Here is a 63,939-nt window from a genome sequence, read left to right on the forward strand (position 1 = left end):
TAGGGCATCATTGATGTATTATTTTAGGTGTTGTAGTTCTGGACATGACAGTGGGTATATGCAGCCATAGGGGATAGGGGCGCCAGGAAGGAGGTCTATAGGGCAGTCATACTTACGATGTGGCAGTAGTTGGTCAGCCCCCTTTTTCTCGAATACATCAGCAAACATACTGTAAACCACAGAAAAACCAGACGCTGTCTCCTTTGTACTTGTAGTATCCATAGTAGATAGCTGTGCAACTTTTTGTAAAAAATGTCCCATACAATAGGAGGATGAAAGGACAACAAACCAGTACTCCAGTTTATGTTGGGATTGTGGTGTCTGAGCCAAGGGAGACCCAGTATTATGGGGAGCAGGGGTGAGTGGACCAAGTCAAATGTCAATTGTTCTAGATGCCCGCTTCCAAGACATGTTTCCGAGGCATCTGTCTCGTGAATAATGGGGCCGGAGGCCAAGGGATTGCCATCCACAAGATGTATATGGACAAGTAACTTCTTAGAACAACGAGGTATGTAATGAAAAGTAGCGAAGGTCATATCCATGAAATTTCGCTGGCCCCAGAGTCTATCATAACGGTGGCTGTTACAGCATTTTCATTCCACTGTAACAGGAGAGAGACAGAAAGGTGAGGTGCGGTGTACGGAGATATGGGTAGATCTTTAGGTTGTGTTGATAGCTTACCTCTAGGTGTAGAGGGTCGTTCAGGGCAGTCACGGAGCGGTTGGCTTTACCGCAATACAGACATGGGTGTAGAGTGCGTTCAACAGCAGTTAACGGTCCTCTGAAGAGACCAATTTGCATGGGTTCTTCAGTGCCCTGGGTAGGAACAGGTATAGGTAGAACAACCGGTCGATTAACCACTGGTAACGGGCGGCGTCTTGGTGGACTGTATCCGGTGGCATGTTCCTATCTGCTCTCCCGTAAACATCTGTCTATCTGTATTTCCAGATCTACCATGGCCTCCAGAGTAGAGGGCACCCAATGCAAGCTAATTCATCCTTCAAGGCTTCGGAAATGATCCAGACGAAATTGATCAATTGATCACATATTCCTCGACGGGAAGGCTCTTTGGGGATCATCGTATAATGTGGCCATGACTTGTTGAAAGAGGCCCATGAATCCAAAATGGGACTGTTGATCCGCAAGAAATGATGGGCCCATTGTTGTGGTTCCTTCGTAAGTAGAGTGATCACAATATGCACTCTTATATGATCAATAGTGTAGGTTCTCGGCTGTAAACATCAATTGACAGGCATTAATGATAGTCTGGTACTGGGTCCTGTCTCCTGCAAATTTATCTGGTAGACAAACCCGTGTTTCAGGTGCTGCGGCGCCCTCGGGGGTAGCTATCGGTTGTACCGGATGTTGTGCTGGTCCTGGAGCAGTACGTCCAGAGTGTAGTTCTTGTAACTGGTGGCGCAGGTCGGCTTGTCCGGCTTGTAACTCTTTTACTGTCTGTGTCAGAGCAGAGAGTTGTTGTGATATGGCGCTAATGGCCTGCGGATACCATTTGTATGGCTCAGGGATTCTGTAACACCCTGGGTAGGTATCAGGAGTAAGAACCCGATATGCAGGAGAAAGCTGGAGACAATAAAGGAAGCCCCACTAGCTGTAATGGGTTAACAGCTGTAGCACCCTGGGTAGGTATCCCTGAACACTGCCATCATGGTTCCCCCATAGCTCCATTCCCAGCTCATTCCATGACTGAAGGGATAAAGGGAGAAACACCGCCCCCTGCTTGTTCCAGCAACAAAGGGGTTAAGGGAGGCGGCATCCATACGACACACTGAAGCACCGCCTCCTCTGTTAGTAGCCACTCCTCTCCATCCCTACGGTCTCCAGCTTCCTGCGAGGACACAGGAAGTGAAGAACTGGAGGAGGTGTGGCGGCCATGAGAGGTTACACATAACCACACAATTTTCCTCCTACCACTAACTCTAGGATCACCCCCGACGCTAAAGCGCCATATACTGACACACACTGACATTACATTACATTTATAAAGCGCCAGCAGATTCCGCAGCAATCAGTAGATCAAATACAAAACAAATACAGTACAAAAGGAGAAGAGGGCTCTGCTCTTGCAAGCTTACAATCTAGTCGGTGGGAAGTAAGACAATAGGAGAGGACTGCTTGGATAGGGATGAGTTGATCTGGTTCCAATGGTATAGCCGCTTTCTGCAGTGGTACCCTGGTATGTTGTTTCCCTCCCGTTTAACTGCAGTGTAACTCTTAAATATCCACTTATAAGGAGGCCACTGGGGGAGAGGCCACAGCAGCTACGTTTCCAAGTGAGGCCTGGAAATTTATAGGGCTGCCTCACAAGTGGTCAGATAAGGTAATTGCATACAGGAGGCAGATGTTTTATACCTTGGCTTACAAATGCAATTAAGCTAGACTAGAGGGCACCAAAATTTACCCTTTGATAGCAGCAGGGTACGGAGACAGGCAGGATACAGACATACCGGACGGAAAACAGGGGTAACAGCAGGAGATGAGGGGTTCAAATGAAAAATGGGATATTCATACCAGGCTGAAAACAGGGGTAACAGGAGATGAGGGGTTCAAATGAAATATGGGATATTCATACCGGGCGGAAAACGGGTAACAACAGGAGATGAGGGGTTCAAATGAAATATGTAGCGCCATCATCATACACTAACATCACACACACTGACACCAAATACTAACACACACATGCTCATGCGAATGCCATACACTTACATGCACATGCACTAACATCTTATGCTGACAGACACACTAACACACATGCTATCATCATACACTCATACTAACACCATATGCTAACACACATGCTAACAAATGCACACTCTAGGAACAGCCATACTCTCTTGTTAAGCTTGGGGCATGGATCAGTGTGTATGGAGGCCAGTGAAGTGCATGTGTGGATGTATTTATTCAGGGATTATATGTAAGTGGTTGTACCTCTTAAGTGTCTGCATATCTGTGTATGTTTGTATGTATTCGCATTATGTCCTTGTGTGGCTATGCATATCAGTACAGCACAAGGAACCAAGCTGTTTCCCTACTATGACACATGTAACTATTTTCTTTTTTGACTGATGAATACTTGGTTTTGTTTGGATATTCAATTTTCTGAAATTAAATTACATGCAGCTTTGTGGGAACAATAACATGTTTTGGAAGACCCAACAATATTGTCTATGGTACCATTCCTATGCAACTGACAATGACTTTCCAATCTCAGGCTGAATTCTTTTGTGAAGAAAAAAAAAAGTTATCTTGCCAAGTAGCCAAAGATTTTTTAAATACATTTAATATTAATATTTAATACACATATATAGAATAAATATGTACTGTACATAAGAATCAATATGTATGGTTGCTTACTACTCCCCTTTGCTCACACTACCACCACTGTCTCACTGACGCTGGTTCAACACTAAACCCAATAACAAGAGGCCAATTCTTTGAAAGAAAGAGAACACTGTATTTCAATGAAAAAATAAATTGAGGGTAAGAGTGACCTTTAAGATCTCTGAGTGCATAAAGATGGGCATTGCAATACAACTTCACTTATAGAGCTAAACGTTAAAAATGGAAATTATATAATTAAGTGGTGATACAATGAGGGTGTTTTTTTAATTCACTTATATAATTTTTTTAAATACAATATAAAGTAATTGAAAAAAAAAGCTTTGGGTGTACATAAATATATTCTAAAGAAAGGTTAAGGAAAATGTGATTTTAAAAGGGTATACTATTGGGGTCAGTCTGCGGTAATAAAAAAGTAACAGAAAACATATCTATAAATATACATATACAGTACTGTGCAAACGTTTTAGGTATGTGTAAAAAAATGCTGTAAAGTGCGAATGCTTTTGAAAATAGACATGTTAATGGTTTATTTTTATCATTTAACAAAATGCAAAGTGAGTGCACAGAAAAAAATCTAAATCAGATGAATATGAGTATGACCACCAATTGCCTATAAAATGGCATTAATTGTCCTAGGTAAACTTGTTCAAAGTCAAGGATTTTGTAGGCATATTGTTAGGTGTATGATTAAACAATTATACCAAACACATGCTAACGATTATCAATTTAATACCTAGGTTGGAACACAATTATTAACAGAACCAGTGGTGTAGTAATAATAAAACTGGATGAGGTAAAGTCAAATTCACTAACAAGGTGAGGTTGCTGAAGACAGTTTAATGTCAAAAGGCATTTACCATAGCACATCTTGACACACAAGGTTATCCTGCATCAGAAAGGTCTCTCCCAGGCAGGAATTTCAAGTCAGACAGGGGTTTATAGATGATATGTCCAAGCTCTTTAAAAGGAGCACAAAGAAACGCAATGTTGGAGGACCATAGATGCAGTGATCGGAAATTGAATGCAGCAAAAGACACATCATGCTTACTTCCCTTCCCAATCCAAAGATGTCCAGCATTGTCATCAGCTCAGCATTGGCAGAAAGCAGGGAGGCCCTGGTATGCCCATCTACTGTCAATAGAATTGTGGTAAGAAGTGGTCTTCTTAAAAGACTTGTGGTCAAAAAGCCATACCTCCGAAAAAGGCCTGGCAACTCAACTATTCACGGAAACACAGAAACTGGGGTGCAAAAAAATGGCAGCAGGTGCTCTTCATTGATGAATCAATTTGAATGTGAAATATTTGGCTGTAGCAGAAGGCAGTTTATTTGCATAAGGGATGGTGGGCAGTTGAGTGTTTGCAGGCAACAGTGAAGCATGGTGGTGGTTTCCTTGCAAGTTACTGACTCAACAACTCTTGGTTCAATATTAAACCCAGTAGCATGTTGTGAATTATTTGGAAGAGATAGAACCCATTCAGTGATCCCTCAAAAATAAATTGAAGGCACGAGTGCCCCTTAACCCGTTAAGAGCTAAACGGTAGAACTGAAAGGGCGGATAGAATTAAGTTGTGATACAAAAGAGATTTTTTTATTTACTAAAAAACCACATAAATACAATATAAAGAAGCATGTATGTGTAATATCAGTAAAGGATAAAAAAAAGCTTTTAAAGTGCATACATCCATTCTAAAGAACTAAGGAAAATTTAATTGTTATAAAGGGTACATGGGCCAATTGGTTATTTTATGCAGGTATCTATGTAGCACACACATACAGCACCTACTGTATAATGTGTGAATATATATATATATATATATATATATATATATACATATTACTGTTTGCATATGCAGTATATAGACACATACAATATATATAACACATACATTAGTGCTTAAATATGTCTACATGTTTTATATATACACATGTCATGTATAAAGACAACTCCAAAATAACTCCAAATAATGTGTCCTATAGGTAAACAAACATCAGTCACAACACTATGTGCTTGACTCCACAGGGGAAAAATAAATGATTGCAGAATGATTTCCTTTAAAGAAACATGATGCAAAGTGAGCTTTAGCCCTGATTAAATGAGCCTTAGATCTCACACAGTGCAATGGAATCTTAATGATTTATACAATACAACATGTATTTGTTATTGCTTTCTTTTTTCACCTTATTTTTCTGTATGTCTGATCACCTAGTAGTGTTACAGTGAGAACTTAAAAGACAGCACATGTAAACTCTGGCAGGAATATTATGTTGGAACTTGACTACTCTGGGTCTATATCTCTTCAAAATGTCCTTCACCGTTTTTATCTTGTTTCAGTTGTCAGGTGTATCGGTCTTTTACATTTACTCTACTTTTTTATCTCATAGAATCATTTTTACATCAGTCTCTCTACTGCTTTGGTGTTTATCTCTGTAGTTTTCAGCTGGCGGTGTTGGCATGGAGTACATGGATATTGAATCAAGTAGATTCAGCTATCTTTTCCTCTGTGGAATGCAGATATGGGGGTGTCGAGATCGAGCATACCCAGGTTTACACACACACCGAAATGATCCCGTTGTGTTTATACATCGACTGTTTTTGCAGAGTGGTCCACGGGGGTTTTTCTGTCTGCACTCATCCAGATCTGTTAGATCAAAACAAAATATCACAAATAGCTATTGAAAAGCCAGCATTAAACTAATTATATTACTGCTTAATGTACCATTTTCAATCCCCCACAGCAGATATCTGTCCCATTAAATATGCATTGACAAATGACCTAGGCTTTGTTATTATGTTTCTGTCTGTGAGTTTTAAGAAAGAAACAAAGCTCTTTGTTAATCTAGATATTAAACCTAGACAGCATTTCTTAGACTGTAATCTGGCATGTATCCCGTCAGACCAGCCAAATCAAACATATGTTTAGGATTAGAGAGATGTTTCTCCCTTTCCAGGTAGGTCAGGGTATGCATTTTCTGGAATATCTGCCTTACCACCAGTGTAGTAACCAAAATGAATGCTAGAATAACAACTTCATTATTCAGAACCTAAGAGTTACAATTGATAAGTTATCAAAAAGGTAATATCCAACATGTCTAAGGTTCAACTCATTTATAAAGTTTAAAGGAATGCAATTTGTTTCATTTTCTAATTGCATAACCATCTCCTTTTCACATCCTTTAAATATACTAGTTTAGACAGAAAGTACATGCAATAATAGGAGCTCTTTGGTTAAGTGTCACCCTGCAGGACTATAATATGCAAAACATCAAACAACAAGTATCATGAATTATTATATTCCATATGAAATTGGTGGTTTCATAACTTATGTATATATGCGGAAATAACCAATAACTACACTGTCCAGTCAAGTGTGGATAAGGATATGCGCTACCAATCAACCTAGAGAGAATATAGTACTCACCGATGCAGCGTGTCCGAGTAATGTCCAGCTGAAAGCCTGCTTGACACTCACATGAGACCCCGTGAGGACTTCTCACACATCGACCATTCACACAAGGACACTCATCAGAAATCTCTTCTGAGCTGTCTCCACCTGAAATTGAAGGGAAAAGGGTTGATTTAACTTTCCAAAACATGCATGAACCCATGTGATCAGAGAAATGGACAGCTATGTTTATGTTTATAATATTAAGTGTGAGGAGGAATACATTACCCCTCCGGGACTTTTTCACACTGAGAGAGCTGGACTCCCAAAATGAATTCCTTTCTTGGAAGACGGAACAAACTTGAGCTGAAAAGTAGAGAAAATGGTAAAAAGTATATACAAATAATGTCAAATGCATATCAATATACAAGGAGCTTTTGCTGGAGCTATTTTACATGCAGAATGACTTGGAATTGTTACCTACCAAAATCGATATTGCTTTATTGGTCCTCAAAATTTATAATATAATGTTTAATAAATATATACACATATATACATATATAAAAATATATATCAGTTCCAGGTCCTCTTGTCTTTTCCTTGTGATTGCACTTTCCCTGCTGCTGTTCTGCATAGTCTTAAAGCCCCTCAGCTAATCACAAGGAATGGTTACAGGTACAAGTTCAAGAGTGGAACTACCATCAGCCACCTCCTCTACATGGATGACATCAAGCTGTATGCCAAGAGTGAAAGAGACATTTACTCGCTGATCCACTTGACACAGATTTACAGTGAAGACCGAATTGAAATTAAAAGAGGGAAAATGCTTAAGACCCTATGGGGTGAAACCACAAGCAGGGCACATAGCAGACATACAGACCAGCTAGTACCTTGGTATCCAGTTGTCACATGGAAATCATTATGGGGAGGCAAGGAAAGCAGCAACATCCAAGTACCACCAAACGATAGGCCAGATCGTGAAGAGCCAGTTCAATGGGAAAAACAAGATCCGCGCCATCAACACATACGCCCTGCCAGTCATCAGATACCCTTCCGGCATAGTGAGCTGGTCAAAGGAGGACATAAAGGCTGCCAATGTAAAGACCTAGAAGTTCCTCAGAATGTAGTGATATTTTTACCCCAAGTCCAACACCCAGAGACTGTACGCCAGAAAGAAGGCGGATGGCGTCTGTTAAGTGTCAAAGCCAGTGCCCTGGATGAGTTGGTAAGAGAATGCCTGAACCAGCAACAGACATGGAAGGAAGATCAAATAGAGGAAGTACCATGGCACGCCAAGACCCTGCATGGAGCACAAAGAAACGCAATGTACCATTGACAAATAGGTGACTGACATTGGGACATCCTACAGTGGCTGGAGAGGGCTGGATTACCAGCACTGAGGCACTGATAATTGCAGCACAAGAGCAGGCAGTAAGCATAGAAACAAGCATCTACCACACCAGACATGACTCAAGGTGCAGAGTATGTAGAGAGGCTTTTTAGACAATCCAACACATAGGAGTGGGGTGTAAGATGCTCACAGGAACAGCATACGCTGAGCAGCACAACCAAGTAGCTGGCATTATGTACAGGACATCTGCGTGTATGGGCTAAACCTTTCCAGGTCCAAATGGTAGATTCCACCAAGGGTTGTGGAGAATAGCAGGACAAAGGTCCTGTGGGACTGACAGGTCCTGTGGGACTTCCAGATCCAGACTTACAAGCAGGTGCCGGACAATCAATCTGATGGTGGCAGACAAGGATCATAAGGCAGTGTAGTGCTAGATGTAGCTGTGCCAAGTGATAGCAACATCAGGAATAATGAGTATGAGAAGCTGGAGAGGTACCTGGGCCTGAAAGAAGAACTAGAGAAGATGTGAAGTGTGAAGGCCAAAGTGGTCCCAACTGTAATAGAAGCATTCAGGGTTGTGACTCTTTAATTAAGAGGGGCTTTAACAGATTCCAGGAACAACATCAGATCACTCTGTCCAGGAGAGTACAGTGCTGGGAACAGTCAAGATACTGCACAGAACCCTCAGACTTCGAGGCCACTGGTAGAGGACCAAAGGAAGACACATACTACCCATAATGGTCAGAAGGGACCAATACTGCTCTTTCAACTAAATTGCCGAGTATGGGAGAAGTAGTCCTGCAACAAGCTGGTGGCCGCAATTTGGAGACCCCTGGTTAGACCAGCAAACCATCAAAGGGAACTTGGATTAAATTTCCCCATAGAAACACTCTGCGGAACAAGTGGACAAAGTGGTGTATGAATATGTTGGTCTTCTTGGATATATATATTTAGTTGAAAGAGCAGTATTGGTGATGTAGTCCTGAAACAGCTGGAGGTCCACATTATGGAGAAGCCTGTTCCAAACTAACTCATTGATGCTGCCTGTATTTAGATCAACATTTCATGTTTCATATATTGAATTCACTTTACACATGATACGTGAAGAACCGGTGAGGTCTCAAAAGTTTGTTACGGTATATTCTGGTATATGAATCTATACTCTATCTGGCCCATAAAAATTATGGTGAACTGCACTTTACAAAAAAGGCATTGTTATTTACAGGGATCATGTTCAAGTTACCATGTTGTGGAGGGCAAGAAAGACACCTATGTCCCCAGCCCTGTCCCAGTCGGCAGCAGCACTCTGTCAGTGATAGCTGAGGACCATTCATGGCATAGGAGCATATTCCATCAGCACCTCGCATTTTCCAACAGATGTCCAAATTCTCCAGATCTGTAATGAAACAGAATTGGTCAATTTTTTTATCTGTAATTTCCATATAAACATAAATTATTAGGTCAGAGCAATTTCGTCCACATTGTCTTTGTTTTATGTTCATTATACCCAAACCATGGATGTTTAGAGGCATAAAGATCCCCCCCCTTTTTTTTTTTTTTTTTTTTAAGCTATTATTGCCTTTTGCTGGAATTGTTTTGTATGCATTTCCTGCTACTTTGGAACTTTACGTGCCATCAATCTGATATTCTAGCTTTTTGATTATTGCATTAGTTTACAGTAATCAACATTAAAATGACATATGCTACACAATTCCTCATTCTTCTACTTTACTTACACCGTTTCCATTTACCGGTAGTTTATTCCTGTGGAGTTTTCTGCCATGTTGTGGAAAGTTTACACTATTTTTCCCAGTACAGTAATTTTCCTCAGCAGTTTTTGTGAAGTGGAAGAATATGAGCTTATTTCCAGTCACCTGGAACTACTTTTGTCAACATTTTTAACACACACGAAGTTAGAAATTCGGCCTAATTAATGTACCTGTTTTTACTTTAGATAGTTAAAGAAAAACCTAATCAGATGAAGACACATATGTAGCATCTTGCTATTTTTTTTCAATATTTACAACAAGCAGGGAGACCATACAATAGAACATGTACCATAAAAGATATTAGGGTTACAATGATCATTATACATATATAATCAAATGTCATGATTAATAAAGTGTTTTTTCCCGGATGCAAATTTTCATCCCGTAGGTAAAGTAACAGTGTAGAAATTACTCTTAGATATCAGGCTGAGCAAGATGTGTAATAGCTACCCTTCAGCCTATTAACATTCATAAATATCTATGATAATTGTAGCCAAGAAATCTATGTGTTTTACCAGTGGAGACGTGCTTATTAAGCCCTTTGATGTGAAGAATATACCTGAAATTAATTTAATATAATCAAGGGCCACATTTATCCAGAGAGGGTTACTTAAAGATCATTGCTACCAAAATAAATGACTTTGTGACCCATGAGAAGATTATACACATAAACTAGAGAAACAGTCTAAAATAGAAAACAGTCTATTAGCTTTATGAAAATGCAGGTTGTATTTGAGGAGCATGTAATATGAAAAGTTGGAGTTAAGCCCTCATTTTTTCCATACTGCCTTCCAGTCTTTTGCTATATGGCTCAGGCTATGTGCTTGGACTTAGCTGCAGAAGGGAGGCAAGATGTATGTCTGGCTTGAGTTGTTGCTCCATTTGTGACTTGAACAAAGCTAAAACCCAGTCAGTTGCCATCCTGTATTTAGTTGCTATGATTGATTGGTAGGTTGTTGAGGTTTAAATAGAAATATCTGACGTCTTATTTTATCTTATGTCTTTGTCATAGACATACCTGGGAACTCTCCAGGTTTGCCCAGAGATTGCCGGGTGAAGCACCGCTTCTCCGGATTTCCAAGTCAAGACTTGAATCCCCCGGGTCGCAAGAGTGGGGTCTTGACACGCCACGCTCCCCTGCCCATTTTTCCTTTAAATGGTGGTGTTTTTCGCTGACATCAGCGGAAATGCCCCCAACATCTGCTGGACCTCTCACTGATGTCGAGAGAACTTCCACTGACGTCAGCGGGACCTCCCGCCAATGTCAGGGGGGATGTGTATGGCCCATAGAAATGTAAGTTATTTGAAAGGGTTGGGGCATTTGGGGGATGTCACCATTTTGTACAGGCATCTACCTGTAAAATAAACGGAACATTTATTCCAGGTGCAGAAGTCCTCCTCCATCCATCCATAATAGGGAAAATTAAATTTATATAACATATGTAAGTTGGCTGGGATCTGAAGATCTATGTATTTTAAAGGACTGTGTGGAGATCGATTTAAATGGGAAAGTATTTCCCCATCCTTGTTTGGCTTGGTGGTATATTGGTAAATATTCTGTTTTCTGATAATTAATTAAGAAACCAGAGGCTTTATATAATAAATTTAATATATATAAGATTTGAGGAATCACTTGTTTGGGATTAGATAGAAAAAGCTGTAGTTTTTATTTCTACATTGCCAAGCTTCATTCCCTCAGTAGTAGCAGTGGATTCCAAAATATGTATCAGAGGTTCCACTGCTAAATTGAAAAACAATGGCACCAAAGGACAGCCTCGTCTAGTCCCTTTTGCAAAAGAGAAGAAAGCAGAATTAAGGCCACTTACTATGACTATCTCAAGGGATAGTCATACATGACCCAGAATAGATTTAGGAAGGTTATTCCAAAATGTTGATATTTGAGTAAATATATGAGAGAGTGCCATGAAATTATGTTGAATGCTTTCTCTGTATTGCAGCTAACAATTACATTTTGTTTTTGTTTTGCGTGGAATATTGCAGCTATGTTTTGTGTAGAGTGTCTCCCTTTCAAGAAGCTGGTTTGTGATGGTGATATTAGTCTGGGTAGTATCAGTGTGCTGGCCATCAGTCTTAAGATCATGGTTGAGGAAGGACATTGGTCTATATGAGGATAACCATTATTCGTGAGGTGCTAAAGGTTGGCGGGGACGCATTACCTTTTAAGATATTGCCTTTTAGATATTGTCTTTTAGATATGGTCTTTAGGATCAGTGAGTGATGGGGATGAATTTTGGAGTCTGCGTATTTCTTTGACATGTTGATATTTGCGGGTAGAATGTTTAATTAGGCCCTCAAACAGTTTGTCTGAACTGTTACCCTGACATAATTCTGACATAATTGTGTGAAGTTTGGGCCTTTTCAGTTGCCCAAGCATCATACAGGGCTATGTTTTTGATCTGCCCCTGCCATGTAAGCGATGATTTTTCCCCTGGTTTGGATACCTTCCATAGTAAATTGATGTTATCAGTGTGAATTATATTGTCATCTATAAAATTATTCCATTCAAGCATACCCGTCTAATACGGCTGTTACACTGCCTTACAGAGAACACTCCCCTCCCTATAAATCTGTACCATCGCTCTTAAAGGGACAGTTACAACCTCTGCCCTCCAAGTCTCATTTTCACTTCATAGGCAGGGGTTGTGATCAGAGGGCTATTTAAATCCTCAGAACACAGTACATTGACTGTGATAGTACCTTGTGCATTGTGGCTTCCAGGTTGTTCATTCTGTGTGTTTATTTTAACCTTCGTGACCTCCCGCATCTCTCCACTGCCTGACCTCAGCTACGTGTTTGACTTCACCATACACTACCTGTCTACAAACCTCAGCTATGTGTTTGATTTCGCTATACGCTACCTGTCTACTGACCTCAGCTATTTTTTACTGCACTATACACTACCTGCTACCTGGTTTACGGTCTTTGGCTTCATTGATCTTCTGCTGCATTTGTGTTCTACACTTGATGTATTACTTCTACCTGGCTGATGAACTGTCTGTTACACTACCCTACCGCTAGCAGAGGGCTGTACCCACCACCAATCTCTCCGTACTTCCTCACGCCCTTAATCAATACAGACAACAATGGGACACCATTTTGAGTACCGGCTTCAACTTCCACATGTCTACCCACAACTGTCATCTACGGATATATGTGAAATTGCTTGAACGACCTCTGGTCTCTCCCTACAGCTATCTAGTTGCCTTTGACTGTCCCGCGAGTGAGTGACAATTCTACCATCAATGTCTACACTCCCCAGGTTCCTGCATCACTTGTCCTCCTGGCGTGACAAGTTATGAATCAAGTGCAGGACATATTACAGATTTGTAAGAAATTAAGTTTCTGTTGCTGCAATTATATTATAACATTGGTCAGCTGTAATTACAGTAAAAATGTTTTAGACAAATATAGATATTTTATTTTTGGATATATATATATATATATCATGCTAACAAGAGCTCTTCAAATCCTAAACGAGTGCATTGCTGAAAAGCAAACAGTATGAAGTCTGGGACTAGTTAGCAGTACCTATACATTTATACTTTTGGGTTATTTCACTAAAAGTCAAGTGCTGCTGACAATCCAGATGAGTTTGCAGCCAAGTCTGAACTATCCCTACCCTCTTCCTACATTATACAGGGCCAGTACTTTCAGCAGGAGACACCTACTGGGATTTGCTCTTGATACTGCATAGTAGCATCAGGGGATGGAATAACTAGCTCTCCTGCAAATTCCCACTTTAATAAATAGACCCTTTTTAGTAACTCATACACGGCGTATTATAGTGAAGGACATGCAGTTCATCATGACTTATCATTATCAAGGAACCCTACAAAACGTAAAAATTTAGAGCATACGTATGCACATGCAACATCCACTGGGGGGCAGTAGGGCACAAAAGAAGGGCTGCATAAGATGCTATGGTGAGGCTGCTAGCACAATTATTAAGTGGGAAAAGAAAATTGAAAGATGTAGAGAACAGGTGTGTATGTATATTTCCTGTAAATGTGGATGTAGTCCAAATCAGCTGTACATAAGAGATGCCACAGCTTACAACCAGTCTGTTCGCCTGGCATATACCTACATAATTCACACAGTTGCTTGTCCCTTTAGAATAAGAATGGTAGAAGAATAATGATATTGGACTATATTCAACAATCTATATGAAAGTACTTTTAATATATGACTAAAAATTTGCTTCATCTGCCTCAGTTGTGATTTTATTTATAATAGTGTGAAGGTCGATAAAATGTTGATTTGATGTGCTCTACAGATTCAAGTATGTATTTTATAAATACATTGGAAATCGATAAACAAGCAGTGAATAATTACTGGGGATTAAATGTAGGACTGGAGGAACAATATCAGTACAAGGGCTTCGTACCCTTACCTAAATCAGCACTGGGCATGCAGATCTTGTGCTCTGAGTGGTACTGCATATGAGGAGGACAACGGCAGTAGAAGGAGCCTCGAGTGTTGATACATTGGCCATTGACACAGTTTGATTCATCTACACATTCATCGACATCTGTGGGAGCAAATGTAAACCTTAAGGACAAGCAGCAGGTGAAGTGGCAGCACTAAAATTATCAACATCGTATGATTGAAATTAAGGACCAGTGACAACAAACATTTATCAAAAACATGAAAGACTGTGAGAATGATAATAGATCATAAGCTTGCAAGAGAAGAGCACCTCTCATTCTTTACCAATATGCATTAATATGAATTCATCTTATTGTCAGTTATTTATGTTTTCAATTTAAATGTCAATGTTAAATACGTTCACATTTTCTAAGAACATTGCCAAGATGCCAATCACAGCTTGTTTAAGCCTGTCTGACTACAACCAAAGTAACATCTTCTAATTAACTGACAGCCATCCCAGAAATTTTGTTAGATGGTGGAGGAGAGATGACTCAACTACAGGAGGCAAGGGAATGAACAAGACTTAATTACATTTCTGAGGATTTGCTATTGGTTTTTGCTTGATAAAAATAATGTGTGTGTAAAAAAAATACAATCCTGCAGGTCTACAAATTGAAAATTAAACATGGATCATTTTCTTAAGGTCAGAAATCAATTTTCTTCCCTGATCACTCATATTGTTTAGCCCCTCTCACCCATGCACTGAAGCAGCCGAGTATCGTAATAATATCCATGCTTGCAGTAGCATTCATAACTGGGCTGGGTATTCACACACTTTCCCTCCTTGCAGATCTCTTGTCCAAAAAGTTGACACTCATCAATATCTGCAGAGAGACAAGTTCTTTACATTTCATATATATCAATATATTGATTCTTACTTGCAATTCTATCCTTGCTATTCATACAAAATACACACCAACCCCTGGAGATTTACGTAGGACACAATCACATACAGTTTTTAGCAAGAGGCTGTTCCCTTCCCTGGTATAACTTGCTACAATATATATCAATTTTCATCTCATACGTTTTTTGTGACTAATGTTGGTTTACTACGGATCGCTTGGTACCCAAATCAGCATGTTTAGCCATTCAATCTGGATTTACAACCATCTGTCAAAAAAGGGTCGTTCTAAAGAGCTCTGTGAATTCAAGCGTGTTACTGTGATAGGAATAAGTCAGTTCGTGAAACTTCATTCTGCCTAGATATTCCACTGTAAATTGTAAGTGGTATTACTGGAAAGTGGAAAGAACAGTAGCAACTCAGCTGCGAAGCATAAGACCACGTAAAGTCACAGAGCAGGGCCACCAAGTGCTGAAGTGTGTGGTGTATAAAAGTTGCCAATGCTCAGCTGAAGAGTTCCAAACTTCCACTGGTATCAATACCAGCACAAAAACTGTTTGGCGAGAGCTTCATGGAATGGGTTTCCATTGAAGCCTCGCATCACCAAGCGTTGGATCGAGTGGTATAACGCACGCTGCCAAAAAGGGGGCCAATTACATATTAATGTTTATAAATTTAAAATGAAATGTCATAAAAACCCTGTTGGTCAGGTCCACATAGTGTATTTACTTTAAGGAGGGTAGCGATGTTCCTCAAATTCCACTTTCTAGCTAGTTTTATGAACTATTCTGCATATAACCACTTTCACCCTCTAACTAGCATAATTGTTGGCAAGGATTTTGCATTAGACCTCTGTAGGTTGGGAGTCCATAACTCATAATGCCAAGGTCAACGATGAATCCAATCCCATCTGGACAGAGTGTCAGGAATTCAGCTGGAGAAAAGAGAGAATGATTTTTAGTAAAGCTATGGACACACGTTTGCTGCATAATAAAGGGGACAGATATGAAAATGATAACCTTCACAATTAAGGTACTGGAAACGGAAAGAGGTCAATTTAACAAGTAAGAAAACAAAAAAAAAAGAATCATAGTGAGTGAAGCAAAGATAGATGCAATAGGGAAAAAGAGGTCACACACTTATAAGAAATATTAATTAACAAAAAAACATGAGTTTAGTGTAACCCTCAAATCAAGCAATATAATAACCTGAAAACCGATCAAATGTCGATCGGCAGGTAGAACTTCTGTGTCTTAATAATTATGCATACATGGAAATAAAAACAATAGCTCGCATCTCCAGAGCAGCTTTACTATTTTCTAACAGATTTATGTATTTGTATTTCCTTATTTAATTTCATAATCACATCTTGGATGCTGCCGCAGCTGTAAGACACAATTTTCTACATAATATTTATATATGTACGTCTCCACTAAATATACTCCGATCAGCCATAACATTATGACCACTGACAGGTGAAGTGAATAACATAACACAGTGCATTATAGTTTGTTGCGTATGGGGCTGGGTAGCCGCAGACCAGTCAGGGTGTCCATGCTGACCACTGCCTACAATGGGCGCGTGAGCATAAGAACTGGACCACAGAGTAAAGGAAGAAGGTGGCCTGGTCTGGTGAATCACGGTTTCTTTTACATCATGCGGATGACTGGGTGCTTGTGCATCGCATACCTGAAGAACACATGGCACCAGGATGCATCCATGAAGGCCCCTCCTCACAACTTATAGGACTTAAAGGATCTGCTGATAATGTTGCAAGATACCACAGCACACCTTCAGAGGTCTAGAATAGTCCATGTCTCATCAGGTCGGGGTTTTTTTGGTGGCAAAAGGGGGACCTACATAATATTAAGCAAGTGGTCATAATGTTGATCATAATGGCTGATCGGTGTATTTTTTTTTTTTCTGGTGGAATACATCATTTTATTTACAAAAAAGAACCACAGATTTTGAAGAGCTTTATTCAATCGCAGAATATGTGAGTATAATACCCATTTTAGTCCCCAAATCACTAAAATATTGGACCAATACACGATATACATATATGTATATGTGTTTTTTATGTTATACGAAGATTGTTCACTTCCTGATATCGCAGATTTTGAAGAGATTGGTTTTCTTTTATTATATGTGAGTACAACCATTAAAGATACAGACACCTTTGGATTAAAATACTACACTATATTTCTGTTTTATTTACATCTATGAATAATTATTAAGAAGTTCTACCTGCAAATCGACATCTGATCTTTAATCATGTTATTATATTCCTTTATTTGAGGGTCACACTAAGTGCATGTATCATTTTTTTTTGTTAATTGATTTTATTTTGTGTAATAGGGAAAGTTACACTGATTCATTTGTGGCTGGTGTAAGGTTAAGTGCCAAGTACATTCTTTTTTACTACTTTAGGGAAATATTGCTCAACATATCTGATAAATGGATGACACAGTTAAGAAGGTAGAGTAGACCATAATTGACACTAAATACCTGAATTGTGCACGGGACAAGGATAGATTTCACAATGGTCACCCCATCCTGCCCCTAGAGAGCAGCAACACTGCTCCCGGGTAACATTGACAGCAAGAACACTATCGCAGAATAGAGAGTCATCCAAACTTAGGAAACAATCTCTGAGATCTAAACCACGTGGTGCCTCTAAGGGTAATGAAAGAAAAAAGAGAAAAAAGTCACAATAAAATAACACAAAGCACTGTAAACAGAAGACAATTTAATAATACCAGAAATGCATCTAAATGGGATTTCTCACACAACCATGTGTTCAGTTTGACCTAGTATATATTCTTTTTGATCTAAACCATTGATTCATCTGTCTGGGTTATTATTGATATATATATATATATATTCTATATTTATACTATATTTTCTTATTCTTTTTATTAACTTTAGCAATTAAAGTTTTAAACTAGAATATTTTTTAGAATCCATGGCAATTCAGAAGACTCTAGAAGAAAAAATAACTACTAGCAATAGGTGAGAAACATATGGTTTCAATTAACTAGGAAATCTTTTTAACACTACAATTACATGCTTTTCTGTTGAAAAAGAATGTCCCATCCTTATCAGGAAACCCCCCCATAAAATACTAATCCAGTTGTATAGGAACCCAGCATAGGTTCTAATGATATTTTCTAATGAGATTGATGATTTGGTTCTCAGTGGCTACCAACTTTTCTAGAAATAGAGAGGGAAACCTGGCAACAACAGCCAGGGATTAAGCGGGTCACCTAGTTCCTTTTACAATGGAAATTAACAAAACTATAATAAAAAAGGCTAAAAGCTCTGGTCCCTGGAGTATGAAAAATACTGGTTGTAAAGGTATTATCTACACCAACTACCCTATATAAGGAAATATCCAATGTATTACCGTTTGGGAAATTATGACTAAACTAAAAGCTAAATAAAACATTTAGTCTTATTATATCTACTTACCCTCACATCTCTTCCGGTCATCACTTGGTATGTATCCACTGTCACAAGTGCATATGTATGACCCCTCTGTATTTTCACAAGTTCCATGAGGAGAGCACAACTCAGGGTGGTGTAAGCACTCATCTACATCTGAGAGACAAATATATGTGTATACTGTAGGTAAAATTAAATAGGAAAAGAGATAAATATCTCTCAAGCAGGGGCAGGACCCTATGACTACCTGTCCAGCCAACTCAAGGCTGAAACATGCAGAGAGGCAGATAAGAGCTGGCACCTTCTGGCCTGGGTGGGGCAAATAAAGTTGAGGGGACCCCTGGTCTTTTATCCCCCTCACAGTAGCCAATATATGCACTAGCACACATTGAAACACACACTCATTCTAACATACATACTTAAAAGTGAACACTAACACACATACAATAACTTACCCAATAACCCACACTATAAAACATACACGCACACTAACACACATACACACACATACTAAAACATTATCACTCTATTATCACACCTCACAGTATCACGCTCAAATCTAACACCTTACTCTCTCACTACTCACTGTATTACACTATGTTTTCGCACCTCTCTCTAATGCCTAAAATTCTCACATGTATCATTCTGTAACCTTATCTAGAGCCTTTCCTTTATAGCTGGTCATACACTGTGAGAGCAGCTACAATATTACCACAGGCACATGTAACATAACATTACATTAACCCACTGCAATAACACCTCTACAAGTGTTTGAAGGATTTTTGATCAGTCTGCCCCTGCAGAAAGGTGTCCACCTGGAAGCTAAGATAAAGGTCTGTTTTTCAAAAGAACAGGCCTCAACCAATTTGACAACTTGATGAGCAGGTCATAGGAGATTAGAGACAGTGAGGGTCTTTGGTGAGATGTTGCCCAAGAATTGTGATGTTGGGAGATATTCCGTTACCTTGACAAATGTGCTGGTGCAGTTTGTAGCCTTGAGGACACACACAATGGTAGGAACCGGGAGTGTTTACACACTGTCCTCCAACACATAAATTGGGTAATAAACACTCATTGATATCTGAAATATAAATATAATTTATAAACATAAAATTGCCTCTTTTGTAGTATATGAAAAAAACAACTTTTAATCTCTGGGCTTGGGTGATAGTAGTGTTTTGTCCACACTCACTTGCAACTCAAGTCCTGCTACCCACTTCCTGGTTTTCAAGTTTATTGGGGACTAGACTTGCCACTACACTACAACACTATCAGCATATTATTATTCTTGTAATTATATTGAAATTTCTCTGAAAGTTTTTGTGATAGGCTCTCTTTACATTGAGATTGTTCAAAGAAAGATGGTGTTTGCCATTGATAAAGGCACCCCGAGAAGAAGCAAAAACACTAGGATAATAGAGGGGAAGAGTATGCAGTCCAGATCAGAAGACATGGTTGCGGCAGCAAGGAATACTTTACAGCTTAGTATAGAGGGAGAAAAGCCACAGAGGAGCACTGAATCAATAAAGGATCAATAAAAAAGAAAACATGTAGGCTACTAAAAAAGAAAGGTAGGCTAAGGAGTTTGCTAAATGAATTGACAAAAGATAAGATTTCCCACATATATAGTTAGAGGCAATACAGATATTCAAAGTGTATGCTTTTCTCACCTTCACACATCTGCGTGCCTGTGCTTCTCATTTTGTACCCAGTCTGACACACACATTTATAGTTTCCAGGAAAATTGAGACAGTTGCGCGGATCTCCACATACTCCTGAGCGCAGACATTCATTAATATCTGAGAAAAAGTATAAAACAGAATGTAACATATGACTGAGGGGTCACCTTATTGTATTGTGTGTCATGTAAATGTTCCCAATTGTGTATCATATGCATGTTATATACAAGATACAAGTCAATGGGAACTTTTTTTGAGCTCTTTAGTGTTGACTTGGCCTCTCTGTTTAATGAGAGTTCAAGTTGACAGCTGAAATTTTAAATGGTGCATGGTTGCGAAGCATATGGATGCATGTCTAACGAGATAAAAGCCCTGTTTTCTAAAAGCAATAAAAAAAGAATTTATGCACGAACTAACATGTTATAAAATAATAATGTGAGACCATTGCTGACTTTAGACTGATAACATTATGGTCCAGGGGTGTCCAAGTTTTTTCTGCAGTGGGCCACTTCATCAGAAATGTATGTGTATGTGGGCCGCACTCATTTTTCACTGTGAGAAAATATGCCCTTTTAGCTTTATAATGCATATTAATACAGGGTTAATTTGGCGATAATGAAAAAAGCAGTGGACAAACAGTTTTTTGATCAACTTTTATATGTCATTCTATCAATATTAAATTACTTAAACTGTAAAACAAAGTTAGTCCACAAACCATTCAAAACAAGTTTAGCCAAATAAAACTACACAAGGCTGGAGCACACTGTGGGAACAAGTTGGATTTAAGATGGTTGACGCACACTGGAGGCAGGGCCGGATTAAGAGCATCATGGGCCTGGTGCTGAGGATTTTGGGCCATTTTATGGAAATTAATAAAATAGACAGAATCTTAACTCCTTGCCATCCATGTGTACTGGATATAGAATAACATCAGTGCTCGACAAATAATATAAGACAGAATCTTATGTGATGGGATGGGGGTACATGAGTACATCATACACGGGATGCCTGAAGTCACAATTTAGTACCACTAATCCTTTTTAATAAGATATGCAGATTGAAATAAAGTCAATAACACAAAAGCTTTACTTTTCCTCTCACTGATTTCTGGGCCAAGAAAGTTTTGTCCTCTGAAGGGACTACAAGTTCAGGAGGGCATTTTATCTCTGGATAAGTAAAAATGACATAGTTCTATTTATTCCTACAGTAAGTAAAGTAACAGGAAACAGATGACCAAATACACACCAGGACAGGCTCTGCCACACTGACATCAAACACACACACACACACCTGGACAGACCCTGCCACACCGAAACCCAAACACACATCAGGACAGGTTCTGCCACACTGACACCCAAACATACACACCAGGACAGGCTCTGCCACACCGACACCCAAACACACACCTGGACAGACTCTGCCACACCGAAACCCAAACACACACACATTAGGACAGGCTCTGCCACACCGACACCCAAACACACACACACCAGGACAGGCTCTGCCACATCGACACCCAAACACACACCTCAGGACAGGCTCTGCCCCACTGACACCCAAAGACACACACCAGGACAGGCTTTGCCACACCGACAACCGCATGAGGATGGGTTAAGCTACACAAAGCATAAAAAATGCTTTCCACGCTGCTTTGTTGTTTGTGTGTTTGCCCACTTGTGTATTGATGCCCCAGATACCCCTGTTCTACTCCACATGAGAACAAATGGGTGATCTCCTAGGAAACAAAGTATTTTTCTTAAAAAAATGATGCAAATCCACTTTTTTTACGCAGTGTTCCTCGAGCCAGCACTAGAGCTGAAGAGTATCACATGTGAAGAGATTCGTTCAGCTGAACACTTATCCTGAGTGCAAAGTAGCTGGGAGAAATGGAAAATGCATATGGATAATCCTCCCATGTATTCACAAAAGGAACACCATGAAAATGTAAAGGATCACACTGCTATCATATAAATTAAAGTTATAATGACTTGAGTATCCCTATATTTAGTTCTGTCTAGAATGAAAATTCTTCTAAAGACCATCATTCTTCATTTAACATGAATGTACAATATGTGACCAAACATATGCGGGCCATCATAATTATTGAGTTTAGGTTTTTCATCCATACCTGTTGCTAAAAGGTGTATAAAATCAGGCACGTAGTCATGCCATTTTCACAGATAGACATTGGTAGTACAATGGGTCATACCAAAGAGCTCTGAGAATTTTAACATGGCACTGTCATTAGATGCCACCTTTGCCACAAGTAATTTCCTGAAATTTCTGCCCTGCAGGATCTGCCCCATCCACTGTAAGTGCTATTATTGTGAAGTGGAATTATCGAGGAGTAACAAAGTGGTAGACCACACATATTCAAGAGAGGGGCTGCTGGGTGCTAAAGCGTGTAGTGTTTAAAAACTGCCTGTCCTCTGTAGCATCACTCACTACAGAGTTCCAAACTGTCTCTGGGAGCAAGATCAGCACAAACACTATGTGTGGGGAGCTTCTTGAAAAGGGTTTCCATGGCTGAGTAGCTGCATGCAAGCCAAAGATTAGTGTTTGAAATGCCAAGCATGAGCTGGAGTAGTGTAAAGCACAATGCAACTGGACTTTGAAGCAGTGGTGGCGTGTTCTCTGTAGTGATGAATCATGCTTCACTATCTGGAAATCTGATGGACAAAATTGTGTTTAGCAGATGCAAAATGCTACTTACGAGCCAGGACTCATACAATAGATTACATCACATTTATTTATAAAGCGCTGTCCGATTCCGCAGCGCTGTTACATTCATTACAACAATTTATAAACGCATACAATAACACATACAGTAACAATCTGGTGCAAAGGAGACATTCAACATCAGTGCCTGACCACACAGACACACTTCAAAATCTTGTGGAAAGCATTCCCATGAGAGTGGAGACTGTTGAAGTAGCAAATTGGGAGGGAGCAATGCTATATTCATTCCAATGGTTTTGGGGTGGGATGTACACCAAGCTCTTATAGGTGTGACAGTCAGGTATCCACATACTTTTAGTTGTATAGTGTATATTTGGAAGAGGGGTGTCAAAATAAAATGGCAGTAATTAGGTGAAACAATGACATTGTATAGCAGAGTATAATAGGTAAAGGTATTAACAAGACACAGGCAATTCTCTTACCAACACAGGATCGCTTTTCTTGCATCACCTGCAATCTGTATCCATGGAGACAGTGACAGTTAAATGACCCAACCGTATTAAGACATACAGCCTTTCCAGGACCACAAGGATCACCTTCACACTCATTAATATCTATGATACAATGAGAAACAATATCGTAATAGATCACAAGATTATGATTAAGACAAATTGGTCTAGATTTTGACTAAACCATGGTATACAACTGAGCAGTTCTCATCAAAAAGCAGTTCCTGGGGACTGCTCTCTGATAGCAAGGAAGAAAGATCAGTACCTTCAATAAGTTCTATTTTGGATTAACACTGTCATTTGCTCAGCCTCTTTCTTATTGTGGAATTGTGAACACCGAGGCAAGTGAGGTCTACAGTTTCCGTGTTAGTTTGGGTTCTTTTTTGACTTTCTGATGAGTCATCCATGCTCTCTTGAGGGAATATTGATAGGCTGGCCACACTTAGGAAGTTTCACTATTATTTCAAATTTTCTCCATTTCTAGATAATGGCTCTCATTGTGGTTCGAGTCCCAGAGCCTGAAATGGCTTTTTTCCCCAGACTGATAGATCTTAATTACCTTGTTTCTCATGTGTAATTTATTTTGATCGCAGCCTCATATACTGCCTTTTGTGACCTTGTAGCCTACTTCACTCTTCAAGACAGGTACTATTTAATCAATGTTTAGATTCAACAGTAATCATGCCTAGGTCTGTCTAGTGAAATTGAACCCAATTATCAATTAAATATGGTAGTTAAATTAGTAGTTTTTTTCTTTTTATATATGATTTTTTTTTTTTTTTTAAACTGTGTTTTGTGTTAGGGCTCCCTTTGTCTGATATTAAAATTAGTTTGATGACCTGAGAATTAAAGTGTGACAAAAACATTATTTGTTATAAAATCTGAAATTTTGCAGAATTTGCTATGATGGTTTTGGGATCCTTTCATCGAAATTATTGACATTGTTAAAAGAGATCAGTGTCAAAATTACAGAAACTTAACAATCAAAATATTTTTTCAGGTGTGCAGTGAAATCAGCATAAATGAGTTGTATTTTATAAATGTCATGAAATAATCTGGGTTGATTGTATTAGTTGAATCTGATTTTATTTAACATTACAGTAAATTTGTTTCTATGCTTAGAATTACTTTACATACGATGTTTTTTTAGTTACTCTATGTTAGCTTGATTTCTAGCTTTAGTGTTACTCACCTACACAATGCTTGCTCACCGGGTGTGGCTGATACCCCGTGTAGCAGCTACATTCATACCCAGTAGGAGTAGATATGCATTCTCCATAGCCACACAGGTTCCTCGTCAGTTTACACTCATCAGTTGCTAATTAAAAAAATAAATTCTGGGGGTGAATATTAAGTAAAGCAATTGTTTTTACATCATGATGTTACTGCCTCAAAACTCACCTGTTACCTGGATGGGGGCAATTTCTGCAGCACTGTTCTGATGATATTCAGGAGGCACTTGTCGAACAGCCACAGTGGTGGGTTGCAGAACAATTTCTATGAGGAAACGTAGAAAGATGTAGACAAATAGTGTAAAGCCATCCTCCCCAGAAAAGGATAATTATGCATAATAGTAACATAGTAACATAGTTCTTAAGTCCATCAAGTTCAACCTATATATATATTGTGTCCCTACTGTGTTGATCCAGAGGAAGGCAAAAAACCCTTATGAAGCAGATGCCAATTGCCCCATACCAGGGGGAAAATTCCTTCCCGACTCCAAATAAATCAGAATAAATCCCTGGATCAACGTTCTGTCCCTATTAATCTATTAATCTAATATCCATAACTTGTAATATTATTGCTTTCAAGAAACACGTCCAGGCTCCTTTGAACTCTTTTATTGAGTTTACCATTACCACTTCCTCTGGCAGAGAGTTCCATAATCTCACTGCTCTTACTGTAAAGAACCCCCGTCTGTGCTGGTATAGAAACCTTATTTTCTCCAGCCGTAGAGGATGTCCCCTTGTTATAGATAGTCCTGGGTATAAATAGGTCCTGGGAGTGATCTCTGTACTGCCCCCTTATATATTTATACATAGTTATTAAGTCCCCCCTAAGCCGTCTTTTTTCCAAACTAAATAACCCTAATTCTGATAATCTTTCTGGGTACTGTAGTCCTCCCATTCCCCTTATTACTCTGGTTGCCCGTCTTTGAACCCTCTCCAGCTCCACTATATCTTTCTTGTACACTGGTGCCCAGTACTGTACACAGTATTCCATGTGTGGTCTGACTAGTGACTTGTACAGTGGTAGAATTATTTCCTTGTCGTGGGCATCTATGCCCCTTTTGATGCACCCCATGATCTTATTTGCCTTAGCAGCAGCTGCCTGACACTGGTCGCTACAGGTAAATTTACTGTTAACTAAAACTCCTAAGTCCTTTTCCATGTCAGTCGTCCCCAGTGTTTTCCCATTTAATACATATTCCCAGCCTGGATTTTTCTTCCCCATGTGCATAACCTTACATTTATCTGTGTTGAACCTCATCTGCCACATCCCAGCCCAAGCCTCCAACCTATGCAGATCCATTTGTAATCGTGCACTGTCCTCTATTGTGTTAACCACGTTACAGAGCTTAGTATCGTCTGCAAAGATTGATACTTTACTATACAATCCCTCTACAAGGTCATTAATAAATATATTAAAAAGAATAGGACACAAAACTGACCCCTGTGGTACCTCACTAGTAACAGTCACCCACTCAGAGTATGTACCATTAATAACCACCCTCTGTTTCCTATCACTGAGCCAGTTACTTACCCACATACACACGTTCACCCCCAGCCCAAGCGTTCTCATTTTATGTACCAGCCTTTTACGTGGCACCGTATCAAATGTTTTGGAAAAATCAAGATATACAACATCCAGCGATTCACCCCGATCCAGTCTTGAGCTCACCTCCTCATAAAAGCTGATCAGGTTAGTTTGACCGATCCCTTGTAAACCCATGCTGATATGGAGTCATACATTTATTTTCATTGAGATTCTCCAAAGTAGCATCTCTTAGGAAACCCTCAAACAGTTTACACACAACAGAAGTTAAACTAACAGGCCTATAATTCCCCGGGTCACTTTTTGTCCCCAGTGACAGGGAAGGTTCTGGTGTTTATCCAGGACACTGGACCGATGAGATGTTTCAAGTTCCAGTAGAACCCCTTGCATCTCTTCAAGGTAACTCGCTATGCAATATCAAATATTTAATACTCCATGGGCAAAAGTCATGGAAAAAAAAGTCTGACTAAAAAAAATCAAAATGCATTTTTTTTCTCCCTTTTCAAATTTATCTTCAGGTAGGGAGGTCATTTTTTATACTCATTTTCCCTCAGAAATCTCATGGTGCTGCCACAACCGCAAGGGATTCTGGGTAGACACATGCAAATAAGGTTAATAATTATCACCTTTGCCTCTATATCCACTTTATACATGGATCCCTTAAAAGTAATTGCCCGCTGTGTTGGTGTAAGAAAATGTGCTCAAGAAAAGATTTGCTACGTTTTCTGGATTGCGTGCATGTACTAAAACGTTTACATTAGCAACTGTTCTTTTTGCCCTTAACCCATTTTCCATTAACCCTCGTAACACTTCCAATAAATCTTCTTTATGCTCTCTCACAGGCCTGCTTATGACAATCCTGCCATCCAGAAGACATTTAGTGCTAGGAATGTGTGCATACAATAAAGTACTCCTGCCAAATGAGGCTGGAGGAATGCCAAGTACAATATGGGTATATTAGTATAACTCATTTTGGGTATTAATATTAAATAATTCTCATGAATGTGGATGTTCTAATTACAAGCAAGCACCATTTTAAATCTTTGTGGACTGGTCAACAGGCAGGAATGCAAATGTTTCATCCATACATGGTGAGGGTAATGGATAGTCATCTAGTATTAACTATTTTGCAATATTAATTTGCATAACAATGCAGCAAGTGCCCATTGTTGTGCCCCTGATCTGCTTATAATATTTGCCATTAAAGATGAAATAATTATAGAAGGTCACAATAAATATCGGAATAACATTTAGAAAGCCAATAATGGCATGCCTTTAGCTTCTGTATGGTATGGGTTGTATCTTTGACACTTTCATTCACTCTCTCTCTCACTTCCGAATGTTTCCATTCCTTCTCTGCTGACCATTTCTGCTTCCACATCTTCTTGTTCTTCATCTTCACTCTTCTATGTTTTCTCTTTCACCTTCTCTCTTTTATCTTCTTTCACATCTCAATGGACATAACCTGGCACAAACATCCACCAAAATATTGGATTCTCGGTGACATACTCTCCCCCAATCCTCCAATCGGGTGACGTCACTGAAAGCACTGCAATTGTGACGGACGTTCACCTTAGGGCGCTACTATTTTGCTCGAAGGTCGCATTGGGTTATATCTGATCCTCCAAATGGGTGATAGGACGTTGCCAAAAGCGCTGCTATTTTGCCCCAAAGTAGTGGCACTTCTGGTGATGTCATCTCCCCTCAGGGGGACGTTACCAGAAGCTTGCTCCAGGTTATGTCCGCAGAGATGTGGATGAAAAATGAAGATAAAAGACAAAAGGGAGAAGATGAAAGAGAGAAGATAAAGAACAAGAAAATGGGCAAGTGGAAACAGAAGTGGTCAGCAGAGAAGGTAGGGAAACATTTAGAGAGTGTGAGAAAAAGTTAACGAGATTGAATTAGAGCGAATGCGAGTGAATGTGGGCACCAGTCAACAAATTTTGTTCCCAAATCAAGAATGCCTCCTGGATTTTTGTCCGAACCAAATTGGCATGGAATGTAATTCGTCGTCTGAATGGGCCAAAAGCCAACCAAAAAAATAGTTTGAATCATTTTTGGTCCATTTGCATGTCTATTATTCCCTGGTGGTTTTGTTATACACTTCTGTATCTTAGGGAAACAATAAAAGGTTGGTACTGTGGGAGAAACAATGTTCATAAACTTAAATTTAGCATTAAATAGTCCATTCAGACTTAACTCTACCACAAACCAACAGATAAACCAACTTGCCTAAAACACTAGACATACCAAAACTCAATTATCTACAGTCACGCCATCAGATAGAAATCGCATCTGTTCGTATTCTAAGGACTGAGATAAACATCTTCAGAATCTCAGGAAGAAGTTCATCAACCATGGGTACAGTATACAAATCACAGACTCTCAAATACCGAAATCAATGAATATCATAGTGCTGTACAATGGGTAGACCGGACATAACAAGTAGTATACTGTGTAACATAGCAATCTGAGTTACAGAAACAACAGGTGAGGGGGGTCCTGCTCAATCAAGCTTACAATCTAGAGGGAGTAGAATCAGAATTTGCGACAGTTGGAGTCAGAATGGATTAATAGGATGTAGACACTCACTCCGGATGGCTTTAATAACGGGGCTTAATTATTCCTAAAATTCAAAAATTTCCTTATGACATATATTATCATAACAAGTAGGCAATCCGTTAACTGGCATTAATAAGTTGATAACACGTATGTTTTTACTTTGTTCCGGGTACCTTAAGTAATATAGGAATTCATTGATTTTTTCATCATTTTCAAACATGACTTGTACCGTCATGTTTATCTCATTTAGTATTATCTTGCTGTTACTTTATTTAACAGATATTGTATTTGTTAGATATTGTACATTTAATATTTCTAAAGTTTGTTTATTATCTAAGTCTAATATAACATGATGATTTTCATCTATGTGCTACATCACATTTATATATTTTAAAAATGATCCTTATTTTTATTATTTTTTTCCATTTATATTTAGTTTAAAACACTACTATTATGTTTTCCATACAGCAATATAGTTTTATCTTAATCGTGATGGGTATTTTGTATGTTCTTCTACGTTGTAATGTCCTGATGTTTGTGTAATAGAATGAGCTTGAATTGCTTGTTAGATCTGTTTCCTTAGTAAGTTATCCGTGCAGTCGGCTGTTGTATGTTCAGCACTAGTCAGCAGTGCTGTGATTGACAAGGGCCCCAGTTAGGGTTAGGGTCAGACTAGGCCCTCTTCCACTTATATCACAGAAATGTAAACCTCAGTTTGCTTGGGATTTTTTTGACTCCCACTCCTTGTGTCTTTTCTTTTTTATGATTTGGCAACCTAATAGAGGGGTTTAGGTGGAATGGGTATGTTTAGCTAAGATAGCAACATTGTTTGCCAAACTACAAGGCCGTTCACAACCTAACACTAATGTGCAGATCAAGTGGAGTCTGATCTTTTTTTTTATTAAGTGTTTTTTTTGTTAAATATGTGATGGGGTGGTACACTAAATGTAGTTTCATATAAGTAATTATTTATTTTATAGATGGGTTTTATTTGCCCATGCTATTATGCTAATTTGTTTTAATTACCTAATGAATGAGTATAAAGAGTGATACCTCTGAGGAAAAGTTATACATATTATATTATGTATAACATAACATATATTATGAAAGTCTTGTAAAGCTTTGCTGGATTGTAATTTAATCTTTGTAAGAATTGTTTTTTTATATATTCAGGTTCTGTGTTGAGATTGCACTTTATCACTTTTTGGAATTTTTGTGTATTATTTGCTGCATGTGGAAAAGGGAACCACATTGGCAAGGTGCAGGTGATGTTGTGGATAGGGGCTGGGAGAGTCACTTTTGGTGACACTGTGCGTTTTATACAATCAGTTTACACATAATACACATAATACAAGCAGGAGTTTAGAATGCCTGAAATAAATAATTATCATGAAATTAACAGTTTCAGAGTTACATTACCTGGATAGGAAATTTGTTGTGTCGTTGAAACAGGAATCATCAAATCTATGGACTTTTCCTCTGAGTTTGTTCCATAGGTTGGCAGCTGAAAATCAAGGTAAGTTGATTTTATATAGAAATAAAAGACACATAAAGCATTTTACACTATACTGAACCTCGGCAGCTCAATCAAATCTATAGATTAAAGTTTTATGTGCGCCAAGCTAGTCTTTTAGATGGGACCAGAGTGATTTGCCATATGTACATCATATTGTTTCTCATAGGTTCATAGTTTGGACATGTTGACACCATTTGCATAACTGAACATAAATATAAGTATCGATTATCAATTTTATTGAGCAACTTCTTTACTAATGTTGCATGTGGGGACAGGAGAGGAATACCTTACTGTTCTGAATATAGGCCATCCATTATTTAAGATGTGGATAGTGGTTTTATGTACTATTCATGTTGATTAAAAAACATTAAATTATGTGGATGACATTAGAAACAAACCTATGACTTACAATATACCTGCTAAGAGTCTATGCTGCACATGTTTTATGAGTTTTAGATAACAAATAATAACAAATTGTATAACAGTCATGTCTATACTACAAATATGAAATAATCCTTGCACCTACATCCAAAAACACTTACCATAACAGGAGTGACCTCTGCTGAAAGAAAGAAAAATATATTTAGATGTAACAACACCATTATTTTTTTATTAATAATAAAGTTATTGTGAGTTGGTGGGTTAGTACGCTATAATTCCAGAGATCCAGAACTGCACTAGTCAACTTTGTGAAGTTGGAGCCTATGAATAGATGGGTTGTTATGGGTTTTTGTGAGTAGGCAAGTCATTCAATTTCAGTCACAACTAGACTCTATTGTCAATTCAGTATAACTTGAAGGCTAATGAATAGACCTCAGAAAGGTAATTAGTTTTTTTAGTTACTGTCATATGTTTGTGGGTGTGTGTTTCCTGTTAAAGTAAACTATACAAGCAAATGTTATGGTCATCTGCATTTCACAATAGTATAAACCTTTACCTTGCCCTCCAGGAGAATCCATTTCCGATGTTTTTTGAGTAGGAACCACATCCACATTAAAAGGCAAGGCTTGTTCTGAAACTCTTGGTGGAGGAGCTAAAGTGTCACTTCCTTCGGGATGAAGGTGCAGAGTGAAGTCACTCTGACCCTGGATTGTGAGAGTCTGGTGAGACATCAATATGTGGTAACCTTTACCAGCTGGACAGATTTCAGTAAATGATGCTGCAAAGAGACAAAAATAAGATAAACTAAATATTCCCGAGGAGAACAGCATTATTAACAGTGGACAGAGCATTTAGGAAAAAGTATAGCTATAGGATGTAATGCATCTTTAACACAACCTAAAAAAAGGCATTTTTGTATGAAAAGAAAAATAAAACATTTTACAAGTGATTACAAGTTCTAGAAAATGTAAGACAGAAATTGCTGATAAAATACAGTATCTTGTTAATTAAGTAGAAATAAATCTTCATCTTACCTGTGCCATCTACAGGGCATGCCTCACATTGAGGACCCCATGCCTTTCCCACGCTACAGCAGCAGAGTTGCCTTGTCATTCGTTTAGACAGAGGATGTTGGCACTGCCCTTCTGGGCCTACCAGTCTGAAGCAGAGACCCATTAACTCAGCCTTCTCTTCTACAAGATATACAAGTATAACAATAGCAAAATTACTGGTAGACACCGAATAACATATTTTCTTATTGTGTCAACTGTGCATTTAAATAATGATACAGCTTAGACTGCCATTGCAAGGGTAATCTACATACACAGAAACAAAACATTAGAGAACCCTTGTTGAATCCGGTGCAATAAGATTAAAAAGTAGGAGTGAAGCCTTTATCCCTGTTAGACACAGGGAGGGAATTAAATCCACTAATCCAACAATAGCTATTCGAAAACAACTAAACTGAAATATAACTGAATAAATTCTATTAAAAATAAGATGTATACGTGGCCAGAGGAAATAAATAAATAAATAAATAAAAACGTTACATAGATTTGGGGCGTTAAATTCCTCCTTACTAGAAATAAGTTTCTCAATAAGACAACTCATATTTAATAGGACTTCTTAAAAGTTATATTTTAGTTCAGCGTCATAGGCTTGCAAATAATTTTCAATTCTAACAATGTCTCATACAAGCAGAATAGGAATCCCTAATCAACGAGAAAAAAATAAAATAACAGCAAAGATAAAAAGTACTTGCATATCACAATGGTTATAACAAACTTTTGCTGGGTCAACAACCTTCCCTAACGCCAATTAAAACTTTTCTTTTGATCAGTACGTTTTAGGCTTTGATGATATACACTCAATGTTTTTTTTATTTCTGTTTTGGGTTGATTCGCTCCCCTGTGAGTATAATTTTTGCTTGTGAGCTTCAATTTCAGAAAAATACAGATTTTGAGGATTACATTGAAGTGAGTCTTATATTTTGACTGTAACCTTTTACTCCTGCTGAATTGTGAACCAGTAGAGATCTGTGCCACAGTATTATTATTATTATTATTTATTGTTTTATATAGCACCCTATTCGGTACCGCTGTACAAGTGTTAGAAAGCACATAACAAGTAGTATATAACAAAACAATTTGAAAACAGGTGAGGAGGGCCCTGCTCAAACAAGCTTATAATTTTACAAACTTCGCATTATGGAGGAAGGCAGTGCAAATATGTTTTAGTGAAGGTTATACCTACAAATGTTGATAGTATCTCACAATGAAAGGCTGAATTTGTGCTTTGTGCTTTGTTTTTGTGTGATCGAACACAGAGAGGACCAACACAGAGAGGACTTCTTTTTATGAATCACATTTTACTTACGTGCACAGTGCATCTTGGAGGAGATGAAGATATATCCATGTTTACATGAACATCGGAAGCTACCCTGTGTGTTCAAGCATTCTCCGTTTTGGCACACTCCTTGCATACTGCACTCATTTATATCTGTGAATCAACAATTGAATATATATTTTTTGCCAGCAGTTGGAAACATGTGTACTGTATAGATGGACTACTGTTCCCATCAGTAGTTGGTGATAGTAGTTCTTCCCTGTTTGTTTTGCTTATTACTAATGAGTCCTGTTATCGTAAGAGAAGCAGAAACTGGTGGTGTTGGCACCAGTGATAAAGACAGTGAAGGGAGTAATACCGTATTTGCTCGATTATAAGACGACCCCGATTATAAGACGACCCCCCAAAATCAAAATATTAATTTAGGAAAAAAACAAAAAGCCTGAATATAAGACGACCCTATAGGAAAAAAGTTTTACCAGTAAATATTAATTCATGTAAATTATTTTTTCATGTTTAATAAAAGCTATGATTGAGAAAAATATATTTTTTAAATTTCCTTTTATTTGCCAACCTGCCTCCCCCCAGTTATGCCACTCTGCCCCCAGAAATGCTTTATACCCCCCTATTTGCCACTCTGCCCCATGATATGCCTTATACCCCTATATGCATATAGGGGGTTAAAAGGCATATCATGGGGCTGAGTGGCATATAGGGGGTTAAAATGCATTTCTGGAGGTATATAGGCATATCATGGGGCTGAGTGGCATATAGGGGGTTAAAATGCATTTCTGGAGGTCCAGAAATGCATTTTAACCTCCTATATGCCACTCAGCCCCATGATATGCCTTTTAACCCAGCATGTACATGCTGGAACCTGGGGATGATAGTAGTGGGATTACAGCCTCCCTATGCCATGCTACAACCCCCACCCCCCTTACACATCCATGCTATCACACACAAACACATTTAAATACTCATTCATTCCATTAATCACACATACTTCACACATTAATCACACATACTTACCCAAAAACCCTCCCCCACCCCCTTACCTGAACTGCAGATCTCTCACTCGAAGACTTCTGCAGGGGACCGGCTGTAGAGCAACTTCTCTGGCCCCGCCCCCAGAGGAGGGAGGGGGAGATAGAGCTCTGTGAGGACGCTGCAAGCTTCCTGTCCTCCTGCTTCTAACAGAAGAGACGCTGCTCGCGACCGGTAAGCAGCATGGCCCCAGAAGACATTTTTTGGGGGGTCTGAGAAGACGACCCCGATTATAAGACGAGGGGTATTTTTCAGAGCATTTGCTCTGGAAAAAACCTCGTCTTATAATCGAGCAAATACGGTACTTTAGTGAGACGGAAAGGTGGTGAGATTCTTGAAGCGGACTCATTTTTTGCTTGGACACAATAGATTGGGAGCAGCAGCACAAATATGTGTTGTATAATACTGTATGTGACTTCTCAGACATTGTGTCCACTAATTCTACATTACCATATTTCTAGTCTTGTCAGGGTTGTGGGTGCCCGGTCAGGTATGAGCCCCTGTGCAGGGGCAGGATCAGGCACAGAACTCAGCTTGAGGGTGACCAGTGTTCATGTGCCTAGTTGTAGACAACTGTCTGCTGTAAGCTTTAGACATTTTCTTTAGAGCCATCAAATAGACACAAACGGTAGGAAGCAGGAAGTCTCAAAAAAAGCTTACAGCAACGGGGTCTATGGAATGGAAAGATGGCAATGGGGTCTGTTGGATGGGCAGATGGCAACGGAGTCTGTGGGATGGGTAGACAGCAATGGGGTCTGTGTCTCGGACAGACGGTAACAGGGTCTGTGGGACAGGCACACGGCAACGGGGTCTGTGAGACGGGCAGACGGCAACAGGGGCTATAGGATGGGCAGATGGAAATGGTGGTCTTCTTGCAAAGAGACAATAGTATGGTACCGACGTTTTTAAAAATCAGTAGAAAAAGCAAAACTATCACTGAATTTTTATATATATAAAGTACAACAGTTTCAAAAAAACAATGGAAAATGAAGAAAGCCAGCCAAGACACAGAATGGGTCATAGCAAAAGGTGAAGAACAGAGAACTGCAAGCAACTAGTCTGCAATCTGTGAAATTTTCTTGTGAGTCAGACTCAATAGTCTTCTTGTGAGTCAGACTAAATAATAATCGTACATTGGAGGCTTGGTGCACAGTGGTAGTGGTAATGATGATGACGTAACTTAGTGAGCCCTGTCTCCTCTTGTCTGCTCTTTTTTTTTATCAACTCTGTCTGATTGGTATCTAAATCTACTTCTCTCCTGTAATGAATGGAGAGTTTGCAAGTGTAACATAATATTTATACAGACAGACAGGCAGGGCAGGAGCAGTCTACGTCCTGTTAGATTTCCCATGAAGTAGAATAAAAGTTGCTATTTTACATCCTTTTTTGGAAGTGAGTGCATCACTAAGAAGTCATGTGGTCAGTATGATGCAATGGTTAACTTGCTCACCTTTTTTCAACTCTTATTTTAGACCCCTGCAGGGAATGTATGTGAGTGGTTTTTTTGCAAGTGTACATGCGAGTTGGATTTTAGTTGAACTTGTGTGTTACCAACCAGGAAATAAATTAGATATAAAAGCTCTCGTTCTCAGCATCACCCCAAGAATGGAAAGAGAAATGGAGTTGGTAACAGAGAAGTTGGTCTGCTGCAAACTTGCATTGTCTGCTAATTCACGTACACCCTCTGTTTAGTGATCAGACTATTAAACTTACTGAAAGCCATCACACACTTTTAAAGCAATGATTATTGGTGATATAGTAAGCAGTTACCCTGACAGTGAGTGCTGTTAAGTCTTTTGTACCCCAGGGGGCAGTCGGATCCCGCCTCGCCTCGGAATGGTGCAGTTTTCTGAGTCCCAGAATCTATAAAAGAGCAAAGAACATAATTATGTTGATAAAAGAAACTGTTAACACATCTCATTCTCTGTTTCTTTATTTGTTTCCTTTCTGGCATTCTATCTTAATCTCTGTAATGGTATTTTTCGTCCCGTTTTATGATTCCGTCTCTCCCTTCCCCCTGCTCTATTGTCTTTAACTGTGTTTTAGCTCAGGCAGCTCTGGAAAATATGATTCCAGAATCCAAGAGAGGTGAGAAAAAAAGAGAGGGTGTGGAGCTCTCTCAGAGAGAGAAAAAATGGTTCAAATTTTCCAAACGCGTTATTTTCTATTATATTCTTTTCTGTAGTAGTTTATTCTTCCTTGTTATTGATTTTATATATATATATATATATATATAAAGATAGTGAAGTTTGGAAACAGAAAAGGAGTGAGAGATTCCAAGACGGCAAACGTAGCAGTAACTAAACTCCATCAAAAACAAGGCTACAGCCAAACTCTTTCCCTGCCAGTCCCAGGGGTATCAAGCAGAATATGACCTTCCCAGCTGGTTGTATTTAAAGGTAAATATCCATACACAATAATTTACGTTTAATTGCCTCTTTAAAAAAAGAGGGACATTTTTGCAAAACAACAAAATAAAAGCAAGTGACAATGTGCATGCTTATAAATCTCAGGACTTTTGAGTAATAAAGTCTGGATGAGGTCATAAAATTGCCCTATTCGGGGGGGGGAAAATCCACCCAATTCGTAAACCTACATTCTCATGTAAAGGAAAATGAATTTAAAATCCTAACAAAATGAAAACTGATTTATTTCCCCTAAGTGACTGAACTAAACAGTATTATCATTAACGTTAATGGTTAAACCAAACAAGGAGAGTTGACTACTATAATACATTTATTTTTACAATAGTACTAGTGAATAATCACTTCTGATAATGTTACTTGATTGAACTAAAGAAAGACACATGTGAACTAACAATGCCCTTGGGCATGTAATAAGAAACTTTAATCATTTTAAGTACATTTACAAAATTTGTTTTATATTTAAGGAGAACTGGCTATTGGGCATGAATTATAGAATATCATTCAAACCTGACAACATACTTGCAACAGCAGTGGATGCTTTGACTATACATAAGTGACCCGCCAACATAACTCATAAAAGTTTTTACAGACATAAAATGAATCTATCTTATTTTCTACTCCATTCAAGAATCAGACATTAGCTTTTAGTAACAGAAAAGTTTAGACTGATTGTTATGAACTGAACACAAGAGACAGCACTTGGATGCATGTAAAAACAATATGTTTAATACAGATACAAAAAATATATATAAAAAACCTCAATAATTGGGTACAAATATATAAATAAAAAAAGAGCAGTGGAGTGATGTTCAGCCTGCCCCACTAGGGGTTAAAACAATGAATATACAGGGAGAACCAAAAAAAGAAATAAATCTACTATATATATCTAAAAGAAAAACACTTACTGCTGGTGATGCCTGGCTATTCAGACTGATTATTATGGATTGCATAGTAATAATAAACTTAGTATCAAAAGGTAACCAGTGATCCATGACCTCCCTCAATATGACATATGATACACAAATATTATCAATCTCTTCTCAGAACTCTAAATATCACTATGAACTTAATCTCTATTTGGGACAAGGTGGCATTGAATCATTCTTTCATTCACATCCAATTTCTGCTTACTCCATTCCTTCACAATAAGGCTTTCCCAGACATTTTTGAATTAGAAGACGTTCAATATATGTACCTTCCAAGGAACATCAAGATTTAACTTATTGTACTACAACTTGATAAATCTCAAGCCCTTTTGCATCCTACTCATGGTTACAATGTACCGAGTGAATGTGTTTTATTTTGTAGTATAAACCCTTGTCACTTAAATTTAAAGTGAATGAAATGTTTTAATGCTTTCCTCAGTGAAGTAATATGTACTCACATCATTATCATCTTTTATTTAGTGCCAACAGATTCCTCAAACACTGTCTAATGAGATGTACATATAATTATACATTTAGATCGATGGAAGCTGTGCCTTGTTTTTGGCTTTACAATATACCTAAGATCAAGCCTCCTAGTATAAACAGTTATTTAGACACTCACTTGATAATTGTGGACATTTATGACACTTGTGCTGTCCCCACGCTATCCCAACGCTGCCACAGCAATCCTCTTCTTTGGTCAGTCCTGGTAGAGGGTTTGTGCCACACTGGGATCCAGATAAAAAATACACAGTGTGTGAGTAAAACCATATGTCTCACATTCACAAATTGTACATTTTACAACTGAATATACCAGGTAAATGTTCTTATGTCAAGAACCAAATACCTAATACACAAGACCTAACATATGTTTACAGTATGGAAAAAGCCTTAACCTATCATGTCTAAGCATAAGCATAGTTATTCCTCACGGTTATCCTCCTCTTTTATTAAGTTGCCCCCCCCCATGATTCTGGTAGTGTTAGGTTAGAGGGAGATGAATAAAAACAGAGAGAAACTAATTGTTAATGCTAACTTGTTCATGGCTTCTCCAAAATAAAATAGTCTGTTAATTTTTAACCAAGTATTTCACGCCACAAGAATATGTATAGTTGCAATAAACAATTAACTCCAGCTTCATAGGAGATATGTGGAAGGCAAACAAGGCTTAGGATGCCAACTACATACCTTCTACATAGTGACATCTCCTGTCCTGCAAAATACTTTTCTGCAGCATTGAGAGGCTGCCAAAAAAAGGAAAATTAAAATCTGATCCCGAGCCTGGGGGAAAGCGTGTGTTATTTATTTCACTTTTAACCCCCTCGATCCCACAGCAAAGGGGATGAACAGGAATGGAGATGCCCCCAAGGTTATTTTAGTATATACATATATCCCCCCAATCCAACCAGTTCCCTCAAACAGGTTCTTATATTTTACCCCTCCATTCCACTGAGCATGAGATGTGTATGAGAGTCGCTTATTTTGACCTACAAATGGTAGAGGCGACCTAGCTACGCTAATTTCTACAGTTCTCAGTAAACAGACTTGTTTAGTTGTTTTTTTTTGTATTGGAAAATATCTTTGAGACATTCATGGTAGTGAAGGAAAAACATATACATTATATGCATCTAAAACCCCTTTTAAAATAATTGGATCACATTATCATTTGTCCAGTTGGCAATGTGGACCATAGAAGCCAAGCATGTATCTCATAAGTGGCGGCATTAAAGGGTCTGTCTTCCATGACCGCTCCCTGTTTAGGAGGAAACACATATGTTTAATGTTATATACACTGGCTTTCCTGTTAAATTAAAGGGGATGGTCTAAAAAAAAGTGTGTGTGAAAGAAAGTGTTTGTGCTGGACATACCGCAGCCTGCTATCAAATTTACATTTGCTATTCTTTTTTGATCAGTTTGCATCTTTTCAAGACATCTCAAGACAGAGTGGCATCTCTTATAGACATACATTTCTACATATTTTAAGGTAATCATTTACTTCAAAGCAGATTACAACATGGGGTGAAGAGCTCAGTATATCACATAAACAATACTGGATTTTTGTAAAGTAAAGTTTGTTCCATAGTTTGATAATATTCTATTCTCTTCTTTTCTATGGAATGTTGGAAATCCAAAACTAAACACCGGAGAATATTTCTGTTATATCATTGCAATAAACAAAAACCTGCAGGCAAGTTTTACAGTAGACTAGAAAGGAATGTATAATAATAATAGAATGCTTTCTGAGTAGGACATGTGCCTTACATTCACAAATAGGGATTTTTTATATTTTAAAGGTATGATTTTTAACTAGCCTTTTGTAAAAACAGTAGTTTATGATAAAAAAGGAACAGTTTTGAATAAAGACTGTCATCTTAGTAGAGTGTCAAAGTCAAACAACATCTTAGAGCATGTCATTGCAAATATTCATAACATTGATGCAGGTTATTATAACACACTAGCCCCTTCTAGTTGGGAGTTTGTCCTGGATCTTCAATGTGGCAAGACTGGTCCTTTCTGGATGCATACTACGTTCTTCAACAATAATAGGCATAAATTAGCCACCTGCAGGGTACATGACACTATCATGCTGCTAATGAAGTTTATGAAATAATCCAGAGGCTGTAGAGATGAAAGAATAGAAGTGCTTGCATAGCAGACCATCCAGGAAACTGTATGGATCTAACTCAAGGGTGAAACTGATTCAACTGACCAAAGCAGAGTAGATGCCAGGCCCCGCCAGGACATGGCAGGGAACAGCAGAACAAGACCTCTAAGCTAAAGTATCCCACAAGGAAGACCTAGGTAACAGGACTGTACCCCAAGACTTACTCAGCAATGCATCAGAGTAATGCTATAAATGGGCACGGTCAAGTTAAGAGCAGGTCTTAAAAAGGGAGAAGTGGAGTGCCTAATATTAATAGGTAGAGCAGGGACATCTTTAATTCCTGACGAAAGGGACAGCCCACCTGGGTCCAGGCTAACCCTAGGGGGACCTTGGGCCTCCTCAACAGCCATAATGGCCCAGCTGCTGGTTTAGACCTCTCCTAATGTGTCCTTTCTTGAGTCCTGTATATGATGCCAGGATATGATGTCATTTTCTGGCTCCCAGGACAAGGTTGCAATGCAGACTGGATAGGAAAAATTAGGAGAAGTCTGTGCCAATAGCTGCACATACCTCCATCTCCACAGACTGGTAGGGGTAGCATGCACTATTATGTTTAAAAATAGCCCTGGCTGTAGGTTTGCCAATAATATAATGTAAACAAATCAAGAAGTGATCCAAAGACACTACAGAGGTTCCAAAACACCACAGTATTCAATGTGGACAATAGTTTACACTGCCCAAATATTGAAAAGAAGGAAAATGTCTGCCAAAGTTCAGGTATATGTTCTAGAGGCATCAGCTCTTTCACATTTTGAGGATGATATTTCTTTCCAGTGATAAGCAATCACTATATTTGGATGTTAAGATATTGGAATGGATACGGCAATGATTGAGGGCCAGGAGACAGAAGTCTGTAGTTAATTGTGTGTATTCAGACAAAAGTCTTGTTGCCAGTGGGGTACTTCAGGGACTTGTACTGCCTCAAGGGTAAGGTATGTCCTTTTGCAATTAATATGATTGAGTGACAGGAGATATAAGGTTGCAGTTAATGGTATATATTCAAAGGAAGGACTTGTGGGGTACCCCTAGGATCTGTACTGGGGCACATAATCATATGTTTTAATATTTTCATTACCAATACTACAAATGGTAAAGGGTATACATGTTTATTTATGTAAATTAGAAGAATGGTCAAGAGTGTGGCAGATGCAGTATAATGTTAATACATGTAAAATAATGTACTTGGGACATAGCAAGTAAACTTTTCTATATATTAAGTATTAATGCCGGAGTTGGTGGAATAAGTCAGTAAACCTCCTTTTGATATCAAGCCTGGCATCCCTCCATTGTTTTGGTTGAATTAAATTTATGGGTAAGCACTGTTTAAGGCGAGAAACACGCTAAGCCATACATTTTTTTTCTCTTGACGGTTATGCATGTGTTTTGGGACTTGATTGCACATTAAATATTTTATAATGATCTTTGGAGTATGAAGCTGTTTTTTTGTCTTTGTTGAACCAAGATTGCATGAGCTGCAAGGTCTGCCTGATGATATTTAGGCAGATCAGGAATGCCCAATTTATGTAATTTAACGCTCAGGTTACACTAGGGGGAAACTCTAGCTGCAGACATTAATACATTGATATCATCTTTAAAAAAAAAAACCTAGCAGGCAGCTAAAAATGTAATGTACAAAAGAGATACAATTTTGGTAATGCAGCATTTGCTTAATAGTATCCTGCTTTTTTAATAAATAATGCAAATCAGTCCCTCCAAGTCTTTGTAACTTGAATACATAAAGGATCAATTTTATCTTTCCAGCAGAATGATGATTACACAATATTGTCCACAAATTATTTTTATTTATTATTAATATATTATTATTTGTTGTATATATCCGTAGCACTGTACAAATCCTTTGTTTAAAGATGGAGATGATCTTGCATGGGATGCCCTACTATACTCTCTGGTATCTCTCGGGTGCAATGAATGTAAATTTGTTAGAAAGGTACTGCTCAATATGATTTCTATCTCAGTGGACAAAATCAATGTATTAAGCTCTTTAAAGGCATTAATGGCTATGACAAGGGGCGCCAGAGCCGATACATGCAAAAGTGGGGAAAGAGGGCAATTGCCTTGTATCATTTGACAGAGAAATGGAATGTGAAAGATAGGATGTGTTAAAAAAAAAAAAAAAAGAAAGAAAACCCTCAGCAATAGCATTAGCGTGTAAACCCATAATAGCTTTAATTAACTTAAAGAGATATAACTATACATAGTATAGTTGACTTAATAAGCTTAAATAATGTCAATGCCGCAATCCAATTTGCAATAATTTTAGCACAGATTTTTATGTCCAGAAATTTCAATGCACCTTCGATGGTTTGTCTGGTTTAGGGAAAATGACAGTTGAAGGTGCCAGCAGGGCCACACTATGGCAAGTGTGAGGGGTGCACTGCACCCAGGTGCCATGAGGGCCGGTCTTAATACCAGGTAGCCCTGGCAGCATATATGCTTAACAACGCCTATATTAACAAATAGCCAGTGCTCTGTAAAAGCCACAGTGGAAAACCAGACCCCAAAATCCGCTAAGTGACACTCTCTAAAGGAATATGCCTCCAAAAAAATACTGGCAATGTCATATTTTACATGCAGATTAGTCCGAAAAAAAATCCCACATTGCTAATCCACATTAACACATTGCAGATGCCAACCTTCGGTTTCAAATAGGCACAGTCCAAATAGCTGAACTAAGTGGGTATCAGAGGTAGTTAATTGTGTGGAAGTTGATATGATGACTTATAAGTCCCACACAAGTAATGCCATGTTGGCGTGGGAATACTAAGCATCTCAAGATACATACCCAAATGTGTATCTATTGCTGTAAGAACTGTATTCCATGTAAAAAATATTAACTATGGTATTGGTACAACCATTGTTAGACACAGCACATTTATTTATATTCAGCTGATATTTTCACTTACTGCTTGCTTGGGAAGAGTGTCCTGAAAACAGCGCCCTAAAGGTTTGTATGTGATAGGCCACGGGACTGAAGCCTTGTTTCCTTCAGGGTAAGGAATAAGATGCTGGCTGCTACCTACTGCTGTCCCTTCAGGCCCCAGACCTTCAATTCGATGAACTTGAATGGATGCATTGGGAGGGTGATGGACTCGGACATTTAGAAGAGGTGGGAGAACCTGAACTGAAGAAACAGAAAGGATCATTTGAAAAGCACACTCCCGAAATGCAATGGAAGATTCATCATGGCAGTTAAAAGTAGAAGAACTAAGATGAGACAAAATATTTTATCATTCTGTGGCAACTATATTTTCATATTAAAATGCATATATTCACTTTTGATTATGCTTGATAAAGGAGAGCTGCACTGAGTGCCTCTATCCTATTGCTGTGGTATATGCCAGTGCTGTCACGTTGCGAGAAGCCTCAAGTAGTTGCCTAGGTTGCTTTAACACTAAACGCCCTACATCTCCATCTCTTCAAGTAGAAACATTTACTCACAGAGCTCCAGCAGACTCTGTAACACTATTATAATAGGTGGAATGAATTGACAATATACAACATTGACCGTAACATTAACATATATTAAGACATTCTGGTATAAAAGGAGAATAGGGCCCTGCTGATGTGATCTTACAATAAATTAGGAGGATAAGGGAGAGGGATTGCTTGGGTAAGGATGCTTTTATCATAGAAGGGGTGATATGGTGGTGTCAGTGATATGGTGGTCTTGAAGGTGAGGAGAACAGATGGTTTATTTCAGGATGTAGGCTGTAGATGCTGCAGATATTAAGAGCATAGATTAGATGTTTCCTTGAATAAGTGGGTTTTAAAGTTAGAATAAGGGGGGGGCAACAGTCTAGGGTAGCAGATCCTTGGATCAACATCAGTGCAGATGGCAAGCTGAGCAAAAGGCACTAGATATCCTTAATAGGTGGAGCACCTGGATACGATGTATCCCAGTTCTCAGTAGTAAGGAAGTTGGCAGCAGAGTGGATGGCTAGAGGTGTTGTCTTAGGTCAGCACTGTAAATAAATGTTACTGAGTAGGAAGTCTGACAAAAGATACTTCTGACTGTAATTAAAAGGTTGAACTTTGGACATCAGTACTTTAAGCTGTGCAGCTCTGCAGTTCCCAAGTGTACAAATACTGTTACCTGCTTTCTGTTTTTGACTTATATTTCTCCTTCTCTACAATGGCTCATTCCCGTTTTCATCATAGTGATGTCTTCTGTGCAGGTCCTTTTGTGGACTTCTCTGATTTTGCCTATTCAAAGCCTACAGCCTGGAACACTGACTGAATTGTTTCAACTTATAGCACCCCCTTTCTTCAAACTCGTTCTCAAGTTTATTTAGTTACCTTTTTGCAGAATGACTACCTGAATAGTTTACTTGATCATTATTCAGTGACCGCTGAACATTTAGACTATAAACCATAGTATCTCCTATGAAATGGACAGTAATGGGTGAGTTAAGACAAATACCTTCAGCTGAGGTGTGTCCTGGCCCCAAGGGGACTGTGAGAGCTGACTGGCTGATTTTTGCCCCCCTGCCATCTGGCTCATCTTCTCCTGTAATCACTTGCACAGCGTAGACTGCATGTTTCCCTGAAGAGGGGTCCATCCCCTCACCTTCGCCCACCTCTCCTGCATTCCGCCCTCCTCCGCTCACTGCAGGCAATTGGCAAAAGCGACCAGTATAATCTGGAGGGCAGATGCAGTGATTGTTTGAAGAGCACTGGCCTCCATTCATACAGGGTTGTGGGCAAACCACTGCAAGGAAAGAAACACACAATTATGCCTGCATCACACAGAAAACAATGTGACAGTTCTCACAACCTTATTATACCATTATAGCACACCAATATTTAGTCAGTGCTAATGTGCTTAGCTGAAGGACTCCTGCTTTGCATCTTTGTTTTCAGAGCTAAATGATAAACAATGATAAATGATAAACAAGAATGATAAACAAGGCAAAAAAAAGTATAAAAGAAAACAATAATACCTATCACACCCCTTAACAATATTAGCATCTTAGAATCATATACCTTCCGAAGTAAAGCTGTGTGAAATATGTGATTTAAACACATACATGACACACACTTTAGACTATACAGGACTAGGTTTACAAACTGTCTGTTGCAAAGAAATAAAATTATTGTATTGTATTTCCTGAAAAAGGGATCCTAAAGAAGGGCCGGAGTGGGGGCAGTAAGGTGGCCCTGGCACTTTAAGGCCAGCAGCTACCAATGACTTGAGTACGGCCAATAGCTGGATATGAGAGGCCTCACACTTCATTTTTTATGCCCACACAGTGTGCAGCTGCGCCTATCCAGCTGTGGCCATACCAACATTTGCCCTGTGTACCAGAAGACTAATATTGAGCTAAGGTATCCAATATTTAATTGTATGAGCTGGTAAGGAACTAGTTTAGTGTACATTTCCTCTAAAGTGTACCTTGCAAAAACTTACAAAACTTGCAAAAATCACAGCTCCAATTCTTGCACAAGGAATTGTTTATTAAGAGTTAGAACCAACGTTTGCAGCAGAGTTGTGTTTTTGATTCCCTGATATTTATCTGTGCAGTATGGCAAGACTCACCTGAAACAGTGCTACGTTAGCCTTGCATAATGTATAATTATGTGATATGATTTTCAAGAACTCTGCTTGACTTAACTACACATTAAAAAAGGGCGAGCCGACAAGAAAGGCTTTCAGGAAGCTCCTTCTTAGGCACCCTTTTCTACATGACATTATACGGATCTTGCACTCTTAGGCCATTACTTAATTAGGGACACTAAGCAAGAAAAGTGTCCCATGTTACAAATACCACGGTTTTCATATCTGCAACTTAGAATGCATCTGAGAACAGTGATCTGCTACTTTTCCTGGTCAGGTTAGAAAAATGCATTACAAAGGTACATCAATGGGTGTTGTAACATAGCTCACTCAGTTAGGACCCTTTATCCATTAGTCAGGCACTCATACTCAGACTGGATTGAGAAACTCTCTGTCAACTACTGGTCTCCCAAGCAACAATCGTATATGGGTTTGAGACCACATAGTCGATATTCTAAGTGTCGGGAGTGGATGCACCATTGTTTTCGGGCATGTTCGATAATCAAAAGCCATGAGTTAGAATCAGGAATTAATTTATAATGATGGCTGTAATATACATGTGCTCGCTTGTGTTGTTGTAGCCTACATCAGGATGGTTACTGTACTTAGACTAAAGAGTCACTTATAGATCTTTTAGTTGCCAGTATCTTATTTAATAACTTTGACCATAGAGTTATACTGTGAAAAATAACTCTGTAGTGAATATGTTCTGGATTTGTAAATGTTGAAAGTAAAAAAAAAAAACATGTGCAAGCATAAATGGGGCAAACTAAACATTTCACAAAAAAGAAGTTTGATGTGTCTAGCCCTTCAAAACTATATAGTGCCGCTGTCAAAGTGGTAGAATGTCCAGTTGTCCACCATTCCTGTAACCTCATGCTGTAGCGAATAAACACAAAGATATGCCATGTGCCGCACTTCCATCTTTTCTTGCTCCCCCCGCTCTTTGTGCTTTTCAGACTTATTACCTCTAGCTTCCTGCGATTGCCCACTCTGATCCATGTATGTTATTTAGTCTTAACACTGTCCTATGTGCTTGTGCAAAAGGCCCTCCTGTTGATTTAAATGGGATCACTTTTTGACCACTAACTGGCAGAGCAATCAGTGGAGGAACACAAGGGCTATAGACTGGGCATTGTGCTTCAGCTCTAGAGCTGCAGCTTTACATTAAGTGATTTACATTGTTATTTCTCCCCGATTACATCTTAAAAACAGCAATAACTGATCTACAGTGGTAAGTGTTAAAATATTGTCTTCATTAATAAACATCCAGAAGCTCCTAGAGTGAGTGACTATGCTGGTAATGGTACCTGCATCAGAGATGCCACTTTCAATTGGAATTATGTAAAATAATACTTCTTTGATTCTGAAAGTGTTGTGGGCTAAAATGCATTTTGTTTGTGTAACTTGGCTGGCACGTCAATGTGTGTCTAATGCATCATCATGCTGTTTAATTCTTCCCAGCATGCACGTGTAGGGACATTATCAACATGCAAAATGCATTTGTGTGAGTTTGTATGGTCATGTTACCATCATGGTAAGAAATGAGCAGTCTTTTATATAGAATAGTATAAAAAGTATAACATATACTGGTAAATGTCACAGTGTTATCTTTACCTCTGTAAAAAAAAAAAAAAGGGGCTATTAACAAAAAGAGAAATGTATGTCACTCCTCTCCATGTCACTATTTCATAATCCCATTGTAAACTGCAGTTGAATTAACATGTTCTGTTTTCATCACGGAGTCCTTATTAAGTGAAATTATGGTTTATTTTACAAGTAAAAACAGGTCAAGTTTGCTCATGTCCACATTACAATATCAAGGTAGGACAGACTGACTCACAGCTGCGTCCACTGACAAGTGATCTTTTTTATGAACATATATATATAAATATAGTAACCAACATAGAAACAATCATCGCTCGACTAGTTGCATTAATATATTTATGTTACTTGTATCACAACTACAAATGCATCTGTTACTATAGGCTATGTAGACAAAATTAGATTTCGATATTTTCTTTCAATAGCCAAAGTTTAAAAAGAATATTCATTATTTGGAGACCAAACTTTCTATCCAGAGAGCAACCTCCCTCTGGCAAATTAAATCATCAGTATTCAATTTTACAAGTTTATCTTACACCATCATTACATGTTTTATAGTTCAGCATTTGGTTGGTAATGCGAAACGATTCCTAATAATTTACACCATAAAGCTTTAACTCTTTAGTGTGTGCCTGCCATTATTGCATCCTACACAATTATTGCAGTTTACTTAACCATGCCCTGTTTGTTACAGACTCACCACTCTGGTAACAAAAAAGCTAATATTCTCGGTATACAATTGCATTTTTTTTTTTAACTTACCCACTCTAAATCCAGACCCTGTGAGAGTGTCTGCTGATCCACCATTTTCTGCAATCAGTGTCATGTTGCTTCCAGGCTTGCAGACATCATGACAGTATCCCTTGTGGCATGTTCTTTTACACACCACAGGGGCAAATACCACTTTAAATCGCTCGCGTGTCAAAGAAAGAGAAAGATGGCAGAAGAAAGTCCCTAACCAGAGGAGCAAAATAGACAGCCTGTGGAAACTGCATACAGATGCCATGATCCCTATGCAACCGTGTCTCAATAAAAAATAGTGCTCCTTCAATTTAGTTTTTATACAGTCTTATTCTATCTCATGTTTTGTTTCGCTCATATCTGTGTCTTGATGCGTGTACTATTCTGTGATATATAAAGATCAATTAACTCTTGTGTGGCACAGGGTGGGCTTTGATACACTGCATGTCTTTAAATGTCTCTGTCTGTCTTACGTGTGACACTAATCTGTGTATCTGTTAAACCTTTGTCTGCAATGCAATGAATATTTTACTTATGTCTGTATAGTCTTGTTTTTTCAGTCTGTTGTGAGACTAGATTCATACCGTTGTGATCTTAAATTTAAGCTACATAGTTGTAAGTAGTTGTATGTGTATGTCTATGCTCATAAATATATCTATGTATTTTCCTCTGGATGTGCATCATGGCATAGGTATGTTAGACTTTTACTGCATGTCTGTAATGTTGATTTCTAGATTAGTATTTTGTCTAAGTGTATATAAGCTACGGAATAGAGGAAACACAATAGCAGAGTTGCAGAATAAAAACAGATTGGAATGTGAAGAGTAGGATGAGTAGGTTTAGCAGTGAGAGAATTTCAGACAAAGAAAGAGCCTAGAAATAAAGACAGTCACACATAGAGTTGCACTAGCTGAAGCCTGAAGTCTTACGAGGTTTCGGAAGAAAGTTTTCCGGATCAGAGAAGTATCTTGAGATCAGCCAGAGAAGAAACAAGGATTGAGAAAACAGGAAGACGGAGGAGGGGGAGAAAGGGAGCAAGAGAGGCAGGCAGGGGAGGAGAGAGACAGGGAAGGGGTGTGGGGGGGGACTAGGAAAGAAAAAAAAAGTGATACATGAGAAAGAGTTCTGGTATAAAAAAGGCAGGCAATAGAAAAAAAGGAAAGTTGTTGGGTAGCAATGGGCAGACTAAATGGGCTGAATTGTTTTTATCTGCCATCAAATTATGTGTTTCTTTTGGAGGAGAAGGACAGAGGCAACTAATAGATGATGCATTTTCACATATCCAACTCTGTATAGTGGTGTAAAAGGCACTAAGCCACTAAAGATGTTCACACATATAAGGAAAAGAATATATGCGATGTACAAAAGTTTTAAACTAAGAGGGAAGTCCGCAAGCATATGTGACAGATTTCCTCTAAGTTAAAGAAAAAACACACACACAAAAGCAAGAGTGTGTGTTAGCATGAATGTGAAAGTATATGTGAGCATGCACATGTACTTGTGTATGAGTTTGTGTGTAAGCTTGGATGTGTAAGTGTGGGGCAAATATGGCACTGGCATGCTGCTTGGGGGAGAAATTACACAGGAATGCTGTTTGGGGGAGAGATGGAACGGGCATGTTCTTTGGGGCAAAGAAAGCACAGGCAGGCTTTTTAGGGGCACTGAAAAGCTAGTTGGTGACAAAGATGGCACAGACATACTGTTTGGGGCAAAGATGGCACTATGGGACATGTTATTTGTGAAGATGGGGGCCTTCAAGCAATTTTCTTATCAGGCCTTGTGGTTCCTAGATATGCCCCTGGTTAAAATAATAGGGAGAAACAATAACAGAGATGTGAAAATGATTGTAGTGGGGGATTGAATTAGACATGAGTGAATGGAAAGGTATTCTGCAATTTCAATGTTAACAGTAACTGAAAAATCTTTGCACTTCTTCAATCTACAGTCATAAAGCTACCTCCACTAAAAAGAAGCTATAAAGAAGACAATAGAACTAATTCTAAGTGCTTTGATAATATGCATTGATAATTAGTCATCTTACTGTTAACATTTACCTCTATTTCAGGGTCTCTTCCCACTGTTTCCGTCATTAGTGCACTTTCTGGCATTGGGGTCATCTCCTGAGGTTCTCCTGTGATGTCCTGCTTCCAGTGGGTCTTTCGAGGTATCGGGGTTCCATGGCACTTACCCACTACCTTGCTTGGTGAATTGGCCTCATGGTAGGATGTTCTCCTGCCTATCTGGCTGAGCTCTAGTGACCTGGAATTACCTCATGTGTATCTAGAGCACCTATTGAATTAACAAGTGTGCGTAGACTTGTGGATGTCTTGTGGATGTATCCTTGTACTGCGTGAAATAGAGGATAGAAAGAGGAAAAACTTTCAAAGAGATCAGAAAGACTATAGCAAGGGTGATATCTGCAACTGGAGTGGTAGATGCTGTAGAGTAAGTCCTGCATTACCTAGGAGAAATAAACAACTCCCGAAGAAACTGGAGATATGAATACAGGATCTGATCAGAGGAACTTGCCTCTACCCCCTAAAAGGAGGCAAGAGACACAGGTGATCAACAAAAGAGAAAGTCTGTTTAACCCAATGTGTCATGGATAACACAAAACAAGAGACATTAATTATAAATTTGTTTAATTAGGAACTTTCAACAGATGAGTTAAGTGTCCTGTCTGAAAGACTCTCTTTTTGCCCTTCTAGTGCCGTGAGTGCACTACTTTCGAAAGTTGATTTATTTAAGTTAATACGTAATATTAAACTCGAAGTATCTTTTACTAAGCGTACTGGTAAGGTGGAACCAGACTTGGATGTAAAATGTTTTCAATTATGTCTGTATAATTTCAGAAACAAAGTTGATACTTTGTATAATTTGTTGAAAGAGAGTAAACATTATAACAAAAACCATACATATGTGTCCAAAGGGGAAATAAAGGCACTTAAAACAATCTACAGGATAATAAAGGAATTGTATGTAAAGCAGCAGGGTGACACATTGAGTAGACAGGACATAACTAGTAGTATATAACATAACAATTTGACTTACAGAAACAACATGTGAGGGGGGCCCTACTCAAACAAGCTTACAATCTACAGGGAGTTAGGCTGTATTACACAATAGGTAAAAGTGTAAGGATGGACCAGCTACACTAGTATAACTATTTTTTAGTCTCTTCCGCCTCCAAGTTTTTTTCGGCCACGTCAGCCAGCTCCTACACCCACAATCTACCCTCTGAGTCCCCATATGTCCCCTCACCAAAAGCTGCCCCTTCAACCTTCAGTTACCTCACTTGAACCTATGCAGTACCAGAAACCTGCAATTACAGCACTGGTAATGCAGAGTATTTGTTTTTATCTGACCTAGTGGGCAACCTCTTCAACTGCTCCCCTTCAGGAACCTCCTTTGAGATTCATGCGGTGCCAGAAAGCTGCAATTACTGGTCTGGATTCTTTGGATCTGATGTAATTTTTATTCTTAAATAATCTATATCTCTTTGAGACCATATAAACCTTACTTCCCTTGCAGAGGTTCAATGTCTTCTTTGTACACACTGGTAGAGCTACAGTTTTAGACACATTTAGCATATAATTAGATATTCTGTCAAAATTATTTAACACGACCATTAAATAATCCAAAAAGCTCTGCATACATACTAATGCATCTGTTCCTATCAGGTGCGTGACCAGCATTTAGCAACAGCATCAGGATGGAGACCCCTTATTTTATGACAATATCTAAGATGTCTGTTATTGGTTGACAATCTTCCTGGTACAAACCTTGTTTAGTCTTGGTGAATCAGACTCGACATAACCTTCCTAAGCCTGGTTGCCAGGACTACAGCATAAATTTTGATGTTTATATTAAGTGAGGAAATCGGGAAGTAGTGTCATATAGTGTCATATAGGGAGGTATAACGTATTTCAGGAGGCAGAGTGGCGTGTAGAGGGTTAAAAGGCATTTCTGGAGGCAGAGTGGCATTAAGGGGGTTAAAAGTCATTTCATAGAGCACTCTGCCTCTAGAAATGCCTTATGCCCCCCCATTTAACACTCCCTCCCCCTCCCTAATCCAAACTTACCAGTGCTTCTGACTCCCGGTGTGTGTTGTCCGGGCAGCGTGTAGAGCTCTACGCGATTCGCGTAGACAACTTCCGCTGCAGCCGGTATGAGGTGCGGTTAGCAGCGGGGGTTGTCTGCGTCCATCACGCAGACCTTCCCCGGCTGTCAGCCCCGGTGCGGGGAACTCTGATCTCTGACAGCCGGGGAAGGTCTTGAAGTAAGAATATTATAACTCACCTCACATCCCTGTTTGTGATTGCGTAGAGGGATGACACATCACTAGAAACAAGGATATGAACTGGTTTCCAATTAAAATGTTCTAAAACATTTAGCAAACTCATACATAGATTTTGCCACTCACAAGACAAGTTGCCAGTTTCCAAGATGATGTCTCCAGACCCTTCTAAGAACTCTGGCTCCCCTTGCAGGTTGAATACAGGTACTGCATTCAACCATGCAAGTCAATGTAGCCCATCTTTTTAATCACAATATGATTAGTAAAATTAATCAAAAAACAATTTTCCACTGATGTCACCAATGTAATATATATATATATATATATATATAGATATATATATATATATATAGATATATAAAAATTATTTTCACGAGCAAGTCCTAAAATTAGCGCAATATCTTCAAACAATTCTCACATGGAAAGAGTTAAAATCCTGGCATGTTAAATGCCCATGGGGTTTCTACTTTTTAAAAATGTATGATTTGATGGGGTAAGTTGAATCGGCCGCGTTCAACAATGTCCCAATTAACACAGGGGCAAGAGGATGACCACATATCAAATTTCCAATTTTAAAAATGCACAGGTCCCAAATGTGGCATTTTAGTCCCCAAACAGCCAGGCAAACCCATGTGTGCATGAATGCAAGATGTACCAAATAGGGCATTGGCACAGGATCACCAAATGTTAACACTGAAAAATGTGCATGCCCCAAATGTGGCCCTTTTGCCACCAAACAGCCAGGCAAACCCATGCATGGGTTTGTGTGACATATAGCAGGAGCTATAAATTTATACCTAAATTACAATGTGTGTGGGAAAAACACACACAAAAAAATACTACTGAAAACTTTGGCAAAGGCTGGAGGTAAAATGTGTGCATGGTTAAAGGTTAAAATACCAGCATTTGAAATACCCGGGGGGGGGGGGCTAGTTTTCAAAGATATATGGTTTTATTGGGCACATTGAATTGGCTAGGCTCAAATATGTAGCAATCAGTCTTTGTTTTCTAAATTTTCCACCATATTTTATACGTTTTTTTTAATAGTAAATTATATGATACAATCAAAATAATGAAAGAATAAAGCAATGTATAACTTGTGTGGGTTCAGTAAAAGGGAAAAAAAGAAAATTACAGCTAAACACAAGCACCACAGATATGTTAAACAAGGCCATTGTCATGAAGGGTACAAAAAATAAAATCAGCTATTGTCACAAAGGGGTTAAACAAGATTCCATCTTTTGTACTTAAGTTTGGAGTAGAATATCAAGATACACTGATAGATTTAAAAACATAGATTCTATCCCTGAATCTATGAGCCTACCAGGAAGCCTTTCTAGATTTTTGTGTACTTTGTCCGAGAAACCAAACTATATGTTTTCTACCTAAAGACTATTAATATAATTGTATTCACTTTTAGTTATAAATTTACTTGTAAGTCAATTATCTATATAACCCAAGAAAATCTCTCTAGATTCCACTGTTGGATAAGTAATTTATATGTTTCCGTATCATTTAATTGTACAAAGGCTTCCTTTTCATAATATGAACAAGATAAAATTACTGCCCCCCTGTCAACAAGTTTTATGACAATTTCTTCATCTTTTTGTGAAGCTTTTAGAATTTCCAATTCCTTTTTAGTTATGTTTTTACTGTTGGATTTGAACACTCTAATTTTAATTCCGTTCTCAATCTCTGGTCTCTCAAAAGTTTCTACGGTGCCTGATTAATAGGCTGTAGGGTAAAAATATGATTTATTCTTTAAATTTGCATGTAATAAATTAGAATTCTCCTGTAACTTATGTTTTTGTTCTAGAGCAGGGTTTAAGGCATCATATATTGTTAAGGTAGTGGTACGTAGAAATTTCTATAGCTATATTATATAGCCATTTATATAAGCTGAGATTTTTTTTGTTGGGGCACATTTTAAACCCTTACTTATGATTTGAATTTTTTGTTCATCTTGTATTTTATTAGATAGATTAAAAACTCCAGTATTTGATGTTGTCTGGAATTCCCTATACATATCTTTCCCCCCATTTTTTTTTACCCTAAAATTAAATTTCTTCTTCTTTTCCTGTATTGGGAGAGGTTTCAGAAGGTTTTGGTCCCATTTGTGACAATATCTGATTCAGCGAAGTAATATTTTCAATTTTATTAATTATTATCATAAGGCTATTATCATTAAGCTGCATGTACGTAAGTTTTTAAAATATGGTTCCATTTATGGATTAAATCAAAATGTTGGTCAATGGAGGAATATTTGAAAATTCTAAAGCCTCACGGAGTAATATTCTCTTCTAGATATTCTTCTAAAGTAGGGAAAAAATGCACAAATTATTTCTAAACTCATTTAAGGACAATTTGGCCTAATAAGAAGATATGTTCAGCCACAAGTATACAAAGGAAGTGAATAGTAGAAAAATAATAAAAAAGAATATACTAAGCACTTAACTATACACCACCTACAAGTGAATCAGTGCAACTTCCCTATTACACAAACTTAAAGCAATAAACAAAATTGATACATGTCCATAGTGTGATCCTCAAATAAAAGAATATAATAACCTGGAAAAAGATCAAGATGTTAGAACGTCTGTCTTAATGATTATTCATACATGTAAATAAAAATAAACAGAAATATAGTGCAGTATTTCCATCCAAAGGGTTTCCAGATGTTCTGTCCAAGCTCTTTTAAATAAGCATAAAGAAACGGGAAGAATGTTGTTGAGATGCAGTGGAAAACTTAGTGTAGCAGTTGGAAGACATATCATGCTTACTTCCCTTAGCAATTGGAAGATGTCCAGCAGTGTCATCAGCTCAGCATTGGCAGAAAACATGGGACCCTGGTACGTCCATCTACTGTCTGGATATGTCTGGTCAGAAGTGGTCTTTATGGAAGACTTGCGACTAAAATGCCATAATTCTAACGTAGAAAGAAGGGGCAAACAACTCAACTTTTCACAAAAACACAGGAACTGGGTTGCAGAAAAAGGACAACAGGTATTCTGGACTGATGAGCCATACTTTGAAATATTTGGCTGTAGCAGAAAGCAGAAGTTTCATGATGTATTCGATAAGGGCCGGGCTGGTGAGCTCCCACCTCACCGCCTGTACGATTGCGCCATTGAGCTGCAACCTGGTGCCATACCTCCTCAAGGTCGAGTCTACCCGTTATCTGTCGCAGAGAATAAGGCCATGGAGGAGTATGTTGCGGATGTGCTATCCTGGGGCTTCATTATAGATTACAGGGGGCTTAACCGTATCACGGTTAAAAATGCCTACCCGATTCCACTAATTACCGAGTTATTCGATCGCTTAAAAGGGTCCAAGGTATTTACGAAGTTCGACCTGTGAGGGGCATATAATTTAGTAAGGATAAAGTAGGGTCACGAATGGAAAATCGCGTTTAACACCAGGAGCGGGCATTATGAATACCTAGTTATGCCCTTCGGTCTCTGCAATGCCCCCGCGGTTTTCCAGGAATTCATAAATTATGTCCTCTGGGACATGCTCCAACAATGTGTGATGGTATACCAAGATGATATTTTGATCCATTCCACTTCCACCACGCTGATGTAGCCCGAGTGCTACAAAGGTTACGAGAGAATAATCTCTTTTGCAAATTGAGTTCCACCGCAAGCAGGTCACCTTTCTGGGGTACGAAATTTTCAGTTTCGCTATGGATCCTGAAAAACTCTCGTCTGTTCTTGAGTGGCCACGACCTATAGGTCTCCGCTCCCTTCAACGGTTCCTCGGCTTCGCCAACTATTACAGGAAATTCATTCAGAATTTTCCTTTATTGTTAAACCTCTTACGGACATGACCAAAAAAGACGGCAATGCCTCTCTCTGGTCCCCAGGGGCCATCACAGCTTTTGAGTCATTGAAGGCCGCTTTTGCCGCAACTCCTGTTTTGGTACATCCGAAACCCGAACTTCCATTCATACTTGAGGTCGATGCGTCTGAGACAGGGGTAGGAGCCCTCCTGTCTCAATGTCCTACTGAGAGCCAGTTGCACCCATGTGGGTACTCCTCCGAGAAGCTGTGTGCTGCGGAATGCAACTATGAAATTGGTGACCGTGAGTTGCTGGAGATCATACTGGCTCTCAAAGAATGGAGGCATTTGCTTGAAGGAACTTCCGTACCAATCCTAATTCTCACGGATCATAAAAAGCTCACCTACCTGTCCGAGGCTAAACGCCCGTTGGGCATTATTTGTATCTTGTTTTAATTATGTGGTCTCATACCTGCCGGGGACCAAAAATGTCCGGGCTGATGCTCTCTCTAGACAGTTCTCGAAAGCTAAAGAAGAGTGTTCTCCTAGTCCGATTATTCCCCCGGACCAAGTACTGGCTACCATACGTACCAGCATAACATCTCCCCTCGGGGACAGAATACTAGCTGCTCAGGTAGATGCACCTGCTGAAACCCCCTCAGGGTGATGTTTCGTGCCAAGTTACTTTCCACCTATCATAATACTAAGTCAGCAGGTCATCCTGGGAGGAACCAACTTCTCTGGTCGGTTTCCCGTCTCTTCTGGTGGCCAGGAATTAACAAAGATATTGTTGCCTTCGTAGGAGCCTGTCCAGTCGGTGCGCAGACTAAATCACCCCGTCACCTTCCAGTGGGACTTCTCCAACCCATACCTAATGGTGAGAGGCCATGGTCACACCTTGCCATGGATTTCATAGTCAACACAGTTATCCTCATGGTTGTTGACCGGTTTTCTAAAAAGATACACTGCATACCATTCAAAAAACTAAAGAGTTGGCTATGGTTTTTATCAAGGAGATCTATCGGCTACATGGGGTTCCCAAAGTCATACTTTCTGACCGGGGTAGCCAGTTTGTCTCGAGATTTTGGAAGGCCTTCTGTGCGCAACTGGGTATCCAACACTCCTTCTCCTCGGCCTACCACCCACAATCAAATGCGCCTGCGGAAAGGGCCAATCAGGCATTGGAGCAATTCCTGGGGTGCTACATCTCTGACCACCAAATCAGGTCGGGGAGAGGTTATCCTCCAGAAATCTCCACCTCCGGGTGCCCTCCCAGAAACTAGCTCCCCGGTATGTGGGGCCTTTCTGTATCCTCCAACGGGTAAACCCTGTGGTCTATGCCCTGGACCTTCCTTCCAACATGCACATCCACAATGTGTTCCATGTCTCACTGTTGAAACCTCTGATGTGAAATCGTTTCACTACAGTCGCTCCTCGTCCCCGTTCGGTGACGGTTGACAACCATGAGGAGTTCGAGCTCCGCTCCATAGTCGACTCTCGTTGGTTCCCTTGGGAAGCTCCAGTATTTGGTCCATTGGAAGGGGTATGGTCCCGAGGAGAGATCTTGGGTTCCAGCCTCCGATGTCCATGCTCCCTCTCTCCTTCGTGCCTTTCACTCACGTTTTCCCCTCAAACCCGGCCCTGTTTGAGGGGGTCGTGGAGGAGGGGGTACTGTTATGGTCTAGCTGCTTTTCTGCTGCATTGTTGGAGGCTATTTAAGCAGCTAAACTTCACTTACTCCTTGCCCTTGTGTAGTTTCCGGCTGCAAGTGCTATCTCTGTGTTCCTGAATTCCTGTGTATGACCTGGCTTTTGATCCTGACTTCGCTGATCTCCGTATTCCTGACCCTGACTTATGCTTTTGGATCGCAAGATGGCTTTGTTCACGATGGTCATTACAATAAAGGTGATTGCATTTTACGTTTCGTGTCCGTCTGGTTCCTGGTCTCTAACAGAGAGTGGGAACCGAGAAAGGTTTGAAGGGGCGTACACATGAAATGAAAAGGGAATCAGAAGTTGCTCGAGTAGTAAGTTGGGGAAGGACGAGACAGACTGGTGCCCTGAAGAAGATGACACACCAATAGATCCTTGCCAATGGTAGAGCCCTAGAAAATAACATGGGCCATGGATAGCTGAGCATGCACCATTAATAGAATGATAAGATTTGCTTTGGAAGAACAAATATGACATTTTGGAGAGGGTTCAAAATGGTAATTAGTTTGCAGGAAATTCAGGACCAAGACTATGGATTGAGGTGTCGGTCTACACACCAGCTATGCCAAACTCTCCAAACTTTTAGGTAGGATTTCCTAGTGCCTGGGGCCCGAGAGTCCCAGAGCAAGTCCTGAGTCTCTTCCGATAATCCTAACACCTTCTATGATCCCTGAAACAGTCCAAGCCACCAGACACAGTCTGTCCCTAAGGATTCCCTCCGGGTCTAAGAGTAGATCCTGTGAAGTGGGAAGGACCAGAGGATCGGCACAAGACATTTCTAGGAAAAGAGGGAACCAGGGCTGAGACTTCCAAAGGGGGTGTTATCAGCAACACTGTGATCCATTGGTGCCACATAAGATTATTAGCAGTGCACTGTTTTGGTTAAAGATGTATTATGTCTAAATAATTTAATTTGAATTTTAATGGGTGTTAAAAAAATAGGGGTTTATTTAATTTTATTTTAAAGTTATGTTTATTATTATTTACTTTATTATATTTATTTAATGTTGAAGTGCTACCCTACCCAGCTATACCTACCTACGTGCACTAGCATACCTAGTTTAGCTAAATTTGATGGGACAGGACTGGAAAAAAGCAGGACTGTCCCTGAAAAAGTTGGGTCTGTTGGCAGGTATGTGGATGGAAAAATGTTATAGGGTGAAGTGTGAGTTATAGCGTTAATGATAGTGAGTGTAGAAGTGAAGGCCAGGGCAAATAACAGGAGGAAAGGTCCTTGTGATTTGTGAATTGTATGTGTGTGTGTGTGTTATGTGTTATGTCACTGTGTTATATGTGTTATGTGTTATGTTTGGTAGGTTGTGTATCAGATGGAAAAAAATGAAATGGAAATGGGAAAAGGAAATGGGAAAAGGCGAATGAGTGGGCAATTGGAGACCCACTCACCTGTTTCACCCCAGGGCAAAGCGTCCAAACAACTGTCAGTCCTAGACGTTTGGCAGCGGACTTCCAGAGCTCAGACATTAGGCCCTAGCGTAAGCTGGCTACTCCCGCGGAGGTAGCAGGCGTTGCCACACCGCAAACAGATGCACCCAGGGGGGAGAAACTACCTTGAACATTAGGGACATTTGAGGCATGACACTAGCCAGGAAGCGAACTGGCAGAGAAGAGACGCTGGAACCACCACCACCAGCATTGAAAAATGGGAAAGGCGAATAAGTGGGCAATTGGCGACCCACTCACCTGTTTCACCCCAGGGCAAAGCATCCAAACAACTGTCAGTCCTAGACGTTTGGCAGCGGACTTCCAGAGCTCAGACACTAGGCCCTAGCGTAAATTGGCTACACTGGCGGAGGTAGCAGGCGTTGCCACACCGCAAATAGATGCAGCCAGGGGGAGAAACTACCCTTACCATTAGGGACATTTTGGGCATGACTCTAGCCAGGAAGCGAACTAGCAGAGAAGAGACGCTGGCACCACCACCACTAGCATTGAAAAATGGGAAAGGCGAATGAGTGGGCAATTGGCGACCTGCTCACCTGTTTCACCCCAGGGCAAAGCATCCAAACAACTGTCAGTCCTAGACATTTGGCAGCGGACTTCCAGAGCTCAGACACTAGGCCCCAGCGTAAATTGGCTACACTGGCGGAGGTAGCAGGCGTTGCCACACCGCAAACAGAGGCAGCCAGGGGGAGAAACTACCCTTACCATTAGGGACATTTGAGGCATGGCTCTAGCCAGGAAGCGAACTGGCAGAGAAGAGACGCTGGCATCACCACTAGCAGCAGCTTTGGGAAAGGCGAATGAGTGGGCAATTGACGACCCGCTCACCTGTTTCACCCCAGAGCAAAGCATTCAAAGACTGTCAGTCCTAGGCTACACCGGTGGAGGTAGCAGGCGTTGCCACACCGCAAACAAGTGCAACCAAGGGGAGAAACTACCTTGAACATTTTTGACATTTGAGGCATGATTTCAACCAGGAAGCGAACTGGCAAAAGATGCTGGCACCACCACCTCCAGCAGCAGCAGCATTGGGAAAGGCGAATGAGTGGGCAATTGACGACCCGCTCACCTGTTTCACCCCAGAGCAAAGCATCCAAAGACTGCCAGTCCTAATCGTTTGGGAGCGGACTTACAGAACTCAGACACTAGTTTTCCAAGCTAAAAGCTGGGTTACCCAACTTAGGCAGATTGAATTTAAGAAAGGCAATCTGCTCCATCAGATGAGGTGCCATGCGTGAGTGCTGTGGACTCAGTATGTTTCCAGTCGTAGAAAACACGCGCTCACTTTGAACAGTGGTTGGCGGACATGATAGTAGCTGCTGTGCAACCCATGAGAGTGCAGGCCACACACTCTTCTTTTCATCCCAGTAGCTAAGAGGATCAACATTAGGCGCAGAAGGAACTTCACAGAGGTAAAGTTTGACCATTTCAGCAGCACTACTCTCCTTTCTGCTGCTAGCTCTGTCAGATGGTCCAACTATACTCCCAAGTGCCTCTTCCCAAAACGCAGCTGCTCCACTCAGCTGTATTGTGCTGCTTGTGGCACTGCTGCTGATGCTGCTGCTAGGAGTAGCAGACAACATCATCTTTTCCTCCTCCTGCACCTCTCCCTCCTCGGACAGCATTCCCATTTTACGCTGCCAGTCACGCACCTTTTGAACCAATTGCTCCCGGTAGCTACTGAGAACTTTGAATTTCATTGCTAGCTTTCCCTTAATTCTTGGATCGCAAAGGCACGCTGGCATAATTTCGGGACTTTCTTCCATGCGTTTGCGAAGGTGTACTTTTAGCAGATCCTTCAGCTTCCTGACTATGGCTGCTACGTCAGGATGTAGAGTTCCACCTTGAACAGTGTTGGTTGAATTAATGGTCGAATTCTCCTCAGAAAAAGTTATTTCCTTTAATAGATTATGCGCATAATCGAGACAAGGCACACAACACACAAAAGTCGAAGCGTTGTCTAATTACATATTTAGATTACATGGTTTATATAACTTCTTATACTTCTTATCTGCTTCTAATAGCATGCATCATTCTGATTGGTTACTTTTCAAGCAGGTTACGCCTCTTAGTAGATATGTTGGCGCAACTCGTGATATATCATAGACTAGACATTTTCTACTGTCTTTGTCAGCAATAATATTTATGATAACATAAGCATTTTTCTAACATTTCCCTCCTGTTTATCAAAATATTATTCAATATCAGTCTCCTCATCTTCAGTATCGGTCATTAACACTGATAATTCAGCTTTCATGTCAACAACGTCATTAATATGTAGAGTCTCAGATACTTGTAATAATTGATCACATTCTTCTTTGTCGATCAGGGAGTACATAGTCTGATTTACAGCTTTATCAATTGTCTTATTCAAAAGAAATCCTCGGCAACATGGAATAAAACAGCATCCTCCGAATATTAATACTGCAGCTACTATAGTGATAGTAATTATTCCGGATATTATCATTCCCGACCATCGCCCGAACCATCCTTCTAACCAAGAGGTGAACACATTATGTATTCCTGCATTCTCGGCAAGTTCATTTGATAAGGATGTTAGATGTTATCGTGGGCTTTAGTGATGCTCCCATCAGGGGCGGTGTTATTTGGTATAAAGATGCAGCATTGGTTCCCGGACATCTTGCACACGCGCCCTTTCTCGGCCAATAGCATGTCCAAGGCCATTCGATTCTGCCAGACCATAAGGGAGGTCGCATCCGGTTGCTTATGTATTCTTTTAATAGCATCTCGAGTATAATTCACAAACCGCTGTTGATTATAATAGATATAGTTTATCCAGTCCACGTTTTTCGCTATTGTACTCCACCAGAAAAAAATTGATTCGAAACCTGCAGCAATTTGGATTCGGACTTTGAACTCGTTTGGAACTCTTCGTGGTACTCCAATTTCATCAATATATATTCGATCATCAAGCAATCCTTGTGGTTGTATTGGTCGCCTTTTCCTTGACTTTGGCTCCTTCTGTGAAATCAACAGGTTTATAACTACAATGAGTTGTATTATTATTTTCCTTTTTCTCTGGGATCGATGAAAAGTCTTATTTTTCCGGTCTCCGCACAACCACCAAATATCTGCTTTCATCTGGGTTGGCTGTCGCAGTTCTGTGGAAAAAATCTCGACACATAGTGATTTAGACAAATCTTTATAATCAAAATAGCTGCTATTACCCTGAAATTCCATACAGGTGTAATTTCCCCCATATATTTGCACTGTTGGAGGTAATTGGGGTCTCTTAACCTTGGGAAACAACAAGTCTAATATATGACAAATTTCATTTCCAGATGGGGTATAAATCTTATCAAACAGCTTTATTATACAGTCAAATCCGACTGGATCATTCTCTTTTGTTAATGGAAATGGCATCGTAGCCAACTGCGGACAGGCTTCTGCACAGACTACACAATTCTCTTTGTTTAGACTCTTTACAGTAAATCAAAACCATTCCAACCAAACGTTATTTCTATGAAATCCTGCTTCCAGGGCAATTTGATCAATAGAACTCAAATTGGTATACGGAATTACCCCTGTCTCAATTTCCTCGATATATCTTTCTTCCTGGATCTGAAACTCTTTTTCTGCTTGGACCTTATTTTCTGGAAAAGACAAAAAGAAAATTCCCTGCGGGTCTCTGTTGGAAACCCACACACCTATAGTATATAGTCTCTCATCCGTCTTCATATTTTCCTTTAAAGAACAATTTATTACAATTATTAAAGGTTTTACATTCAGATCTTAATCTTTTTACAGATTTTGATTTTACTCGCTCTTGCCCTGGGCATATTATATCCCCAATCTCGACTAGCTGTTGTCCACATAGCATAATCCCAACCAAGACATAATGTTATACTTCGTTTTCCAGGGGGCTTTTCGGGCATCCAGCATATATATATATATATATATATATACATACATCGGCCTTAGCATAGTTTCTTGCTTGCCCAATATTTTTACAATGAATCAATTTACACAGATCAATGACAATGGAACTATCTCCTGTTAATGAAAAAATCAGATTTTGTGCTTTGGTATCTTCCCATTTGGTCACCTTGTTTTCATCCCACTTAGCATTAGCATTAGAATAAGAAATTATTGTAAAAACATCAGTCACTACCCAATAAACTATAAGCAGGCACCACCCCTTCATCCTACCTGGCCGTCAACTCAGGGTTTGGGGAATGGATTTCTTCACTGGCTTGAGACGAGTCCAACCTATCGTCTGGACCCCCCTTTGTACCCAGACTTAATGAGTGACTACCAGCAAGTGGTGTTACCTTCCTACAGTGTGACTGATGTATCCAACAACTCCTCTCAGCTATCTTACACGCCGCGGGGGTGGTTAGTAGTACTTGGTACGGTCCTTCCCACCTCGGTGATGACCAATTCTTTCGTTTAATTATCCTTATTAGTACCCAATCTCCAACGCTCAATTTCTCAGGAATTGGCTCTTGTGTCTCTGGAAAAGAATTAACAGTTTGTATTGATCTGGTATTCAACATTTTTACCATATAATCTGCTAGGGTTAATTCCCTTTCATTATTTGCCTCTTTTACCTTTATCTGTGGCAAACTATAGGGTCTCCCATACATTACTTCAAATGGGGTGAGACCTTGCTTATTGGGTGTAATACGCATACTCAATCTTACC

General features: G+C 39.4%; 1 protein-coding gene across 2 annotated transcripts; it reads right to left on the minus strand.

Annotated features, from left to right (window-relative positions):
• Nucleotides 1-4,927: 4,927 nt before the first annotated feature.
• On the minus strand, nucleotides 4,928-49,058 carry LTBP3 (latent transforming growth factor beta binding protein 3). Of its 2 annotated transcripts, none has more exons than XM_053448569.1 (24): nucleotides 48,049-49,058; nucleotides 44,548-44,835; nucleotides 43,031-43,248; nucleotides 38,064-38,169; nucleotides 35,860-35,952; nucleotides 33,076-33,198; nucleotides 31,734-31,892; nucleotides 31,256-31,477; nucleotides 30,861-30,877; nucleotides 30,222-30,306; nucleotides 24,867-24,962; nucleotides 24,658-24,783; nucleotides 23,439-23,570; nucleotides 20,269-20,397; nucleotides 19,563-19,679; nucleotides 18,626-18,754; nucleotides 17,663-17,830; nucleotides 16,005-16,088; nucleotides 15,009-15,137; nucleotides 14,276-14,413; nucleotides 9,339-9,491; nucleotides 7,033-7,110; nucleotides 6,781-6,912; nucleotides 4,928-6,000 (listed from the first exon to the last, which is right to left on the minus strand). In XM_053448569.1, the coding sequence occupies exons 1-24, from the start codon at nucleotides 48,290-48,292 to the stop codon at nucleotides 5,849-5,851; spliced, it is 3,318 nt and encodes a 1,105-aa protein (XP_053304544.1). In that variant the 5' UTR covers nucleotides 48,293-49,058; the 3' UTR covers nucleotides 4,928-5,848. The 2 variants fall into 2 exon arrangements, with proteins under 2 accessions (XP_053304544.1, XP_053304543.1); XM_053448568.1 differs by having other exon boundaries at nucleotides 30,861-30,880.
• Nucleotides 49,059-63,939: the final 14,881 nt, after the last annotated feature.

This window comes from Spea bombifrons, chromosome 10, assembly GCF_027358695.1.
Source record: "Spea bombifrons isolate aSpeBom1 chromosome 10, aSpeBom1.2.pri, whole genome shotgun sequence".
In the NCBI taxonomy this organism is placed as follows: domain Eukaryota; kingdom Metazoa; phylum Chordata; class Amphibia; order Anura; family Pelobatidae; genus Spea; species Spea bombifrons.

Coding starts and splice junctions, on each gene's coding strand:
- LTBP3 (XM_053448568.1), bottom strand. CDS start 48,292: ATGGCATCTGTATGCAGTTTCCACAGGCTGTCTATTTTGCTCCTCTGG. Junction 24,784..24,866: donor TGCCCCCATCCAGGTAACAG/GTGAGTTTTGAG, acceptor TTTTTTAATTAG/CAACTGATGAGTGTAAACTG. Junction 15,138..16,004: donor TGGACTCCCAACCTACAGAG/GTCTAATGCAAA, acceptor GTCTCTCTGCAG/ATATTGATGAGTGTCAACTT.